Source organism: Mya arenaria, chromosome 4, assembly GCF_026914265.1.
Source record: "Mya arenaria isolate MELC-2E11 chromosome 4, ASM2691426v1".
Lineage (NCBI taxonomy): Eukaryota > Metazoa > Mollusca > Bivalvia > Myida > Myidae > Mya > Mya arenaria.
Window position 1 is genome coordinate 17,243,124 of NC_069125.1, and position 72,089 is coordinate 17,315,212.

The 72,089-nt window shown below is 35.2% G+C and overlaps 1 protein-coding gene across 3 annotated transcripts; it reads right to left on the reverse strand.

Annotated features, from left to right (window-relative positions):
* Positions 1 to 2,800: 2,800 nt before the first annotated feature.
* LOC128229979 (uncharacterized) lies at positions 2,801 to 38,395 on the reverse strand. Of its 3 annotated transcripts, none has more exons than XM_052941925.1 (12): positions 37,357 to 38,395; positions 14,849 to 15,056; positions 13,985 to 14,210; positions 12,919 to 13,064; positions 12,012 to 12,129; positions 11,462 to 11,625; positions 10,915 to 11,062; positions 10,192 to 10,333; positions 8,868 to 9,906; positions 8,029 to 8,180; positions 7,385 to 7,507; positions 2,801 to 5,751 (listed from the first exon to the last, which is right to left on the reverse strand). In XM_052941925.1, the coding sequence occupies exons 1-12, from the start codon at positions 37,593 to 37,595 to the stop codon at positions 4,863 to 4,865; spliced, it is 3,594 nt and encodes a 1,197-aa protein (XP_052797885.1). In that variant the 5' UTR covers positions 37,596 to 38,395; the 3' UTR covers positions 2,801 to 4,862. The 3 variants fall into 3 exon arrangements, with proteins under 3 accessions (XP_052797885.1, XP_052797886.1, XP_052797884.1); XM_052941926.1 differs by lacking the exon at positions 37,357 to 38,395 and adding an exon at positions 33,958 to 33,996; XM_052941924.1 differs by lacking the exon at positions 37,357 to 38,395 and adding an exon at positions 18,984 to 19,955.
* Between the last annotated feature and the right edge of the window lie 33,694 nt (positions 38,396 to 72,089).

Genomic DNA, 72,089 nt, shown 5'->3' on the forward strand with positions numbered 1-72,089 from the left:
GCCACCATTTCAAATGGCAACTATTCATAGTTTGTAATGCTTTGCTTGAGTAAGACTTGTTCAAAATCGATACAATTATATTCAAAGACGCATTATTTATTTCGCTGTAATTTCGCTTCATGAAACAATCATTTACGATTATTAACAATTTGGTTTAGTTTTTTCTCACACGTCAAAACAGTATGACCTTATCTTCTTTAAACTTCATTGATCTTGTATCATATGACTAAACTGATTATGCATGACATGTGATTTTGATTAACAGGAAGAGATATAACGAAACCTTGATATATTGGTACGAGATAAGGACATTTAAGTAAAGTTCGACAATCTTTATCCTCTTTATTCAGCAGTTATCTGCCTTTTAAGGATAATATATGGGTCGGCATTTTCATTACCAATGACCTACCAGATAGTATGTGTTTAATGTTCGCGGATGAAATTGCAAATTGCGCCAAAACAGCATTCAAAGTACAGCAGCAGCTGAATACAATAGGTTAATTTTGTTTTAATTCCAGTATGGATGTGAACCTTGTGAAAATAGAAGTTATTGTATATTTAGAAATGGCAGACCCTTCAGTAGTGTGTAGAAATTACGACAAGATCAGAAAACAATATTAGTTAATTAATACTCAGCTGGTAAAGATTTAAATGAATTTTAAAACCTTGAAATCAACCATTTATGAAACATCAAGTTGGTTGTCTCTCTGCATGCCACCTTCTTCTAGAAATTAACAATTAAATGAAAACAATCATGTTTATAATGTAAGTATATCTACTCGGATTCATTTTCTTGACACAACTCGTATATTATTTGTTTTATTTTGTGTGTCACGTATTTTGGGATGATGGCCATTATTTACTCAACAAATGTTTTGACTTGAATTTCTTGACTTGAAGTATGACTTGTCAAAATGCTCTGTAACTATGCAATGCAAGAGCAAACTAAACTGACACACGATATGCAGACTTGAGATATTGTTAACAAAGCACATGATACTTATTACTATAAACCTGATTATTTTCTTATCATTGATATCATAAACCTTTGTTAAAGCTATACTCTCATTTTTTTATACTTTTATGAATCATGTCCCCGATTTTGTTTATCATGCTCATAACTGGGAAGCCACTGTTTCCAACTCGATATTCCGTTGGTGTTTTCCCGTTACGAATTTACTTCCAGTTGAATTATGTCATCCTAAAACATATGGTTTATATAAGACAGTAGTGTCATGGTGAGGTTCAAAAACTTACAATACATTAGATCGTACAGTACTTCACACATACAATATGGACATTTCATTGGAAAACGAAAGAGCTTGCCGTGAACTTGGAAGACAACTACAATACATAGGCGACGGGATGTACAAACAAAGAGTGGCAGAACATCGCCGGAAGGAGCATCAGCGAAGGCAAATGGCTCAACAAATTGTTAGATCAGTGTTGCATTTGTTCTACAGTATCATTGGAAATACAGCAGGCTTCACATGAAGTCCGAAGAGGACATGATTTCCGCTTCCCTCTTTGGACAACAACATTCAAACAGGATAATACACAACCGATGCAGATCAACATTAAAGCATATACCGATACTTGTGTTGAGGAACTCAAGATCCTGCATCGACAGTAACTCGATAGTGCCTTTACATAATATACCAGGACTATTCATTATTGAGGTATTCAGCCGGAAGCAGCAGTGCAAAGGTCATTCTACGAGTGTTCATGGACTGCGCTAACATCATCGGTAGAATGTTCCAACGGTCTCAACTGCTCATCCGTCAGGGCAACCCAATTCTACCTCAACTATATGGACATTAAATACAATCTCTTTTCTAGTCTTTATGTCATATTTGACAACCGTCAAAATACTCTTAGACAGAAGGTATGAGTGTGATTCAAATTGACCACCAAGGAACTCGGGAAGAATGTCCACATTGGAGCGTTTCCAAAAGACATTGAAATGTGTATCCATTACGATAAAGTGGACATAGATGGTAAGACGGTGTAGTTGTTTTGTTGTGTGAAAAATATCGATCTATCCATCAAGGGAATGGTTACGAATGAAAAGGGATATCTTCAATTGATAAGAGGACTCCATCTAGCCTTCTTAATTCAACATTACTCTTATAATTGATTGACGCTGACGAAGAAATGTTCATTCAAAACAAACATTGATAACAAATATACAATAGAATACATGTATATATTTACGATTTTATGTGAACGATTGATTGCAAACAATTGAAATGATCTCACTATTTTATTTTATTTCTTTATATTTGTAGATGCCAAGCCAATTTTATTTATTTGTATTTGGTTTGATGTACATGTCTCATCTTTTAGAGATTATTTGAAAATAAAAGTATTGAATTATACATTTGTGCTGTGGTGATTTTACGCACTCCGTGTATTTCTCTCTTATATATGAAGCATCTTAGGGTTTAAGCAGAGTTATTCCCTACTTTTCCATAACTCTCTATTATATTAAACTGCCTTTGTCAACAATGATATACTTTTCTTGCTAGGTTCCATTATACAACGCACTGGTAAACAAATCGCATATGTAAAATGTACATTTATAGACAGATCTCTGAATACTGTATAAAACGTATATATCTTCCTCCACCCCACACGATGAACTGCTTTGTCAAACAATAGTATACTTATTGATCCAATATCCAACACACTGTAAAACAAATCGCATATGTAAGCCGTATATTTAGATACATCTCCGCATTCTAAATAAAAGGTGTATAGATATATATATTTCACAACCCCCACGATGAAAAAATAACCCTGATACTTTCAGATTTAATAATATCCATTAGCTTATACAAGCACCGTCATAATAATCCTGTAATAATAAACACATTCAATGAATGAACATACAAAACTTCCCCTTAAATATTATGAGTATACAGATGCAATCATGTTATCTGATACATGTGTAAACAAAGCGATAACACAATGTCATACAATATGATGCCTTTGAGATTAACAAACTAGACTGCGTCCTTGAATAATGGCTTATAAAAGAGAAAATGACATATATTCAACAGAAACAAACTAAAAAAAAGGAAAACACGAAAATGCGATGATATGAAATTTCAAATATTAGATAAATACTATCGTTGAGAGGTGTTAGTATTTTTACCCACAATCATTTGAAGGAAATGAACTCCTGCTGAGGTTGTATATGACCTGTAGAATATTTAGCGACATTTTTTTCTTATCAGAGTTATGTCCTACCAACGCTCTTGTCTGAAATAACTAAACTTAACTATAGTTTCAAATTGTAAAAATAACTCTAAATACGTAAATAGCCTAGGCTTAATGTCACTAAATGTTTTACAGGTCATATGACACCAAAGCAGGAGTTTATTCCCTTCAAATGACTATGTTTTCAATAGAACGGCATCTGTCTTATACAACTCAAAACAATGAATTTCTTAATAAAGTATATTAGTATATAAATTTGATGTTGACAATAAAAACATGTATTTATAATCGATAATTCACAATTGAAGTAATGTTTGAAAATAAAGATTCGAGCTTTCTTGTTTTCTACTTGTTTTAGAATTTAATAAGAAGTCGTTTTTTTACGTTGATTTGTAAAAAAAAGATACATAGCAGATGACTCAGGTAAAAACCAAAATACAAAACAATGATGACGCAATTGTTTCCTTGACCACGTCGCTTGGAATATTAAATCAGTTATAAAGAAATTTCCCCCAAAATTAAATGCACAATGTGCAATGACCTTGGAAAGTTTTGATTACACATCGTCATATGAATTTTAAAAATAAAATAAAATGCGTTCCCACAGAGTCGATAATGTTTCATCACGAGAGGTTTCTCTTTGAAAAATAAAAAAAATCTGACCTTGGACTACTTGATCACTTTATTATATGACAAACTAGTTGTTAGGTATACAAAGTAATCATCAAAGGAAGCCGAAAATGAGAACATGATTACGGGTTATTAAGTGAACAAGAATAAATGTATGTCTTATCTAATACTTCCGCTATTAAAATGAAATAAGATAAGTCCTCAATTAGGTAGGATTTTTTAAATGAAAATGTTAATATCAATTTCAGAAAAAACACAACAATAAATGTATTTCAACATCGGAGTCTGTGCAACTTCTGTTTCAAATGGTTAAAATCATGTATAATAAATCTATTTCTTACATACCTATTTAAAACATACCTATGCGACGCAAATGTATGAAGTATCACGATAAGTATATATAATAAAAAATGATAAGATCTAAATAATCTATTTTAAGATTGATTTAAAACAAGTCTAAAAATAGAATTGAGCATTCCGTTTGGAGTTTGGTGTTTCCTTTTGTCGCTTTATTTTGCAAATTTATTTCAACCTTAAATCTGATGATGTATCAAATTATGATTATTACGTAAATAAGTCCCAAATGCATATGTATTAATCTCTAATAACTGCGTATTAAGTCCCTTTCAAATGCATATGTATTAACCTCAAATAACTGCGTATTAAGTCCCTTTGAAATGCATATGTATTAACCTCTAATAACTGCGTATTAAGTCCCTTTCAAATGCATATGTGGTCTTGCAGTAATGCTTACTTAACAAATGTGAGTTAGTTTCTCAAAGTTAAGTTCCCAGTTCCTGCAACTACCCCTTACAAATGCAGCCCCTAGTAAATGCGTAATTAAGTCAATTTTAAATGCATGTTTGGGTCTCTAATAAATGTTTACTTTATACCTTATAAATATGAATTAGTTCCTACTATCTAAGTTCCAAATCAATGCAACATTCCCTTACAAAAGCAATCCCTAATAAATACGTAATCATGTCTCTAATAAATGCGTATTTATATCTCTAATAAATGCGTAGAAGACCTTCAACCGAAACCGGCTTTAATTTCGTTTTGGTTTTCGAAATCACACGCCGTCCTTCGGTCGTCAGTTTGGCGTTGTTAAATACCAGTCTCTGTATGGTCCTGTTTTGACGAATGGCGGTGACAAGTTGGGTACACATCTCAGTGTTTAATTCACAGTCACTAAGATCTAGACTTTCTAGAGAATGCGTCAACTTTATGTACTCTGCAAGGGCGATAATGCATGGCCTGTCTAATCGAGCTCCCCGGACGCGCACGTGCCGTATGCTTTCGCACATTTGCATTCCTTGAAAAATCGCCACGAATTCACTACTGTTCAGTTTGGTGTGACTCAAATCAAGAGCGAGAATGGCTGTATTCCCATGTAGATTATTCGCAACCTGCCCCGCACACATGACATTGAAGGCACATCCCGTGAAGTTGATTTGCTCGATTGACGTTGGAATGTGCTGAAGCACGTGATTCACAACAGCTGTCACGTGACAATTTACGAACGCCAACTGTTGTAGTGACGTCATGTTGCTGCACGCGGACTGCAAGGCGGCCCAAGTCGCAGCGGACACCGGATGGTTAAATTTCACTTTCGGATCCTCAGTAATATACAAGGTTTCAATATGGTCGCAGCTTCCCATGACGCCTGCGAGATACTTCGCCATAAGATCCAATGACGACCACGTAATTTTGATTGACCGGATGTTGCGGCATTCTCCGGTGGAGGCGGCGAGCTGCAGGAAAACCGGAAGTTGGAAGTGGTGGTACTGATGTAACTCAAGTTCAAGTTCCTGAATGGTGCATTCAGGGTGGTCCATACAGAGACAAAGCCCTTGCAGCGTCTTCAGGGCGATCATGCCTTCCGGTCTGATAATGAGCCTGAAATACCATTTTACCGAGATTTATACAAATAGTGGGGAAGTTTAAGTGTTATCACTCCACTGATCATGAGTTTACCCAAATTAGCCCAAATTCACTATCGTCTTCAGTCTGAATTTAAGAGTACTAGTAAGAAAAAGTTTGAAACTCAGAATCAGGACAGATAATTTTCAAATGTCTCAACAAGTTGATATAATTAATTATTCATTGTTTTTTACACAAAATATCAATGGACAAAAGATCAATGTGTTTTATACCAGGTGCTTGTTTTAAAGAATATTTACAACTCATTCAAGATGAAAAAAGGTTTCAGTTCTTAATTCAACGCGTAAGCGGTTATGGGGCCATATTCCAAATTCATAGTCAACGCGGAAGCGAATATGGGGCCATATTCCAAATTCAGAGTCAACGCGGAAGCGAATATGGGGCCATATTCCAAATTCAGAGTCAACGCGGAAGCGAATATGGGGCCATATTCAAATTCAGAGTCAAAGCGTAAGCGAATATGGGGCCATATTCCAAATTCAGAGTCAACGCGGAAGCGAATATGGGGCCATATTCCAAATTCGGAGTCAACACTTAAGCGGTTATGGGGCCATATTCCAAATTCAGAGTCAACGCGGAAGCGAATATGGGGCCATATTCCAAATTCAGAGTCAAAGCGTAAGTGAATATGGGGCCATATTCCAAATTCAGAGACAAGAGGTTAATGAATATGAGGACGGAGTCTAAGCTCAGTCTCAAAAGGCTACTGTTTGTCCAGGACGTCGATGTCAAAGCAACTTATGATTTGTTTCTCATAAAGGCGTATATAAAGGAAACAAAAGATCAACGCATTCTTTTGCAAAATACACAATAAGTTTCCATAAATGTGTGTGTGTTAATAGGTGCACCATTATAAAATGTTTCGTTCTTCACATGCTGCATTATTACAATGTATATCGTAATCATCTATGCGGAAGATATAATTGGTATTTAATGCAGTCAAGGCCACGCTTCTATGACTCGTCTTGGGTCATTAGGTTCCCATCGATACAATGTAGTAAAATGATACACTTTGAAACTCAGCACATTCGAGGCCCAAATCGGGCCTCACTGGTAATTTTCATATATCGCTATTTATTCACCAAACTGAACATTAACGGAAAGATATCTAATCTAATGTGTAATCTAGATATGAAGTGCAAATAACGTAAATGCAAATTAAACACCTTTTTCATGAGAGAGTTTCAACACACTGCAACTCAAAATGGCAGCCATTTATATTGTTTCATATGTAGGTATTTAGGGCAAATGACGTCATTACTATAAATTGTGACCAATCAGAATATGAAAAGCTATAATAGCCATGATTATCACGAGATGAACCGGGGCCGCCTCTTCAGTACAATATTAATCGTCAGTAATGAAAACCATTTGTCCATTGAGGCTACTGACACTTTAAAGTTTAAAAACAAATAAAAATTAATTGTAACATGCATTTGATTGAAAGAAGGGTTGTCTCTCCTGCCTCATGCATACTCATTAAAACGAGAATTTGTCAGTCAATTATTCCACGGTATGTATGAATGTAATGGAAGACAGTACCGTTGTTGCCCACGATGAACACTCACTAACTACGCCAAAGACATACCTCTGCGGAAGTGATTGTGCGATAGTCTGAACGGCGTCTTCGCGGGCTGGACACTCGGACAAACACTGCAGGCTCGTAACAAAGTCCTCCAGCACGCCACGGGGAACCTTCGGTCGCTGATCACTGGAATACGGAAAACTAGGGATAATATAGAACTGCTGTCTTTTTATGTGTGATTACGTTTGCAGTTATATTCAGAGATAATTAAGGGGTGTGAGGCAAGATCCAACATCAAGAATTATTCTAATAGTAACTAATTGAAGTTTCAATCTCCATAGACTGTAAGAAAATGTGACGCCATAAGAACGGTTCACCAGTGGATTTTTTGACACTCCATTTTGGACACGAGAAAATAGATTCCTAGGATTAATTAACCATTAAGAAAAATCAACTAGTATAAATACTAAAATTACTCTTAAATGTTATGAGATATGTTGGATTACGAATATGGACGGCCGATGAACTAGCAGGAAATGATGCCATACTATGGTATATCACGTTATGACGTCAAACTGAAATTGGCCAATGACTCCAGTGTCAGAGGTTACTAGGTTTTAGCCCCGGATATCATTTTTGTTACAAGCGGTCAATAATTCAGAAGATGACGTCAAACCAGCCAAAATTAAAGGGGACGTCATACAAACCTCGTCATGGAGGCCGGTGACTCCAACGTTGGGGTAGGAAGATAGAAGCCTCGAATGCAGTATTCGTTGCGAGCTGCCAGTTGGTCACAGAGGGACTGGAGGACTTGAGTGTCTGTGTCGTCACGGTATTGGCCGCACAGGAAAGACATCAACTGGAAGATGAAAATGTGGGTGATAAAACATATATACAGTCACACCCCATTGGCTCGAACTCTCAGGGACCGGCTTAAATACCTCGAACCTCTGAAAATTCGAGCCAAGCGGGAATGCTTACATTCAGTATAAATATATCACTCCTTTACATCAAATTCGAGCCAACGAGGAGTTCGAGCCAAGCGAGTTCGAGCTAACGGGGTTCGACTTTATATTTTTGATATTTAATCTCGTAACAGTGAATTATTGGAATCTAGAAAAAAATCGTTAAATCTAGAATGCTAAGTCCAAGTTGAGATTTAGATCCGGGGTTGTCACGCAGTGCATCGACTCTATACACTGTATGGCAATGCACGATAATTATACCGTGACAGTACATATACTGGTGTTATATTCTATACCAATATTTACTGTGCATTATATTCTATTTATTCTCAGAGGTGTTGAAGCAGTGCTCCTCTGAGAATGAATAGAATATAGTGCACAGTATTGGATTATAAATAATAAGCAAGCAAAACCACCGGTACTTTAACTTAGCGTTTCTGTTATCTAAACATATACCAATATCGAAATACTCATGTAAAAAGTGTTGTTTTTTGGTTTTGAAGTTTATAAGCATGATTAACAGAATAGTAAATTATCATGTTAGCTGCAGACCCTTTTAATAAACGAAAAATTACACAAACCTGCGAATATTTTGCAAACTTGAACATCTTATTCTTCATAACGACAGTCTCAATATCTTCATATGGCATGTCGGCAATATGGCGGGCCGCGAGGAAATCCATGGAAATACCACAAGCGAACCGCAATGTTGTTCCCGGCTGAAACCTGCTAAAAGCCCCAAACTGAAGAACTATTGGTTCCCCAGTCGATTGAACGACCTCTTCTTCTTTAAAACTTTGCCGCCCCGACATCAGACAATTGAACGCAAACTGATCCACCAAGTCTATTGCACTTAGAACTTCGTCCGGAAATTCAAACCCGACTATGTCGATTTTCTGTTTCCGGCAGTATTGCGTTGCCATGGCAACTCCGTATTTCTCCAGAAGATCACAGGTCGTTTTCATATCTCGTAGCATAGTGCCTTTCTTCAAGATGCTAAACACAGCAAAAGCCATCACTGCTAGCATCGGGTTTGATAAATGCGATCGCAGCAGCCATGACTCGCGGGATGCAAGATGGTACAACTTCTCAAATTGGTCGTGCTCGAGTTGGGACAGAGATACACAGTTCCTAAAGCACCTTTTGATATTGCTTTCGCTAAATCCTAAGTTGAACCACTTCCGGTCTGGAACAAAACCTATGGGCATTTTCGTATTGGGCCTCGCAGTCAATATCACAGTACTCTTTTTCAAACGTGTTCCACTGAGGATAGCACTAATATCTATTTCACATTCCCGATCATAATCGTCAATGACTAGTAACACATTCTGGGCGTTCCTTTCCAACATGTTCCAAAATTCGTTAACGCTAATCTTAAAATTGTCCGGAAATAGACTCCTGTACACAGCGGTTTCAAAATTGCCTTCCAGTTCCGCCATATTGAGCAATAGCACGTGCTGGTAGGTATTCCGGAAGTAGGTGGGCGTTGTCGCCCACATGTAGGCCAGCCAGGAGCACAACAGGGACTTTCCACTTCCGCTTTCGCCCTCCAGTACAATCCTGTTGCCCTTACCGTCTTTCCATGGCGGCGGTAGAAACTCGGTTGAAGATATCTTATGCCTGTAGACAAAGGGAGACAATTAAATGAAAGAACTGTATTTAGGCTTACATGAGTACATATATCCTTCTCTTCATATCCCGTCTTTTCTGCCAAAAGGCACAAATAGGGTATAAACTTACAAGGGGTGTATGAATTATACACTCCCTCCACGTGATCGCTCTAGACCAATCGGATAGCGTCTTTTATGTAGGAGGTGAGATATATACAAATATATAGCAACATGAACTATACGAATACATAGTATTTTTAAAGAGCATAGGTAATAATTATATTTTTGAATTTACCCCTCACTATCCACAATATCAAGCGGTGTATAGACGTCTCTTGCGGTACCGTACACCCCGTCAGTCCAGGGGAAGGGGTAGACACGCCCCAGCCGGACTTTGTACTGGTTCACCAAGGCAGTTTCGGTGATTCCCTCAACGTCTGTGAGTGACAGGGAGATAATAAGTTTTAGAGATTTCAGTTTTAATCTATATGGATAATAAATACACCTATCTTTTATAATATAATGTAAAATAATACTATGATTTACTTGATTCACCGCCAGTGAAAGAATAACTTCGACATAGTATGGTATTTAATATCAAAACGAAAATACACATTTTGACATAGCAAACAATGTGAGTTTTTTTTCTACAAAACAACAACAACGCGTACTGTTTAACAAACACTCCATACATTGCTTTGGAACAATGGTGCAGTTGAATCAGTTATGAGCCTAGCGTATACATTAAAGTCAGGGTGCGTATTTTATGCTTCTTAAGACGTTATGAAATGAAAAAATTGTAATTATAATATTTCTTGATTTTTTTTAAATGGTGTTTTTATTTTTCAAAACGTGTCCATATTTTTACTGCATAGTATACACTAAACATAACACTTTTCCCCAGTAAAATAAAACATTTAAGGATATATATGGTTTAATTTAAGTTAAAGGTACTCTTTTTACTTAAGATGCTTCTGAAATATGGCCTCACGACTAATTTGCATGTCCTAGGACCTACCTATAGTCGTGACCACGCCCTCCTTGTACGTCTGTTTTCTGACGGCGATACAATGGTCATGCAGCTTCTTGTATTTAAACTTCATGGCGTCAAACAGCGCCTTCAACGAGTACGGGAGCTTGGATTCCGATATCTTGTCCAACAGCAACTGTAAAAAAGCTTTTATTTTTAAAATCATGTAAATTTTAGAACTGTTCGGAAACGTTTTAGATATGAGCAGGTGCGTTCGTTGAGGATGTCAGTGACGTCATAATTAATTAACCAATAACGCCATTCTTCTGCAAGAATCTTCCGCCAGTTTGATAATTTGTGGACCAGCTACTTTCAAAGACGACCAATGGCGTCATAATTTGATACGTAATAATAACTAATTCTGTCTTTAAGCATTTTTTTGCGCACCAATCCATTTCAAGTGTTACCTTAGTACAGAGTCACCAGGTATCAAAATAATACACATTTGTGTATCAGATATCTTAATGAGTTAACTTGCAAATGTTAAAATCAGCGAATGACGTCATCATAAAATATACGATGGCATCATAAGTACCTGCATTCTCTCCTGTCTCTTGGCATGGGTCAGAATCTCCTGTCGGTCTGAGAACTTGAGCACCTGTGACTGCTGAAGCCTGTCAATGACGTCCTCAGCCTGAACGTTATCCACCAACACTTTGTGGGTCTTCTTGAGCACGACATGGTCCTCCGCTGACAGACCTGAGCATGTGCAATAAGAATGTATCAGTATGTGTCCAAACGTGTATGACCACGGTTGTACATTGACAATTAAAGAATAGCCCAAACCACTTTGTTCAATCATTTTTGAACATGTGCAATAAGAATGCATCAGTATGTGTCCAAACTTGCATGACCACAGGTGTACATTGACAGTTGAAAATTAGCCCAAATATTTTTGTTCAATTATTCTTGATTTGTCATCATTGATTAAAATCATTAAAGAAAATAATTTTAGAATAAACTGCTAATATAAAACGCTAATACAAAACGCTTATAAATATTAGACTCCGAGTAGATCGTGATCCAAATTAAGCAAATATTAAAACTAACAATGAATGGCATAATTATATATTAATAGTTCATACCTTCCTCTGTTCCCTTGGTGCTGGCGTACGTCCGACGTGCCTTGGACGTCTTGCTACGTAGTGCATGTACTTTCTCTAATCTCTGTATAGAGTCAGGCTGCCACGTCTCCCGTAACGTCTGGTGGCAATAACAATAATACTCGTTACAGTTTATTATAGTTTCATTGATATAGTTGGCGCTTAATTGTGATTGAACTCAATTATGTTAAGACAAATTGCAAATTCCATGGATGTTTAAGAACAAGAAAACAGTTGGCTAGTCGAGTATAGGTAACTCGTCCTGTTATTTTAAGTTTATTTAGACTAGCACTCGGGCAAGGCCCATTCGTCGAGTGCTCCGATAAGATAGATTTTCATATTAGATTTTTGGTGCAAAATGCACACACGGATGTCACCCTGGTTAGAGCTACCCTGGTTCTTAAACTTGCACCAGTGTATAGCACTGCCACACGGGACCCCCGATAAGCGTCCCTCCCGGATGATGATTAGTTTTAAGTGATGCCGCGGGGAATCGAACTTGCGACCCCTTGATTGACATTCAAATGTGTTACCACCAGACCACGGATCCGCCACTAAAAATGTGTCAAGTTGTGTGTAAGCTTATTAATACTAGCACTCGGGCCTTGCCCATTCGGCGAGTGCTCCGTTAAGAGTGTAAGTCATTTTAGGTTGTTGGAGCATAGTGCACAGACATAATGCAACCCTGGTTAGAGCTACCCTGATTCTTTAAAGTGCACCACGGTGTATAGCTCTGTCGCACGGGACCCATATTTAGCGTCCCTCCCGGAAGATGACTAGTATTTTATGGTGCGGCGGGGAATCGATCTTGCGACCCCTGGATTGACACTAAGTGTGTTAACACTAGACCACGGATCCGCCACAAACGTGTGTCAAATAGAAGACATACCTTTATATAGTGTTGCTGCATTTCGAGATTAATAAGTTCAGACTCGATCCTGGCAACCTTTAATCTGATTGGAGGACCGCCTAGTCGCACGATGACGTCACGGATCTGGATGAACCAAGGAACGTAGGACTCTCCAGGAATGCCCTCTGAAATTAGTACACATGATCCATGTTATTGAACCCAAAGCCCAGACAAGTAGGCAAAGAGAATAATCTTGTACAGCAAATCGGAACATTATTAGTGTTCATAATTTTACGAACTTCTCCTACTACTGTACCGGAATACCGGAATATCCAAATGATTGTTGGCCGGTTTTCGTTGATATCGTTGATTTTCAGCTTATTTCAAATGAGGAAATGTTCATACTGGTCTATAAAGGAGTTTTATTTCTACAATAATTAAAAGCACACGGTTGCATAATCCAATGTATTACTGCTATCGTCTCCGACAAGAAACCTCCGACAAATTGACCAGGCGGAGCAAGGCTCTCATTCATGTCAAGTTAATGGGCAAATCGAATACACCTATGCAAGGTTATTGATGATAGCTGAAGGAGACTTTACCTAATAAGACGACTCGTAAGAACTTTGCGGGGTGGAACTCATTTTAGGTGTATTCAAATGATGGCGTATGTGTCTCTAATCGCCGACATAAAGAAGAGTAATCTTACATCAGTGCTATAACAAAAACCCTGATTTGTAGAGGTCATATGACCCACTTGGATCATAAAATGCTTTGTTACATAGAACAAATCGGCACATCAGGATATTAACCGTCGCCGTGGCACATACCGTGTAGTTACGTTGAAATTATTACAGTGGAAACTCGCTATGTCGAACTCTGTTATCTCGATGGTCTCAGGTTATGTCTAATTATATTCGAATGATTTTGGTTGGTTTAGTTATACACTGTTTGTAATTCGGTTTTATCGAACATTCGTTATCTCGAATTAATTCTCGAGGTCCCAACAACTTCGAAATATCGAGTTTTGACTGCAGTTTTATATTACGTTATACAAAGGGACTAAACCTTCATGTACATGTAATACACAATCACATCAACTCACCAAGCCTCGCGATGTCCATGAAGAGCAGCTGCAGGCGGACTATGTCGGCGCTGAGGGAGCCGTCCTTGGGGAGGGGGTCCCGGGCCCAGCCATGGGGGTAGGGCGGGCACAGGTGACAGATGGTTTCCAGAAGAACCACGAGTATCCGGCTGTCGTACATTCTTGAAGTCGTGTGCTTCTTCTTCATGGGGTAGAGCAGCTTCCATTGGCGGTCCGTAAACACAGCCTAGGTAAAGAAAACAATGCAAGTTGTCGGTGACTTCCTTGTTCATTTAATTGATAAGCTTTATTTGATGATTAATATCTTGATTCCCTAATCAAGTAAATGCATTAATAATTGATTTACAGATTGATTAATTGATTCTATTGACTCATTGGGTGGATTTTGGATAATTCGCTGACTCACTAATTACACTTCATACGATTGCAACAAAGATTACTGTTCGCTTCATGTACATTTAATCAAAGCGCTTAAAGCATTGAAAGGCTGTCGGCCTGCTACGTTTTGTGAGTATAGTCATGTTATTGTAAACCAAACCGGCATAAACATCTTAAAATAGTTGTTTCCTGCTCATGAATTCATTCACAAATTCTTTAAGATCTTTATGCTGATACTCAATAAAATAAAACCGTAGCTATAAGAACAGATTGGTAATGCAAATTAGGTTAATGACCAACGCAGTTCTAACAGCAGTGGGGTTGATACGCCCGTGCACGCATTAATTTGTCAAATGATAAAAATGTTTTGTCTATCTGGCGATGGTAGATTTCGATTGACGGTTATAAAAGTGGGCAGGGCTTGCGGTCTACAACCTAAAAATGGTTAAACTATCACCGAAAGTGATTAACACCCCCGAACGTTACCTGTTCTAGAAGCTTCTGGAGCACGGTTTTCACGTGAGTCTGTTTGAGATGCTCCCTAAGGGAAACGGGCGGATGGATGGAGTCAAAGGTGTTGCGGAGGGCGGAGGTTCCGGCATCTAGGAGCAGCCATGAGAGGCGGGCCAGCATCTCCTTCTCCTTGTCATGGCCAACTATTCGGACCTGGCCGGACTGTTGGTTCATCTCGGCGCTGAAGGAAGAAAGAAGGTAAGCGTTTGACAAGATGGAGGGGATGTCTGATGTATAGGTCTCGAACCAAAGAGAAAATCGAACCAAGATAGTTCGAGCGGAAGGGGTTCAAATTCGCGCGGAACGGGGTTCGACCGAATATTATGAAGACTGCATGTATACCTTTAACGATAGCTCTTGAACTTTTGCTAATATGTTAAAGAGCATCATGAGCGTATTCACGTGCTATCTCATAAAAACAGGCAAATAAATCACGGAAATTTGCCTTGTAAATGGACTTTGTTCAAAAACAATGTTTTCTGTACAAATGTTATAAGATGTCAATTTAAAAAAAACCTGCAAAATCTGTATCTCTTAGTTTGTGGTTTAAAGGACCGCGTTTGAGTACCATAGGGCCAGGCACCGAATAGTTATTTCGAGTGAAGTGTGATCAAAATGCTTGTAATGATTAAAACATTCAAAAATTTCTCTATTATTAATACGTATATAAAAATGCTCTAATTTGCCGAAAGCGTTAGCAAAAATATTGAAATCTGAATGACTTAAGGCCTTGATTGACAAAATTCTGTTCAGACATGTTTTTGCCATTGTCAGTTGCTGTTTGATCTTTGTAATAAATCAAGTAATATACGAAGGGTGCCTCAGAAGTTCGTAGACTTTTCTCATAATGTTTTTAAACGGTAGTTTAACTATCGCAATTGTATTTAAATTTGTTTACATTTTTCATGAAGTTTTTAATGTAACTAAATGCTAAAAACGTTAAAAAACTGCAAAAACATCTGTGATCGAGTCCCTCAAACGGCTATAAAATAACTTTCATGACTACTGCAAGGCCCACATTTAGAAGTGTTTTTTTTTGCTCAATAAGTACGACGTTTCAAAAATGGTTAGGCCATAGTCATTATAAAGATGACCTTGTAAATGACGGGCATCAGTTGTCCTGTGTTGGTATTCAATATACAACTTCAGTTAATCTTATGGTCATACAATATTGACTTTATTAACTCTATTAATTAGTCAGTTATTAATAGCAAGTTATCCGATAAGCTACATCGTTCTTAGATCCAAATAGGACCAATATTGATTAGAAGACCTGTTCATATTAAATCATCGACTTATAAAGGCAAAAAATGAGAATTATAAAAATATATCTCTCAGTCTGTCCGTCTGTTTGTTCGACCCTCTGTCTGTCTGTGGAATCTATATCTTATTTCTTTCTATTAATATTGTGCCTTTAAATATTTACAATCACAATTTGTTGTCTGTACGATCAAATTTGCGTACATTTTGCATGAATCGGTCGACCCATCGTGACCTCTGTAGGCGGAGTTTTGCAAGAAAGACCTGTGTCATGCATAATATGTAAACACGATTTCATTTTTTTTCGATAAACGCGAAAATTATTACATCTGAAAATGTTATTACCACAAACATTAAACTACTGAAAATTGGAAAATGTACGTTTAAGGATTATTTTTTTTATTTTTCGTGCGAAAGTAAAATTCAATCCTAAAGTATTAAAACAGAATTAAGGAAATAAAACATCCCAATTTATGTACTCTAATAAATAAAACAAAATCTTTCGAACAATGATTTTAAATTCTTATCGATAAAGAAGTATATCTGTTGTCGACAAAATAAAAAGATAGGTCAATTTAGACATTATTTTATAATATACCCATACACTCGTGTTAAATTTCAACTTTTAAGAATAATCAGGTTTAAACATTTCAATTGCTCTAAATAGATATATCTCTGACATTCAAGCAAATAAACGGTGTTATACAATATGGCATCGCAAAATGGCAGTAAATTCAGAACAATTGAATAATTATAGAAAAAAATCCAATCGTATTGAAATTTTATCTTGTAATCGCTCTTTTTATGAAAACACGGACAATAGAAATCCGACGCAGTAAAGAACAGCAATTTCAAACATATCAGATTAAATATTCAATAAAAGATCAATATGCAATTAATTCATTGCCTTATTCAAGGGGCATTATACCCTGATAGCATTCCAAAGGCACCGGGACTTTGGCGGCAGGGACGGCGGCCGCCACCCCATTATTTCGGCATGCCCCCGAAAAATCGGCCAATATTTTTTTTTCAAATAATATTTTTTATATCCTATTGCTTTTCAATATTCTTCATCGATTTTACCTCTAATCGATAGTAGGCCGTGTTGCTATGGTGATGAATATCCTATCGGGTTTTTTATTTCCCGATGGAGCATTAAGGTAGGTATCAAACTAAACATTAATTGATGGCCATTTACTGGCAAAATGTACATTATTTATATTCTTAGTAGACATAATTAAATAAATGGCAGCCTTTGTTTTTTAATATATTTATATTCATAAGATGAGCCAGAAAGCTCTTTTTTGCATAGGAAACCCCAAATTATCCTTAATCTAGGGGGGGGCGAGACCCCCTCCAAAACCCAACCCTTCGCCGCCCCAATGTCAATTGCTTTACAGCCTAGGTATTTTTACTAGAAATGTTTTAAAAAATAACCAGATAGCTCATTTTTGTTTTGGCAACCCCCAATTTGCCTTAATTTAGGAAGGGGGAGACCCCCCCCTCCACTCCAAAATCCCACCCTCTACCACCCCAATGTCAATCCGCTTACGGCACCCCTGCATTGACAATAAACCCCAACATTGGCCTCGCGTTGCCAAAGTGTTTTCAATCTATCAAAACAATTACAAAAAATATACATAAATATGTTAAGTCCCATTATAAACAAACGAAACATATTGTCTGCACATTGTACTTTAGCACAACAAAGAGATAACGTCAAACAATCATGGCACATTTTAACTTAAAATGCTTTATACAAATAGGAGATTTGTCTCCTTGTTTAACAATATTTTTCTACTTGTTTCATAAACGTGTTTAAGTCTTTAAGATACAATCTGTCATGACGCAAAGCTCTATACCAAGTTCATTTCATTCTTATGCGTATTAGGAAATATGTTGAAATGTCAGATAAAATCATATGAACATTCTATATTAGACATCAAAATTAACTTAATATCATGATTGCTAAACATTTTGTTAAAACCCTACACTGCTAATCAATTTGTATTAAATCGTAAATATGAATGGTCGTACATTCAATTACAGTCACGATCAACAATGATTTCACACGGATAAGAATGCATATCATTCCCGCAAAACTAGGCCCGATTGAGATACGACTGCACTAAGATTGAAAACAATCGTCGAAAAATCGTTGCAGCAACACGACAGATTTGAACAGGTAAAATTGTCGTAGCTCTTCCCGACTCTATACTACTACCCAAGACCCCTTCAGATTCACGCCGATGCCGTCACCATTATATTCAAATGTATTAAGGTGGGTTTTTTAATTGTGAACATTTATGGTGGAATTCGTTACAAAGAAGCTCTTAAGATGTATACTGAACATCATTTACAGGCAAACAGAATAATTATATAAAATGTAAAAAATCAATCAATCAATCAATCAATCAATCAATCAATCAATCAATCAATCAATCAATCAATCAATCAATCAATCAATCAATCAATCAACCAACCAATCGATCGATCGATCAATCAATCGATCGATTGAATGATCGATTGAACGATCAAACACTCAATCCATCAATCTATCGGTTAATCAATCAATCAATCAATCAATCAATCAATCAATCAATCAATCAATTAATCGCGTTGTTACGCGAATTAAGCCATTTAAGCCGATTCGTTTTGGGCATTTATGTTATTGGCCTGGACCACTGGCGATTATATGATTTAAATAGAACATATAGCATCATTAAACGTCGGTTCTTAACTGTAGGCTAAAAATGTCGAAATAAATACTCCTATATCTTTTGCACAAAACACTATTTCCCCAACATTTACACATGTATCACGCATGAAAATGACATTTATCACTTACTACATCATCTGCCCAGTGCGTTGTCCAGGAAACCTGACATATACCTGCTGCACTTTTCCACCACCCCCTTGTCCGAAACTCGGGGGTCCGAGAACCCCTACCCCTTGTCCGAAACTCGGAGGTCCGACACCCCCGCCCCCTCCAGTCGCCGGAGTGTTCCGCGGCGCCTTATTTCCGCTCTTTGCTCCAACACTGAGCGCCATACTCATCTCCGGAATTACTCTTGATTTCACGTTGTCTGTTGTTTGTGCCTTTTGATTTTGAGCAATATCGGGAAGCACCTGGTATTTTGACAACTCGTTGGCATTTCGCTTCTTTGCGCCCTCAGTCTGTGTGTTTTCGTCTGCTTTGAACGGCGACTGCCGGCTCTCCTTGTCGTTTTCCTCCGAATCCTTTAACGTAAACGTGTCGGTAGCAGTGTCGTCGGGAATAGTATACGACTGATCTTCGTTATGGTCGTCCATCTGCGCCCGCGCATTTTTTTCCTTTGAAGCGATAGTCCTTATAATATTTCCATCTTGTCCCTTCCCGCCACGTGATCCCTTTTGAGTAACTTCCGTTTCCTTTCCTCGCCCGTCCGGTGCTTTCACCGCGCTCCCATTAGCCGTTTTACTCTCCGAAACGCCGTCAGAAGTAGAGAGGGTTACGTCCTTACCATGAATGTTGTAAGAATTTTTCTCAGCGTATTCCGTAAAGGTTAGACTCCAATTATGCATAAGATTTTCATCATCTTTACTCGTGTCTGTCCCAGTCTTTTCTGAACTCGCTTGTGCACTTTCTCTCCTAGGGCGATTGTTTGACATATTTAGTGATCCGGTAATCCCCCGTCTTAACTACTTCACCCACTTCTGAATTATCAACATTTCCTTTGAATTCCTGCCTAGTCTTCACATCTCTTCAGACTTCACACTTTGACTTGCCAACCATTATAGACCGTAAGTTGCCACAATACCGCGTTCTTTTGCAACTTGATAGTTATCGGCGGTCTTCATGGTATACAGTCTTCAGTTTAAATCTTAAGGCTCAATATACAAACGTGGAAGGACCAAATACTTCAGTGGAGGTATCACCGTGGGCTTTAATTATTTTACATATGCAGCGATACATTTAATACAATGGTAACTCCGAGCTTTTTTCTCTACGTGGGGTAATCATAGTACAAGACAAATTTAGGCTGGTAGCCTAACAGATAATAACCTAATCGATGACAATCCATTGATGTATGTTTGATTAATAATAAATTCAAATAAAAACAGGGATCAAGCTTAAAACTTCACTGACCAAGTGTTTGTTTTATAACGTTTGTCAGTTGTACCTTTTCACAAAAATACTTGGAGTCAATCATTCATTAAATAGTTTTCAGATCATACCAAAAAATACGGAAAGAAAAAAAACCCGTAACATAACAAGTCGTCATTACAAAATGTTCGATCCGCATATTTAAAACGTTTATCTTTAAGTGCCCAATAAGTTCTGCATTAAAACTATATGTAAATTAATGAAAATACTTCGCCCATATTTATCGCAAACTTTGTTCGGTTGAATAATCATATTTAAGAGAACATAATTCTACGATAAGATTGAACGTGTTAAGTGCCTCAGTTATCAAAATCTTCGCGGGGGTATTTTCAGTAACATCAGATTTTTCTTTTCAATCTTTACCCATATGACGATTTAATAAAGTGTTCAAATATCATCCAGTTATGTATACCATCTGATTAAGTTTGTTTTTCTGTTTCATTCATACATTTTAGTGTTGCTTGATAATAAAGCATCTTGAAAAACTACGGAACTTTCCGAAAGCTGACGACTTTTGCCGAAACTCTGATAGCGTAATGCAGATGATTTTACTGATCATTTCGAATGAGCTTTCGATAGGTATATAAGGCCTTAAAAAAATATGTCTGTTTCGGGTAACCCGATCCTACCTATAAAAATGCGCCGACCCTAACTATTTTTTTCCGTGTCTGAGCAAAAACAATATTCGTTAGCAAATAGAGAGTTACGAAGGGCGGATAAATGCATATTTTAATCAGAATTATTGTTTATATGATAAAACATAGTCAGGCAATGGCAGTAATGTAGGAAGACTGCCATGTGCAAGAAAACACTCTGAACTTACGACAGATTTCGAAAAAAATCAATTAAAAAAAAAATCTCTACCTACCCTACCTAGAAATTTTGGGAAGGTTACCCTAAACAAACATTTTTTTTTGCCTAATCATGCTGATTGGAACATTGAATGTCTTGACATAGAAACTAAGTAGTTTGTGAAAGGACATTTTTAAAAACATTATCTACAGACGATTTTGCTAATGTAATCGCTATCAAGTTATCTCGTAAGTACCAAAACTTAATCCTAAAATGAGTATTATTAGTATTAGGTCCGACAATTCAAATGCTAAATTTAAATGTTGTTGAAGAGTTGCAGATCTTTGTTTGCTCAAATATTTTCACATATTCCTATACAGAATAGTGTTTATTTTGAATGTTCTATAGTAATTTGCTGTGTCCAAAGTAAGGATGTTTTCTTTTTCTGAAGGACGCTTAAAGTGTATACTATTATGTTAAATGAATGTAATTGATTTTTGACCAACGAGAATTCATTCAAATATCTGTATCACAGCACGCTTCCAGGGGAATCAAGTGAAAAGAAACTGAATATTTTTCAAGTATCATCAAAAGCTCACCCGGAGCGCTCCAGACGACAAATTACATTATATATTTCGTCGTAGGTTTGAACCTCAAAACGACGTACTTTTATAATTTACATTTTCTTAAGAAATCACAAGTTTTAGAAAACAATAACTCAGCGACTCAGCGTTATATGGCATATCTACAGGCGAATATTTGAATACCGCTCAATTTTCATTGGTCCTAAAATACTTGCACACACTAAACACTATTAAAATTAATCTCCGGCTCTTTAACAAACACTGTTCATATATACAGAAGTATAACAAGGGTGCATTAAAAATCGAGTTCAAAGGTAGGAGAGAACACTTTCAACTTTCTCAAATAATGTTTTAATATAATAGAGAACACATAAAATATCATCAAAAAACCAAATGAAAAAAACGAAAAAGCGGCCAAAATCGGTCTGGCTTTACGTAAAATTATGATTGAAATATGTGTTTTCGATTTCTAGTTATTTGGCACATTTTAAGCGCAATGCATTACGTGAAATTCACGAGCTGTCGGCAGTTGCACAATTTTTCTTTAATTTCACCGTAAAATAGTATTTTACTTTACAAATGGGCATTGTTTAAGCTACATGTTATTAACTCTAAGCATTATTTCACTTTGCTTTCTTTAAAACATAATCAATAATGCCATTTTAGCTTCTTCTAATATAAATATTATATGTCACCTGTACTTCAAATTGCACTTCTGATCAAGTACACGAAATTGTTTTGTATAAACGAAATAGCGTTTTTATGTACTTTAGTTAAATGTGTTAATTAAAAGGATAAATATTTCGATAGAGTTGAACAAAATATTTGGTTATTGGTCTAACTTATCGAACAAAAATATACTCCAGCAAATAAACGACTAAACAATTGTTGAAATAGTTATGTCAAAATGTACTTTTCTCCATTTATTTGAATTCATATACGATTCATTCTGAAGTAATTCCAATTAACGTTAATCGACCTGTCAATAAGATATACAGCGCCAATTATTTGAAGTTTTAGATATCGTATAACTACCAATTTAATCTAAAAGTTAACCAAACTGCGTTGTAGCTAAATGTACGGAGGAATAGGGCTCCAAAGTTAACACTCAATGGCTGATTGATACTTTAGAATCAATATTTATACACCGGATTGAAGTTGCCGGCAATAGTCTTTTATAGCTGTCTTTTGAAGGGAGGCAAATCTTACAAACTAAATCTAGGCATTGCTTACTAAGTTGTTCCCCATAATAACACTACAAAAAGAGACAATTCTTCCACGTCGCATACTAATGCTCAAATTTCAACACAATTGACACTTATCAGAAGTAATAATTAAGCAAGAAGCAATTTCCACTGTTGAAAGAAAAAATACAATGGAATTAGTCTTAATTCTGAACTAGGACTTGAATCATTGTATACCCATGAGCCCTGGTTTCTACTTGAATGCGCTGAGGATTGTTTTTAAAATCCTTTGAAATCTTCATGGAACATAGTAGCGTAACTATTCTCATTTTAATAACCGTTATTTGTTTCAACTGCGATTGAACAGATATTTAGAAAGTCATACGTTAAATTGAGAATGTCATACGTTATATTGTGAATGTCATACGTTATATTGAGAATGTCGTGCGTTATATTGAGAATGTCATACGTTATATTTAGAATGTCATGCGTTATATTAAGAATATCATACGTTATATTTAGAATGTCAAACGTCAAATGTCGTACGTTATATTGAGAATGTCATACGTTATATTTAGAATGTCATGCGTTATATTAAGAATGTCATACGTTATATTTTGAATGTCGAACGTTATATTAAGAATGTCACACGTTATATTTAGAATGTCATACGTTATCTTTAGAATGTCATACGTTATCTTTAGAATGTTATACGTTATATTAAGATTGCATATGTTACAGTTAGAATGTCATACGTTATATTTAGAATGTCATGCGTTATATAGGGAATGTCATACGTTATATGTAGAATGTCATACGTTATATTTAGAATGTCATAGGTTATATTGAGAATGCCATGCGTTATATAGAAAATGTCACGCGTAACATACAAAATAGGATACGTTATATTTAGAATGGCATGCGTTACATTGAGAATGCCATACGATATATTGAGCATGTTATACCAAATGTGGACGGTTATTCTTCAATAATAATTCTTTCAATTGTCACAGTTTCTTATTATTTCGGATACTTTGGACTTCTTTCTTACAGGTTGTCGTCTGTCAACAAAGCTATCAACAAAACACTAAACTAGGCAATACAAATATTTGAACGATATTTAAAAAGACGGAATTGCGAATCCTAAACAAAGTTGTAAAGTTTTTTTTCACAAGTGCTTTCAATAAATATAAAAAGAAAATATCAGCCGATCATACGAAATGACTTTCAATAACATTTTAAAACAGCAGACGATCATTCCAAATGATCTCATGTATTTTATAACCTTAATTCAGACACACTGTTGACACTTGAAGTACATATCACTATAGGAATTTGGGCACATAAATGTTTGCTCGCTTGTGAAGCTCATTTGTCATAAACAAGCGCCATGGTTTAAATAGATCAATATTTGGTTCAATAAACTCTAAGGATGATTACCGTACGATGTATTGAAGGAATGATTGAAATACTTCTCAAGGCTTATAAGGGCAAACACGATCCAACTCTTGACCGTGGGTTTTTGTCGTACAATTAATGTGTTTTTATCTTGTAAAGTAATTCTCATAAGCTTCCTTATCTCAGAGTTCAACCTTATGGGTCGGTGGTTGTTTATTGATAAAAGGAGAAATGCAGTTAGCTTGTACTAATTTATATAAACAGCTATCGGCTGTTTTGAATGATTCTCGAGGCCTTTTCCTCGGTATAAACGAGTTAACTGGTTTCATGTTTAGGGTCCATGAGAAACGTACAGTCCGAATTTTAATGGATTAATATGTCCATTGTCTTATTGAGCCTCGCCCTTTCTAAAATCTTCGCCCTTTCTAAAATCTTCGCACTTCCTAAAATCATCGTCCGTTCTAAAATCTTCAGCCTTTCCAAATTCGTTGCCCTCTATTTTCTTAGCACTTTCTAAAATCACTATTTCCAAATCTTCAACCTTTTTAAAATCCTTATCCTTTCTAAAATATTGGCCCTTTCGAAAATCTTCACCCTTTCTAAAAAATAATTGCCCTATCTAAAATATTCGCCCTTTCTAAAATCTTCGTCCTTTCTAAAATCTTCGCCCTTTCTAAATTATTCGTCCTTTCTAAAATCTTCACCCTTTCTTAAATCTTCGCCCTTTCTAAATTCTTCACCCTTTCTAAAATGTTCACCCTCTCTAAAATCTTCGCCCTTTCTAAAATCTTCACCCTTTCTAAAATCTTCGCCCTTTCGCCCTTACTAAAAAAATTCACCCTTTCTAAAATCTTCGTCCTTTCTAAAATCTTCACCCTTTCTAAAATCTTCGCCCTTTCGCCCTTACTAAAAAAATTCACCCTTTCTAAAATCTTCGCCCTTTCTAAAATCTTCGTCCTTTCTAAAATCTTCGTCCTTTCTAAAATCTTCGCCCTTTCTTAAATCTTCGCCATTTCTAAATTCTTCACCCTTTCTAAAATGTTCACCCTCTCTTAAATCTTCGCCCTTTCTAAAATCTTCACTCTTTCTAAAATCTTAGCCCTTTCGCCCTTACTAAAAATATTCATCCTTTCTAAAATCTTCACCCTTTCTATAATCTTCACCCTTTCTAAACTTAAACCTTCACCCTTTCTAAAATCTTCACCCTTTCTAAACTTAAATCTTCACCCTTTCTAAAATCTTAGCCCTTTCGCCCTTACTAAAAATCTTCACCCTTTCTAAAATCTTCACCCTTTCTATAATCTTCACCCTTTCTAAAATATTTACTCTTTAGAGTCAAACGAACTATTTTACTAAAGTTTTTAGATATATCAATAAATGTGTCCATTTCCTTAAAATCTTTGCACTTTCTAAAATGTGTTTACCTATTGTATTAGACAGAATAGTGTTATGCATCTCCTACCATTGAGGAATTAATTTGTACATTGCCTTAAATCTTCGCTCTTTCTAGCATGTGTCCCCCTTCTACACGTCATAATTCAATTAATCTGTTCATTTTCTTTCATTCTGCACCTTTCTTAAATATTGGCCTCTTTCTATTTGACAGAATCATCTTACTCAATTCCTTTCATTAATCAATTAATTTGTAGCCTAATAAAATGATTTATTAACAATATCAGCGGAAATTATTTCCTTTTTAATTCGATATCATTGAAATAATTTCTAAATGGTTTGATTACAACCTGTTGACGAGATCGGTTTCGTCAATAAAATTTCTATTTAGGGAACAAATATGGAATAAAAACGAGCATTACCTTACAGAGATAATAAAAAACACTATGGAATTCACGCAGTTTAACCATATGATGTCTTATCTGCATTTACAACCCATATTTGCAATTTTACTGTGTTTGCCGCGCTTGTAATGGTACAATGTTTACATACGACACAGTCGCATAACTATATATCTTTTATTATTTTTTATTTAAGTAAATTATAACAAGCTTTAAGTGTTTAGTGGTTTATACTTTATTGTGTTTACAACCAACTATCAGAGCTAGCCACTGTTTATATTTACCGTTTCACCTTATTAAAATCAATAACTGTTGAATGCTGATTAACTGAGATAAATGCATTGGAACACGTAAGAAATATGAATACTGCTTTCTCAATGGACAAAGTATAATGTTGACCACTAACCAATACTGTGTGTACCATTTAATACTATTGTAACATTTAAACTAGCTTAAGGTTTCTGGTCCACAAGTCCATAAATAAGCCAGTCATTAAATGTTTATGCCTGGTGACCCCATATAATGTTGGTATTATTGAAAAGGGTATTGCTTACAGATTACTGTTATGCTAAATGAATCACGCAAAATACATTTTATTACATGTCAATACTTTTAAAACGACAAATAAACTCGTAAAACAATTGTCTTGTGGATTCTACTCGCCGGTTACACACGACTGGTCTTCAGCGGGCCTTATACAAAATATTTTCATAAAGATCGCGTAACTTCATGTTGAACATCATACTGTTTAAAGGCCCACTGTCTCTAACATATGTAAAGAATGAACATTATTATGAAAGGTGTAATATTTAGAAACAGTGAAATGGTGAAATTATAGCTAAAACCTTTTTTCATCTTTGTATCGTACAACATCATACCATAGGTGATAATATCCGTCAGAGATGCTGCAATTATATTCAAAAACTTTTTCCACAATCTCTGACTGATACTACCTCCTATGCACCGCACATGTCATCACTTTAAATCATTTGTTTGCCAAACAAGTTTAAGCAAAAACCGCTTTGAAATACAACCCATGACTAGCTAATTCTATGTTGGATGAAGTACACTTGTAGGGTTTTCGAAACCAGATAAACTTTGTGGACAAACCTTTTATTGCAAATTTATTGAAAACAAATTTATAACAGATACCATATAATTAAATGGACCGAACGATGATAAACATACACTTACCTGTTATTATAATCCATTTTTTCCTACTTAAAAGTACTTTATGTGAATGATATTTATTGTACGCTATCAGAGACATTGGCTAAAGTAATCGATGATGGAACAGTCGGATTTCGCACATTCAAATAAACACATTTGAAATGTTCGTGATACTTTCATGATTGGTGTGTGAATTCCTGACTTTTAAAAGTCACTGTATCCCATGCATAGATACAAGAAGTATGTATACAAAGCAATGAATACATCTTTGGTTTTGACACTAAACTTATGGAAGCGTATACCGTGTATACAGTAAATGCAGTCATCTCGGATTTCACACAAAAAAAACACATTTGAAATGTTCGTGATACTTTCATGATTGGTGTGTAAATTCCTGACTTTTACTAGTCACTGTATCCCATACAAGAAGCATTTACACAAAGCAATGAATTCATCTTTGGTTTTGACGCTTAACTTATGGAAGCGTATATCGTATATACTGTAAATGCAATGAGGTGGTGTTGTCGGCTTATTTTATGTCGACTTGATGATTTATAGCACCACATGTGGTCAAACTTATGTCAACTTTTGAATGAACTGAATATGTTTATGTAAATTTTGTCGACAAATCAGAGCAACCGTGTTATGCCGACATCCAAAAAATGAAGTTGTCATACCATGTAAGACTTCTTTCGTCGACAAAAATGGAAGCATTGACATGTGTTTAGCAACAGGCTGTGTTTTAACTTGTAACGTCGACAAAAAAAAGTCGACATATCATCCGTATAAACGATATACGCTTCCATATTCCTCTACATTGACACTAAACCACAATCATAGTATATGTTTGTACTTACTTAGCTCTCTGTTAAACCATCAAACTTTTACACGTTTCTCTATATCTATAACAGATATTTCCCCTGGTCATATACAAGTGATATTGTCTTCTTGAAATATCTCAATGAACTGTAGCACTGCACTCATTTAATTTTCTTCATTTTATAGCGCGCGCATCGAAAATCACAGATCATGAACTCGTTCGAAGTATCTTATAGATTGAAAAAAATAAACTTATAACATGATGTGTTAATATCCCATGGATTATACAGAGCTCTCTGATTGTTTTTGTCGATGGCAACACCAAACATCCACCCATACATTGGTACGCTAAGTTAACTCCAGCGCTTAAAGCGTGCCGTGACGCCCAGGAACCCTTTGATCAAAGTTATTCAATTAAGACATTCATGAAAGCGCACATTCATGACACTTTCATACGAAGCCATTTATTTTAACCTTGATTGAAATGAGGTCTACCATACGAGTTCATTTGCACTATTTATTTCAGATTTAATACAGACCAAATATGATACTCCCAAATTGAGTATATCAATGCTTTCATAAAAAGTATTAATGGGACTAGCTCATGGTTTGTAATATGCACTCTTTTTACGAAATAAAGTGTAGAATAGCATTTAGAGTGTTAATGTTTATATAAAATTATATTTGAAATGTGTTTTACAATATGAGTTATATATTTAACTGCTCTAACAAGGATCTCGAAAGATTGTTCAAGCATCTTTGCTACAGTTAAGCGTAACAATTTGCAAATCGTGTAATAGACTTTTGAACTATCACGCTTTTAAATACCTTATATGCAGATCAATCGCTACATAGTTGAAATATGTTTAAAAAAATGCACTTCATCTTCTTTCGCCGTTTTAACTTAATCAAGATTAAATACTCTTTACATGGTTGTCAAAACGTTATGACCCATGGTTCAAGCATGTGTGAAGCATTCAATATAATGTTTTCATTAATGAATAAATTTTAAATGGTTTTCTAAATAGTAGGCTCTAGTGTTCTCATCGATCGATTCAATATCAAAATCGTCTCAAAAGAATCCCTATAGACCTCTTAAAGTTACCCGCTCATGGTTTGTAAAATGCACCTTTTGTTTACGAAATAAAGTATGGCAAATCATAAGGAGTGTTAATGTTTTTACTAAAAGCTGGAACCCTTCAGCAAATGTTGATTTTTGCTCAAATATCGTCTTTGAAGACCACAATTTTCATTAGCGTTTATAACGCGATTGAAAATTAATTACGGCTGTGGTGTTGGTTGATTGACATTATAACGTGATGTTATCAATGTATCCTTAACCGGTCAACATATCGTCCCATTTTGTTAAAGTCCCGGTGGCCGTGCGGACTAGTCGAATGTTTTCTATTGTTTTTACTTAGCTTAACCGGCGTGGGTTTGAGCTCCGCTAAAACCAAAATACTTTTTATGCTATAATTGTATTATTTTTTTCTGCAATTTCGATATCATACAGTAAAAGAAAAGATAAAATAAATGTTTTCAGATGCTTTACGGTTAAAACTAAGTTTTAGTCCTAAAACATGAGCGAGTCACTTTAACACGTATATAAATCTCTAAAATAAATTAATTCCAAACATATTCAAAAGAGGCTAAAAATATTTATTGAACATCCGTACGGGATGGGATTACGAATCGTAGATCGATTAAGAGTAATTACTTTCGCAAAAAAATGGCAACAAATTAAAAACCATTTGATTAAAGATCGAATATATTTGAATAAATTATTTTTAAATAACTTCATTGATTTAACAGACGCTATGTTGCAGAAATTCCATAGGCCTCTTCAAATATTTTAAACATTACGACAAATAATTGGTTAGAATGATAATCATATTTTTACTCACAGTAATAGTTCCTTATATCACTAAAAAATCAATCATACGTTGTTGCCATGCGGAATTTCGTTCGTAAACTGTTTTGATTAAAGCTGCGTGTTTAATTAAATGTTACAATGACCAACATGTTCACACAGTGAAATCCTATGTACATATTAACTTATTAAAGTGTTTCCCTGTTGTACCACAGACCTGCTTTGATTACTTAACCATTAATATAAACAGAATCGCTTACTTCGAGTCGTTTGTAAGCCAAAAGTAATACAAAGCAAACTTGTGCTAAAAACTTCAAATTCATAAATCACACAAACTGAAAGTACAATAAGTTTAAAGGTAAAAGCAAGCCAAATTATAATTTTTTTTTATAAAATAGTATGGAAGTGTATATCGTATACACTGGTGACGTGATAATGCAGAATGAAATCGTATATCGTTTATACTGATGATGTGATCATGGTGAATGGAAACGTATATCGTATACACTGATGACGTGATAATGCAGAATGGAATCGTATATCGTATATACTGTTGGTGTGATCATGGTGTATGGAAGCGTATATCGTATATACTGTTGATGTTATCATGGTGTATGGAAGCGTATATTGTATATACTGATGATGTGATCATGGTGTATGGAAGCGTGAATCGTTTATACTGTTGATGTGATCATGGTGTATAGAAGCGTATACCGTTTATACTGACGATGTGATCATGGTGTATGGAAGCATATATCGTTTATACTGACGATGTGACCATGGTGTATGAAAGCGTATATCGTTTATACTGATGATGTGATCATGGTGTATGGAAGCGTATATAGTTTATATTATTGATGTGATCATGGTGTACGGAAGCGTATATCCTATATACTGATGATACGATAATGCAGAATGGAAGCGTATATTGTATATACTGATGATGTGATCATGGTGTATGGAAGCGTATATCGTTTATACTGACGATGTGACCATGGTGTATGAAAGCGTATATCGTTTATACTGATGATGTGATCATGGTGTATGGAAGCGTATATCGTTTATATTGTTGATGTGATCATGGTGTACGGAAGCGTATATCCTATATACTGATGATACGATAATGCAGAATGGAAGCGTATATCGTATATACTGATGATGAGATCATGTAGTACGGAAGCGTATATCGTATATACTGATGATGAGACCATGTTATATGGAAGCGTATAAAGTGTATGCTGATGATGAGATCATGTAGTACGGAAGCGTATATCGTATATACTGATGATGAGATCATGTAATATGGAAGCGTATATCGTATATACTGGTGATGAACATGTAGTATGGAAGCGTATATCGTATATACTGATGATAAGATCATGTAGTATGGAAGCGTATATCGTATATACTGACTGTGAAATCATGTTTGATGGAATCGTTTATCGTATATACTGATGGTGAGATCACGTAGTATGGAAGCGTATATCGTATATACTGATGATGAGATCATGTAATATGGAAGCGTATATCGTATATACTGATGATAAGATCATGTAGCATAGAAGCGTATATCGTATATACTGACTGTGAACTCATGTTTGATGGAATCGTTTATCGTATATACTGATGATGAGATCATGTAGTACGGAAGCGTATATCGTATATGCTGATGATGAGATCATGTAATATGAAAGCGTATATCGTATATACTGGTGATGAACATGTAGTATGGAAGCGTATATCGTATATACTAATAATGAGATCATGTAGTTTGGGAGCGTATATCGTATATACTAATAATGATATCATGTAGCATGGAAGTGTGTATCGTATATACTGATTTGGAAATCATGTTGGATGGAATCGTTTATCGTATATACTGATTGTGTGATCATGTGGCACTGAAGCGTATATCGTATATGCTGATGATGAGATCATGTAATATGGAAGCGTTTATCGTCAATATTGATTATTATACCATGTAGTATGGAAGCGTATATCGTATATACTGATGTTGAAATCATTTAGGATGGAAGCATATATCGTTTATACTGATGATGAGATCATTTAGTTTGGAAGTAATATATAAATGATTAAGAAGGGCTCATTGGATACCCTCAAATCGCCCATTTTTAATCATAAGGACAATACTTCTATGTCATCTAATTATTACTGACACACTATGCGCTTCCATAGTATCACAAACCTGCTCTGACTACTTAAATTTTAACATAAACAGAATCGCTTACTTCGCGTCGCTCGTAAGCCAAAAGTAATACATAACAAACTTGTGTTAAAACCTTTAAATTTATAAAATACACAAACCGAAAAAATAATGGTATGAGCAAAACATACAAACTATAAAAGAGTATGGTAGCGTATATGGTATTTGCTAATGATGTAATTATGTAGTCTTGTTGATTTGTATTATGGCAAGTTATCATACGAAACAATGCCAACGAACTATTGGATATTGTGCCACATGTTTTGTTGAAAAACATACTAGTTCAACACGTTATGTTGACTTCAAAATGATAACGCCGATATATAATATTTCAAGTTATTCCTTTAAGGATAACTTTCGTTATTGGTATATTTGTAATGCATTTAATTAATGGTGCTCTATAAACATATGGCGAGCAATTGCATGACGTAACTTATTATACTGATCTGATTGGCCGCAGTGCGCGCCCTCTACAAGCACATGGTTATACAGGCCTCTTTGCTCCGACCATCGTATGAGAAAGGTCAGCCTTTTGCAGCTCTATTATTTTTGGCTTACTTTTCCCACCCTCCCAAAACCCCAAACTTCGTCTATATACAGGCATATATACTTAATGAATGATACTGGTTTCGATGCATGTGTTCTGCTTGCTTCCTATATATATTTTTAGTAAATCCGGAGATTGACTCGAGGTTACGATCCAATCGTTCTGCACATCTCGCTAACCATTAGGCTTTCTACCTCACGGCGAAGTCCAGCTGATGATTTCAATACTAGATGTGCTGCAAACCTATTTTGTTTATTTGTTTTTTAACCATTTCATTATTTCGATGTTGATTTGTGTTGTGTTTTTTTTTCACTGGTAAGGCCCTGACGATTAAATAGCAATCATACCTAGCAGCTAAGTATTCAGAGGGAGTAGTATACCGCTTTCTCAGCATATTCGTTGCTCGGCGATTGGCAACTCTCAAATTACATTTAATGGACAATTTGTGGTATTTATATAGATTGGTCGGATCTGATGATAGATATACCATGACAGAACCGTTGATATTTTACCGACATTTCGTCCGAGCCTTGCCCATTATTTCCCAAACATAAGATAAAGACAATGAAAATGAAATAAATATTGAAAAGGCTATGCTTTTCTTGAATGTAATGAAGGGTAATAGAATATCCACTACAGGCCCCCCCTTGTTGCTGCTCTGCTTCTGATCTTAAGTATACCAATAAGTGTGTATCATTTCGATAAAAAGCCACTATATCCACAAGTTGACATACATTTGCCTAATTGTCGCTCTATAATCCGTCAAGTCGACATACAAGTCGACAAGCCTACATGATCACATCAACAGTATATAATATGATATACGCTTCCATAACAAACGTCTTACATTAGAAATCCCTTTTTCGTTTAAGTCAATGTTTGAATAACTTTAATTAAATGCTTCGTTTGCTGATTTTTAATCCTGAAACAGAATTCGAAATCTTGAACAGTAGGAGTGCAAACAAAATAAAACAAATTTTACAGGCATATTTTTATTTCATTATTTTTTGTCAGGATTAAGGAGTTTATGTAAGCAATACACCACAATATCGTGGGTGTCTGAATGTCTTTCTCTGTCTGCTTTATCAGTCCATCTGCCTGCAGCTGCCTGTGCTCAAGAATAGCAGACCCAACGGTCTTAAAGATGCACTCTTACTCCCAAATAAGCAGTACCACAGTTAATTCAGTTGTTTTAAATAACCGAAAACGATGAATAAATTTCGAAAACAATGGAAACTATGAAGGTAACCGTGTTTAATTAGAAAGAAAGGTGCAGAAATCACGGTATTCCTACCTTATGAGGCGATAGTTGATCACTGTCATTATTTTAAGGCCTGATTTAATATTTTTTTTATTTTATGAGAACACATTTTACAACGACAATATCAATACAAATTTCAACACATATTTATACTGACATAATAGCATGCAAAGGGATTGGGCCACGAGATATGCCAACATCATGTTACGGCCCTCACCCGAATCGTCAAATTCTATACCAAGCAAAGTTGTTTTATAGTCAAAAAACAACAACAATAAGAGTAATATCGAATGTATATTGCATTGTTTAAGTTGAAAAAACAAACATGATACAGTTGAAGTTGTAGAGAAAGACGTGTGAGAGGAAGAGAGATCGAGAGAGCTCACCAGTCATTTAATATTTGTGCATTTTTAGTTGTAAATGTTTTTTTAGTAAGTAGTTAAATGTTTATCACTCAGAATTTATGTTCGTTACACATGAGCATGCATTGATTTGAAATACAAGTATCACTTAAAAACGTGCACGTTTTACTCAATTTCTCGTATCCTATTCGTATAACTGATCCCTAATAATCATATAACATATTGAGACTGCAGGTTTTTTTTAATTCATGACCTTTTGATAGTCAGTTCATATTTACATATTAATTTATTCTACATGATTGCTATAAATGGAATAGTTATTTGCATTTACTCATTTAATAAGGCAGAAAAACAGACAACTTTATTATGTGGGAAGGGTTACATATTTTCTTTCTAGGAAAACACATTAATTTTATTATGAGTTATCTAAGAACGTTATTGTTAGCATTGGCGAATGGCGTTAAAGTAATCATCAGTATAAAACTTTAAAGGTTTTTAAACTTCATAATAAAACACAAACTAAAAAACCCACGTACTATAAATACGGTACGGGCGACGCCTATTTTGCAGGCACTGTCGGGTAACCCGAACCATAAGTGTTTTTGTTAGGCCTAAGGTCATGAAATTTAAGTTTGAGCTAATACAATCACACCCTGAGCTGATAAAAAGTCAATTCGTAAGAGATAAAATTGATTTACTGTCGAAATTTGATACCCCTCTTGTTCTTAATGCGTTTGGATATTAATCCGTGTTTGACCCAAGATTTATACCTTTGCAAGTATTCGATGCAAGTCTGCAATTCCAGAAACTATGACCGTGCATTGATGACTTATCAAAGTCATGCATCAATATTTTACGATTGTTTCATTAAAGAACGTTGTTTAATCATTGTAAGTCTTAGACATTTATCAACAAATATTTACATTCTCCAAGTCCATTGTGTAGATAAAACTTGATGTTCATATTGAATAACACGCAAAGAGATGTGACGTCATTGGGCCGATTGTTCAGAACTTTGTTAAAAGAAAACAATATTGTTAACGCCATTGTTGTTAACTTTTAAATCGTTTCTGGAGTTTATTGGATAGAGTTGTGATCTGCTGTTTTACAAACAAGATTTGAGACAAATGTTGCAGCTGTACTTGTTGATATTTAAATATGTGAAAACTTCATTAAAAATTGAATGTTTAAAATTTAACAACTATGTCGTAAATCACGTTGTTAACTTTAACAAAGTTCTGAACAATCGGCCTATTGTTAACTTCAATAGTGCACTTCGATTGGATAAGCACGACGTCATTTAACCAATGATGTACGAAGTAACAAAATTCAGCAATTCTTTTATACAAACGTATGCTGTCGGTTATACTTCTTTGAGAAGAAATACTTAAATGCAGAAGATACTGCTCACTTTTAATCGCAATGAATATATTTTTTGTAAATGTATATATGTACTGATCGCATTTTTTCTTGCGTTTCTGATGTATGAACGCAGTAGGGCAAGCGAGCAAATGACCAAGAAGCGCTAGTGCGCTTCATGGAATTTGTTCGCGTGCCGTACTGCGTTCATAAACGCAAGAAACATGCCATTAACACTTAAAAAACATAAATTATTGCTATTTTATGTCACATACATGTTTTTATGTCGTTAAGAAATGTTTCCTATTTCAGCTATTCCTGGTTTAAGTATAAAGTCATATATTTGGTATAAACAGCCAAGAAGGAATGTTAACATTACCCTGAAATAATAAGCTAAGTCTAATTCATGTGCTACAATTATAGGATTGTAATAATAGCAACTACGCCCTTATAGAATCTAAAATCATTACAGGACAATAACGACGGTGAATCACAGCGCGCACTCTTAGTAATAAATACTTTTATGTGTAAAGATAACACGTAATTATTGTAGCGAAGAAACAGGAATATCTGTAGCCGTGACTCAGGAATGCAAGAAATCAAAACTAAAAGAAGCTTTATTGCCTTTCCTAGACAATTGTGTTCTTGTCTTATCTATTATTTACAGACCAGAGTTACAGAAGATAGCCTTATACAATTTGTATGATCGGAAGCTTTGAGGTAATAGTTACTGAAGCAATCGTCCGAGTTATTACAATTATACACACACACGAAACGCGAGTTGTATAATTTCAATCACGAGGGCTCAGGGGGCAATAACTTTTTTGTACCATATTGTCAATGGAAACATTCAATAAATACCGTGCGTGTAAATGCATATCGTTGAAATTTATCCGTAACCTATACTTATAGCACGATGAGAGCTCTGCCTATAACGCTCTGGTATGGACGTGAGCCTATAAACGAAAACGAGGGAAACCACTATCATATGGGATACATATGCGATTTTGATTGTAAGCTTAAAGGTACTCGCTCAAGTTTTTTGGACCGCAAAAAAGGTTTTCATGGTAATGCATCTGCAAAGACTTAATTTAGCATTAATTTACTCTGTGATATCGATTTATTATGGTTTTCGTGGGTGCGAACCCACCCCAGTCAAGTCAAGAACAAATAGGAAACTGACGCCTTCACCAATAAGGCCACCAAACGTTTACAAAAGTGAAAGATATTTAGATCGTTTTAACAATACATTGATCACATCACGTGCTAATGTCAATAAACACATCACGCTAAGGAAAACTGTGGTCTTCGAAGACGATATTTGAGCAAATATCAACATCTGCTGAAGGGCTCCGGTCTACGGTATCTTAGATTTAACTCCTAATGATTTGCCTCAATTTTATATCGTCATAAAAAGTGCCTTTTACAAAAACATGAGCGAGTCCCTTTAAGTCGAGCTTATGTTAGTAGCGTTTGTCATTGGGAATCAGTACACCGACTTTAATATCACCACACAAAGGCAGTAGCAACCCTCCTTCATTATTTTTCAACGTTTTAAACTCAACACAATCCACGCATTTATATTTCTCAGCGGACATATCAACACAAACAATTAAACATTGATAACTACATTTCTATGACAGAAACTTGCAACTATAGTGCCAGATGCGGTTCGATTTCTTTCATATAAAAAATAGAAACAAAATGTTACCTTTCATCAACCTCTTGATTTCCGTCACTGGTTTGACTTTCTTCCGTGTTTTCCGCAACTGACGTCCCATCATCAACTTGAGACGTCGTCTCCGCTGTGACGTCACCGGCTGACGTCGCCGATTTTGTGCGTTCCGTTTTGACGTCAAAAGACTGTACCGTTTCACTCGCATCTGACATTTCTATCGTTATGTCCATTTTCGTTGCTGGTGAAGAATTTAAAGATACCTTTCCCTCCATAGTTTTCGTTTTTATCCAAATTGAATGCTCATTTCAATTTAAGACGTAATCATTTTCGCGAGCAATTTGAACAGCGTAATTACCTTTTTATGTTTACTTTTCAAAGAAGTATCTGTTATGAATTGAAATCATAAAAGAAGCTTAAATACACGGCTTTAAAAGACCGCCAGTCAGCTACATAGGTAAATTAACCTTTATTCAGCTGAAATCGTTTAAACTCGAACAATATTCAATTCAAACGAATAATGAACAGTAAGTCCTTCTATTCCTCTCACAAAATCGCTTATACTGAAAGTATCTAAATTGAGCAAAAAATGCATACTTCCATTATGTCGCTCTGTAATTTGTTATAATTGTGTTCCATTCAAAACCGGTCCTTTCTTTACGATCGTTTTGCTTTTGCCTAAGTAACTTCGATGAACGTTTGAAGTTTAGAGTTTGGTATACATACACACAATACACAATAATCTTCACATCAATTTATTCCCAAAGTCACCAATCTCATTCCACTGTACCTAAGAGATTCTTAAATTACTTTGAATATATTAATTTTTCCAAATTCATTAATTAAACGCCGTACCCTTTGAGATTATAAAAGTCAAAGTTAAGCGTATAATGCGTGTATTGTTGGCCTAAGTCAACGCCCTGAAATCGACAAAATCTTAAGACTTCTGTCCAAATAAATCATCTAGTTCAAATACACCGCGTTTCTTATCTGAAGAGTAGTACTTTTGTTTATAGGGACTTTAAAATTTATAGCAAAACACTTTTTAACCCTATTTTTTCATTTCAAGAATTTCGTACTCTTTAGCTGGTCATAATTTCAATAAGTTTATTATATCTACCTACTTGTGTTAGCTTAAATGATCCTCAAAATATGGCACTTGAAGAATTACCATTGAAATCTAATTTATGATAATTGTAGTCTGATGAATCAATTCATGATTTTGAGTAGTTCAATAAATAATGTCAAAATGACGTATTGCCTAATAATTATCATGTATCGTTCAAATATAAAAAGGGCGTATTTTTTTCAAAACAGCATTTTTAATTTTCAAAATACCAAAGTGACAAAGAATATCGAAAGAAATTCAAATATTGGGAAAGAACACAATATTGTTCCCTGTTAATAATAAACTAAAAGCCCCATTAGATGCAGTCATGATGGTATCAAATATCCACTTTATCTGAACAAATTTGAAAGACATATCAACACACCAACCCATCCAATCTGACACATCTATATAAATGGTAATTTCTATTTCAGACTAGCGGAACCTTAAGACACTTTTTCCATGAACTATGAATGAACTATGAATAAGTATATAGTACAGTTCTCACTCATTATTTGCCAATACAATCCATTTAAATGAATATCAATCAAAGTCCATGTAAACAACATACTTGTCAGCCCATTTATGACCATTTGGACATGTCATTGATAGTGTTATACATCACACTTGAAAAAAGTGGGCCTATTGGCACCTCGGTCAATAAGTTTAAAAGCACAAGCCATATGGTACAACATGGGTATTTATGTATATCATTTAGTTAAAGATATTGTGATAAATATAACTCATAACAGTATCGATACATCGTAGTCTACCCCCGATACTCTACTGAGCGCTATGCTTCGTTTTGTTCCGTGGGCGATTTGGCGAGGAAAATTTCGTAATCATGAAAAAAATAAGGCAGTTTCATGGGACCCGCAAGGAACCATTGCGGAAATAAAACCCTGACATATGCACTGACACTCATACTAATACTTCCCCGTAGAAAAAGAATTCTGACCAAAGCTAGAATTCAGCTCAGTCCGCCTTATAGCTAAAAAAGCCATATTGACCACTCGCCACGCCATATCGTTGGAAGAGAGTTGTCTCCCCTGCCTCATGCATATTGATATCACGACATTTTGTCAGTCATTTCTTCCACGATTTGTATGAAGTGTACGGAAATAAAGAATCGTGGTTGCCGACGACGGTACCAATAAGGACAGTTTGCTTTTGCTGATAATTATATTGAATAAAAGACCCTCGTCACAATACAGCGATATCTTCTCATGATAAACCATCACGAGACTCGCAGAGTTTCAGAACGAGGCTCTACGAGGAAAATCGGTCAGTTTAAGCTGTCATCGCCGGTGCGTTATATGCAACGATATACATATTGCTAAATAGTATTAATAAAAATTTCAACATGGACCGTGATGAAAATTACGAGCACAAGTCACTGCAACCTGACCTTTTCTATTATAAATACTTTCATTCCGTTCAAAATGTATCTTTGCTTTAAATACAACATCCGTTTTTATTTCAAATGTGAAAAAAGAGAATGGAAATGATTTCAAAGTTTGGAAAAAACAGTTCAGGACTTCAGGTTATATATATATATATATATATATATATATATATATATATATATATATATATATATATATATATATATATATGATTGTTAAAACTCGCCAGTTTTTTATTAACTTGGGACATATCTGAGTTATTTATTAAGTTAAATACTTAAAATTAAGAAAGTTTTACCCCACCCACAATGCAAATGAAGGATTAAGAATCACTAATCATGAATGAACACAGAAATGCTGCGCAATAAATACATCAGTTTTTAATGCGTTATCTTATTGTTTTATTTTGTATTGCTAAAGTATTAAATCATTTCCTTTTCTTTCCAGTTTGTCATTGAGATAAGGACAAAATATAAAGAAGCAAAGGGCAGATGGTATGACAAGGGAAACCAAAAGAGAGGCATGCACTTTTTTTCAATTACTAAGTTAAGTGATGAAAACCAAAAGCTTAAAAACTTATGGTGCTCATTGGACCATTAGATTTGTGAGAAATATCAATGTTGTTTAAACCTTTTTTATGGTGAAAAGCACCTGTTTGAATTTACACCATGACGTTGTCCTCTTCTTTGGTTTTAACAAACAAGAAAAAGCATGAATTTATTGAGTAAAATTTGGTAAAAAAAACACGTTTTCGGAAAACTACACGATGTTCTTCATGTTGTGTCATAGCTCTTAGCTTATTCCACTTTAAAGGGGAAGTGCCAGTGTTTGATCAAAGGCTATGTAAACAATATACCTGAAAAACACTTTGCGAACATTAATATCAAACATGCCATCTTGATGGTCATCAATCATATTTAAAACAAAAACCGGCCTCCTACATGAAATACGAGTGTTATATGACATGGGGCAATTCACCATCGAGTATAATCTTTTATACCTTAAGTATCATCTCGTAAAATAAGTTGTGTATATTAATTTGAGATAAGGCCGCATAACAACCACTTTACGCTCTTGCCAAATCCTCAAATTCTGAAACAAATGTCGCCATTTTGACGTCGATTGTTAATCTGAAAACTTTATCAAACGTCTTGAATTATATTAAAAGAAGTTAAATTCAAATGTATCTAAAGTATCGAATGCGGGCCTCATTGAATCCCTGTTCATTTTGTCTACTGTTTTCCATTTCGCCAAAGACAAAAAAGACTCCAATGATAAAAATAGATATAATTCAATAGATCTTTAAAAACACACATTTTTAACAATTTCAAGAAATTATTTCACTCAAACATTGTGTTGGGAGTAAAGGGTATAATTTACGTTTGTTGATATTGAACATATGTAATAAGCTTATATCTATATAGCAACAAATGTCTCCTCACTGGGATAATATTACATTATAGTTTGAATTATATAATAATAATAGTGTTAGTTATTGTAAGAAATTTGTCTATGAAATTGTATTTGACCACTGATCTATGAAGTGTCATGATATGTGTATATATGCATAATTCTTGTATACTAATGGACCTATGGCCTTTATGCATTTGAAATAAAACTATGAAAAACTATTATTGAGAAGGAATAAGAAGTGGGTGGTATAACAATTGGGTAGAAACAATGGGGAGAAGATGCGATATGATGAGAAGTGAATTGGAATAAGGTAGGTTAAGGATATTTGATGGAACTTAGAAAACATGAAAAATGGGAATGCGAACAATAAAGAAAGATATGTGATAATATAGGAAGAAGAGATAAAACATCAGGAGGATAAAATTGGATGGGTAGAGAAAAAAATAACGAAAGTGAAGATTGAAGGAGATTGAATGAGGGCAAAGGCATAGTTGATATGAGATTCGTAATAAATGGAATGAGATGGGTTGTGAGTTGGGATTATGAAGATGGGATCGGATGGAAATGAAGCCTTACTTATATCAAATTTACGAATTAGGTCCAAGCTGCACACGCACAGATAAAACATTTTTACAACTTTTTTTATTTTTGTTCATGAAAGAGCAACGTTTTGTGTAAATATCTGCAAACCAATCATATAAGATAGCTGACAGATTGTAGATTATCATAGTTCCTTTCGAAAAGTAATGTTTTATGGCTAAAACCGTTACTAACGGTTTGAGAAAAATGCATCAATTTTTTAACTTAAATATAAATATCTGAGATCTTATTTTTTGTCAGCAGTCTTATATAACTGGTGTCCATAGATTTTCGCAACTATTGGCTTGTTCCAAGACAAAAAATAAAAATAAAAATGTCAAACTTAAAATCTGTGAGAGTGCAGCTTTAAGTCTTATGTATCACAGTTATTATCGCATATTTCTGTAAAAATGGACAAAAGGAAAACATATGATTTTAAAATGTATAATGTTAGTTTTTTTAACTGATGGTAAAATGAGTTTGCTAATGATTTCTCGATATCTCTGCAACTTGCGTTTACAAATATTTTGATATCTCGTTCTTCTTTTGTTACTTCTTACTTCCTTGATAAACCTGATCAGAACAATCCATTTAACCGGATACATCTATATAAATGGTAAACAGCGACAATTAGCGGAATCGTATAATAACACCTTTTCCATTGAATATGAAGGAATTAAAATCATATTTCTTTTTCCACTTAAAGAAAGAGTGCCATAGGGTTATCATAGCTCATATAAACAACATACTTGTAAACCGATTTATGCGAATTTGAGCATCGCACTGATAGTGTAATACATCTTAATATATGAAAAAGTTGGTCTATTGTCAGGTATGGCGTACACCAGTGTACTTAAAATCCAGTTTTCAAAGAGGTATGCTTCCCAGATCATCAAGGTCGTCATATAATACTACGTTTAAAGTATGGGTTCAGTGAAAATTAAGCGGTTGACACTTTGCAGTTTGTTTTTGGAGAAGAAGGCACAGATCAACATTTCGCACGGAAATGAAAAATAAACCATGATAATCACGCAATGTTGTGTAATAACACTTTGACCTTTCCGCTTCAAGGAGGAAGTGCCAGTGATTCATCAAAGTCTATGTAAACACTGTACCTACAAAACACTTTTGCGATCATGAATATTAAGCATGTCATCGATACAGTCGTCAATCATATCTACAAAAAGTTGGCCTCTTACTACGAGTAGGAGTGTTTTATGACATGGGGCCAAGGCAACATGGAGTATGATCTTCTCTTCCTGAAGTAAAACCACGTAACAGTAATCCTGTATAAGATGTGTGTTATGAACATCCAGATAAGGAAGTTCAACAAACATTTGTCGCTATTGTAAAAACTGTAAATCCCCGAACAAGAGACGCCTTTTTGACGTCGGTTGTTTAAATCTAAAAAACTTTCCTAACCGCAGTAAACAATTAAAGTTCTATTCAAAAGTTGCTAAGGTATCAAATCTGGGCATCATAGTATCCCTGTTTATGATATCTCGTCTAATGTTTCCCACTTCGCCAAAAACAAAAAGGACTCAACCAAAATAATCTTAAATAATTCAATAGATCTATATAACCCATATTTTGAAAATTCTAAAGAAATAATTCCACACAAAGATTTGGATTTGGAGAAGAGGATATTTATTTTGATAGGATGTTATGTGGAAACTTTAACAATTTTGTATACACATGACAAAGAACATCGGATAGGGTGGGTATTGAATTAAAATACGGATTTTTAAGGTTATTTGTTGAGAATAATGGGTGGAAAAGTTGGACTAACGCGGGACTATGAACAATGACGATGGATATGTGATTATATGAGATGTAGAGAGGGAACATGGGGACGAGACGATAAAATATGATGAGTAGAGGAAAGGAAATACGAAAGTGAAGATGGAGTGAGAGTTGAATGGGGCAAATTCAAACTGATATCGGAATTGTAATAGGTGGAACAAAAAAGACAAAGAGGGGGTGAGATGTGTTTTTGATTTGTATAATGAAGATGGGAATGGATAGGAATGAAAAAAATGCTTCTGTCAATTTGTAATTTAGACTGAAGTTTGAACGTCAAGTGTCGTAGTTAACCTCACAGATTTCTGTTAAAACGGATGAAAAAACATACAATTTTAGCATTGATAGTGTTAGACCATTAACTGTTGAAAATATTGTTTTGCTAAAGATTCCATCACAGCTGTGCAGCTGGTGATGACAAATAATTTCGTATGAATACAATTTCACGGTCTACATTTGTAACGTTTTACTTCCTTGATAAACCTGAGCAGACCAACCCATATAACCTGATCTATATCAATGGTAAAAAGCGATCTTTAGCGGAACCATTTAATAACACATTTTCCATTAAATATGAAAGAATGAAACCATAATTCTCATGCAATATTTGCAATAAATTAGTTATCTTTTTCCACTTAAAGAAAGAAAGCCCTAGGGTTATCAAAGCTCATATAGTCAACATACTTGTTAACCGATTTATGCGCATTTGGGCATCGCTCTGATAGTGTAATACATCTTATTTGAAAACGTGGGTCCTATTTTCAGGTATGTCGTACACCAGTGTACTTAAAATCCAGTTTTCAAAGAGGTATGCTTTCCAGATTTGCGATGTATAATAACACAGAAGCACGCACTGTACTTTAGTCCAATATAGTCCTTAGGTTTTTGCTATAGAAAGGATGCAGTTTGAACAATTTCATTGGCAGATCATCAAGGTCGTCATATTATACTACGCTTAAAAAGGGGTTTCAGTTAAGATAAAACGGTTGACACTTTGAAGTTTGTTAAGTTGTGGTTTAAATGATAGAAAAAAATCTATTTTTTTGAGAATAAGGCTCAGATCAACATTTCTCACGGATATGAACAATAAACCATGATTATCACGCAATGTTGTGTAATAACACTTTGACCTTTCCGCTTCAAGGAGGAAGTGCCAGTGATTCATCAGTCTATGTCAACAATATACCTATAAAACAGTATGCGATCATGAATATTAAGCATGTCATCGATACAGTCGTCAATCATATCTCCAAAAGGTGGACCTCTTTCTACGAGTAGGAGTGTTTTATGACATTGGGCCAAGGCAACAGGGAGTGTGATGTTCTTTTCCTTCAGTAAAATCTCGTAACAGTAGTCCTGTATAAGATGTTTGTTACGAACATCCAGATAAGAAAGTTCAACAAACATTTGTCGCTATTGTAAAAACCATAAATCCCCGAAAAAGTGTCGCCTTTTTACGTCGGTTGTTTGATTCTAAAAACTGTCTTAACCTTCATTACACTTGTCACAGTAAACAATGAACGTTCTATTCAAAGGTAGCTTAGGTATCGAATCTGGGAATCACAGTATCCCTGTTTTATCTGGTCTGCTGTTTCCCATTTCGCCAAAACAAAAACAAACAAAAACAAAAAGGACTCAAATGAAATAATTCAATAGATCTATACAAACCCCTATTTTTTGAAAATTCTAAAGAGATCATTCCACACAAAGATTACGTTCAGAGTAGAGGATATTTATTATAATTGGATAAGGTGTGGAAAGTATAATAATTGGGTAGACAAATGACAAAGAACAAATTATTGAATTAAGATACGGATTTTTAAGGTTATTTGTTGAGAATAATGGGTGGAAAAGTTGGAGTAACGCGGGACTATGAACAATGAAGATCGATATGTGATTATATGAGAAGTAGAGAGGGAACATGAGGACGAGACGATAAAAAAGGATGGGTAGGGGAAAGGAATTGCGGAAGTGAAGATGGAGTGAGAATCGAATGGCCAATTGTAATAGGTGGAACAAATAAGACAAAGAGGGGATGAGATGGGTTGTTGATTTGGATAATGCAGATGGGATGGGAGAGGAATGAAAAAAATACTTCTGCCAATTTGTAATTTAGACTGAAGTTTGAACATGTGTCGTAGTTAACCTCACAGAGTTCTGTTAAAACGGATGAAAAAACCCATATATTTTTAACAATGATATGTTTAGACGTTTAACTGTTGATAATATTGTTTTGCTAAAGATTCCATCATAGCTTTGCATCTGGTGATGAAAAATAACTTCGTATAAATACTATTTTACGGTCTACGTTTGTAACTTTTTACTTCCTTCTTAAACCTGATCAGACCAACCCATAAACCCTGATACATCTATATAAATGGTAAACAGCGATAATTAGCGGAACGGTTTAATAACACCTTTTCATTGAATATGAAGGAATTAAAATCATATTTCTCATGCAATATTTGCAATTAATTAGTTATCTTTCTTCCACTTAAACCCTAGGATATCAAAGCTCACATGAACAACATACTTGTAAACCAATTAATGCGCATTTGGACATCGCAATGATAGTGCTATACATCGTTTTAATAAAAGCCGGGCTAGTTTCAGGTATGTTGTGCAAAAGTGTACTTGAAATCATTTTTTTTTCAAAAAGATATGCTACACAGATACTGCGGTGTACGATAACACAGGAGCACGCAATGTATTATCCAATACAGTTCTTAAGTTTTTACTCAAGAAAGTACACTGGTCATTTTGAACCACTTAGTTGGCAGACCAACAAGGTCGTAGAGTTATATTTCTCTAAACGTATGGGGTTCAGTAAAGATTAAGCGGTTGACACTTTGCAGTGTTTTTATTGTTTTATTTGAACGCTAGAACTTATTTTTTGTTTTATTTACTTAAGATGGCTCGGATGAACATTTCACACAGATATGAAAAATAAAAAAACATGATTGTCACGTAATGTTGTGTATCCACACTTAGACCCTTCCACTTCAAGGGTGATGTGGAAGTGTTCTATCAAAGGCTATGTAGACTCTATATCTATAAATATTGTTTTGCGAACATTAATATTAAACATTTCATCTATACAGTCATCAATCATATTTAAATAGTGGGCCTCTTACTTGAAGTACGTGTGTTTTATGGCATGGGGCGATGCAACTTCGAGTATAATCCTATCAATCTTAAAGTGACACTCTTATTCAGAACCAATTCACACACATGCATAACAAGCATCAATTTTGAACCTTAAACTACTTACTAATTAATGCATTTATGGAAAATGTTAATTACTGGTAACAAGATTGAAACCGTGTATTTAGTAGCAGAAAACGCAAATATATTAAATGATTAGTGAATGCTAAAACATTTACTCTGGTCTACTTTAGTCTCATAGTGCAGAAATTCCGAGTTTCTTTCAAATTAAACTCGAAATAATTCATAAGAACCATTGTTTTTGACATCTATTCATCCTTTTTTTAGAATATCAAAACAATATTATTAATTGTGGTAAATTTTATTTGGGAGTAATAAGGCATCTTTAAGTACGACATCGTACACAAATTTATGTATATAACATTCGTTTTAAACATTCAGATAAGGCATTTAAACAACCATTTTACGCTCTTCTTAAATCTTTAATTTCTAAAACAAATGCCTACATTTTGACATCGGGTTTAGTTTGCATACGTTAGTAAGCTTCTTAACAGTGGGCACGCTAAAGAATTAAAGTTACATTCAACAGAAGCTAGGCCTGCTTTTCTCCGTTTACACCAAAAAGAATAAGACATCAATGAAATCAATGATCTGGCGGTCGTTCCTTGTGGCAGTTTATTAGCTGTCCAGATATGGACAAATAACTTAAAATACGGCATTCTAGAAAAAAATGCCCTTATTTCAATTCAAACATGTGTTGTTATTATTTACATACATAGTGAAACCAGGTTGTACATTACTCCGGAAACAATAGAACATAAATGAAATAATTATATAGATCTATACAAACAATTTTCATGACATCATTCCTGGCAAAGATTAGATAGGACATATAAATTTATGAGGAAGAACATTGGAAATCATGAGAAGTGAATTGGAACAAGGTAGGTTTTTGATATAGGATGATACTTATGGATTGAAAAAGATGAAGGTATATAGGAACATGAACAATGAAGACGGGTATATGCATATAGGGGAAGTAGAGAGGTCGATACGATAAAGACAATGCGATCAAATAGAATGGATAGATGGCATGGATAGCGAAAGTTAAGATGGGGCGATATTTGAATGGGACAAGCACACCTATAGAGGATTTGCTATAGATCGAACGACTCATACAACGAATTGATGGGTTGCATTGTAGATTTGGATGATGAAGATTGGATGAGATGGGCTGTGGATTAGGATAATGTAGGTGGGATGAAATGGGTAGTGGATTGGGATAATAAAGATGGGATGAGATGGGTAACGGATTGGGATAATGAAGATGGGATGAAATGGGTTGTGGATTGGGATCATGTAGATGGGACGAGATGGGTTGTGGATTGGGATAACGAAGATGAGATGAGCTCGGTAGTGAATTGGATTAATAAAGATGGGATTGGGTTGATGTAGATGGGATGAAATGGGCTGTGAATGTGGTTAATGAAGATGGGATGAAATTGGCGGTGGATTGGGATAATGTAGATGGGATGAAATGGGCTGTGAATTGGGATAATGAAAATGGAATGAAATTGGCTGTGGATTGGGATAATGTAGATGGGTTGAGAATGGTAGTAGATAAGGATTATGCAGATGGGATGAGATGAGTTGTAGATTGGGATAAAGAAGAGTGGATGAGATAGGTTGTGGATTGGAATTATGCTTATGGGTTGAGATGGGTAGTGGATTTGGATTATGAAGATGGGATGAAATGGGAAGGGATTGGGACAATGAAGATGGGATGAAATGGGAAGTGGATTTAGATAATGATGATGGAGTTTAAAGTGTAGTGGATTTGGATAATGAAGATGGGATGAAATGGGTAGTGAATTGGGATAATGAATATGAGATGAAATGGGTAGTGGATTTGGATAATGAAGATAAGATGAAATGGGTAGGGGATTGGGATAATGAAAATGGGATGAAAGGGTAGTGGATATGAATAATGATGATGGGATATAAAGGGCAGTTGATTTGGATAATGAAGGCGGGATGAAATGGGTACTGGATTGGGATAATGAAGATGGGATGAAATGGGTTGTGGAATTGAATAATGAAGACGGGATCAAATAAGAAGTGGATTGGGATAATGGAGATGGGATCAAATGGGAAGTGGATTGAGATAATGAAGATGGGATGAATTGGGAAGTGGATTGGGATAATGAAGATGGGATGAAATGGGTAGTGGATTGGGATAATAAAGATGGGATGAGATGGGAAGTGAATTGGAATAATGATAATGGGATGAGATGGGTTGTGAATTAGGATAATGAAGATGGGGCAGGATGGGTAGCGTATTGGGATACTGAAGGTGATATAAGATGTGTTGTGGATTGAGATAATGCATATGGGATGAAATGGGTTGCAGATTGGGATAATGAAGGTGGGTTAAGATAGGTTTTGGATTGGGATAGTGAAGATGGAATGAGATGGGTAGCGGATTGGGATACTGAAGGTGGGATAAGATGGATTGTGGATTGGGATAGTGAAGATGAGATAAAATAGGTAGCGGATTGGGATACTGAAGGTGGGATAAGATGGGTTGTGGATTTGGATAATGAAGATGGCATTAGATGGTAAGCGGATTGAGATACTGAAGATGAGATGAAAAGGATTGTGGATTGGGATAATGAAGATGTGATGAAATGGGATGTTGATTGAGATAAAGAAGATGAGATGAGATCAGTTATGGATTGGGATAAGGAATTTGGGATTATATGGATAGCAGATTGGGATACTGAAGATGAGGTGAAATGGGTAGTGGATTGAGATACTAAAGATGGGATAAGATGGGTTGTGTATTGGGATACTGAAGAGGGGATACGATTGGTTTTATATTGGCTACCGAAGATGGGATGAGACGGTTTGTGGATTTGAATAATGAAGATGGGTTGAGACGGGTCAGGGATTGGGATAATGTAGATGGGATGAGATTGGTATGGGATTAAGATAATGAAGATGGGACGAAATGGGTTGTTTATTTGAATAATGAAGATGGGTTGAGAATCGTTGTGGATTGGGATAATAAGGATGGGATGATATGGGTTGTGCATTAAATAATTAAGATGGGATGAAATGAGTTGTGGATTGGGATACTGAAGATGGGATGAAATGAGCAGTGAATTGGGATAGGTAGATGGGATCAAATGGGTAGTGGATTTGGATAATGAAGATTAGACGAGATGGATTGTGGATTGGGATAATAAAGATCTGATGAAATGGGTTGTAGATTGGGATAATGAAGATGGGATGAAATTGGCTGTGGATTGGGATAATGTAGATGGGTTAAGATGGGTAGTGGATTAGGATAATGCAGATGGGATGAGATGAGTTGTGGATTGGGATAACGAAGATGGCATTAGATGGTAAGCGGATTGAAGATGGGCTGTGGATTGGGATAATGAAGATGGGATGAAATGGGTAGAGGATTGGGAGAACGGAGATGGGATGAGATGGGATGAAATGGATAGGGATAATTAAAAGTGGATAAGCTAGGTTGTGAATTGGAATATGAAGGTATGATGAGATTGGTAGTGGATTGGGATAATGAAAGTGGGATGAGATGGGTTGTGGATTAGGATAACTCAGATGGGATGAGATTGGTAGTGGATTAGGATTATTTAGATAGGATGAGATGGGTTGTGGATTAGGAGTATTCAGATTGGATGGGATGGGTAGTGGATAAGGATAATGCAAATGGGATGAAATGGGAATGAAAAAATACTTTTGCCAATTCGTAATTGCGACTTAAGTTTGAAAAAGGTAAGGCAAATAATTCTTACATTGATAGTGCTAGAACTTCAACTGATGGTAAAAAACGGCTTATAATTTCTCCATAGCTCTGCAACTGGCGATGACAAACAATTTTGTATGTTTTTTTTTTTTCTTATTCAACTTTAGTAACCTGATAAACCTGTTCACACCAATTACATATTAACCTAATGAAGGAATCATACCATAGTTCTCACACAATATTTGCAATTGATCAGTTGGCTTCTTCCACTAAAAGAAGAAAGCCCTATAAAAGGTCATGATGAGCATTAGGACATTGAATTGATAGTGTAATACATCTTATTTAAAAAACGTGGGTCCATATTTATGAATGTCGTACTACAGTCCACTTGATATCAGTTCTTCTATCAAAAGTTGTTCTACATATTTTGCAATGTAAAATAAACATAACAATATTTAAGCACTAAGGTTAAATCCAATATTGTCATTTGGTCATTGCTGAAGAAAATAATTATACGAATTCATCCTGAACCATTCAATTAGAAGATCAAAAGACGTCGAATTATACCACCCTTAAAACTCAGGGGTTTCAGTTAAGATTGAGTGGTTGACACTTTGCAGTGTTTTCTTTCGTTTCACCGATAGACAAATCGGAAATAATTATATTTAATGAAGATGGTTTGAAAACACATTGCACCACGATATAAAGAAATATATTTTCAGGCAATGTTGTGTAGTATTACTTGGACTATTCCGCTCTAAGGAGGAAGGTCCAGTGTTTAATGTATGGTCTTGTTAAATACTTTACGAGCATGAATATTAAACATGTCATATACTGATGCCGAAATATGACCCGAGTATAAGGTCGTGACGTTTGCCAAGCAATGTCAAGTTTCTGATGATAATTAAACAAAGTGAAACATTATACCTGCACATGTCCTTACGAATACAAACTTGTACAAATGGTCGTTCCCAACCAACAATTAGTAAGCCGCATAATGCATTAAAATTCGTGCTCCCGAAATATGACTAGGAAATAGGGCTTAATGTTTGGCAAGATATGCAATGTTTCTGATGAAAATTCAAAATAATAGAACAACGTTCTACATGTATGTGTCATTATGAATACAAAAGTGTACAAATGGTCTTTTCCCAACGAACTATTGATTCGCCCCATTTTGCATTGAAACTCATGCATGCAGCAATATGACCAGGAAATAGGCCCGTAGCGTTTGGCAAACTGTGCCATGTTTCTTATGACATTTGAAAACTATTACACAGTCTACATTTTTTTTAATCTAAATGTATACATCCACATCCTTAAAGCTGCACTCTCACAGATATACCATTTTAACAACTTTTTTATTCTTGGAAAGTGCAAATTTTTGAGTGAATATCTGCAAACCAATGATATAAGATTGCTGACAAAAATTCAGATCGCAGATTTTCATATTTCCGTTCGTATGTTTTATTGCTTAAACCGTTATTTATTTAACGCTTTATAAAATGCATAAAACTTAAATTTTTTAACTTAAATATAAAAATCCGTGATATATTTTTTGTCAGCCGTCTTATATAACTGGTTTCCATGGATTTTCGCAAAAACTGGCTCGTTCCAATACAAAAAATTAAAAAAAAGTTGTCAAAACGTTCAAACTGTGAGAGTGCAGCTTTAAGAATACAAAATTGTACAAATTATCGTTCCAAACTTACTGTTCGCGTTCACCGCATTTTGCAATGAAATTCGTGCATGACGCTATTTAACAAGATAGAGGGCCATTACGTCTGGCAAATATGTCATCTTTCTGATGACAATTAAAACAAGTAACAACATTGTACATGTATAAATCCTTATGAATTGATAATTGGACTAATTGTAGTTTCCAACAAACTATTGGTTCGCACCATTTTGCATTAACATACGTACATGCTTCAATTTGACCAGGGTCGTATTCAATAAGCATCTAAGTAATAACTTTCAACTTAGTGAAATATTGCCTTTTTTCTAATTTGAATTCCAAGTAAACGAACAATGTTTGGACACCAAAAATATGAAAATAAACAAGAAAATGGTCTAAACAATGTATGCATATGAACAAATCTGATGAAAAATAGTGGGTATTTAAAAAAACTGATGTCAAAAATTATGAAATTCTCACTAAGTTGAAAATATCCACTAAGATGCTTATTGAATACGGCCCCAGGTTAAAGGGTTTTATTAACGTTCTGCCAAAAGCCATTTTTCTCAGATGACAATTGAAACAAAGTATACCATTCTACAAGTATACATCATTATGAATACAAAATGTACAAGTAATCGTTCCCAACAAACTATCTATTTGCCGATTTTTCAATTGAATTCCGTGAAAGCCGAAATATGGCCAGGAAATAAGAACATTGACATTTGGAAAGAAAGTGCCATGTTTTGTTATAACAGTTACAGTTGAACACCGCTATTCCGAACACCGTTTATCCGAAATTATCGCTATTTCGTATTTATTTTTCGGTCCCGATTTTACCCCTTCTTTGTTTAACTATTTTTTTGGTCTTTAATCCGAAATCGCTATTCCGAAATAATCGCTATTCCGAAGTAATAATTACGGTCCCGATTTGGTATTTCACACCCAGTTATCAATTCTTAATTCGAACCTGATCGTTTCATAGTGTTTCACACCTTACTGCAAATGCACTCGGGTATCGGCTTGAGGTGACAATGGACAATTAGCGCTTATAAAAGAATGACATTAAGCACGCGTTTGTTACAAACAATAAATCAACAAATATTTTTATATACGAAATATAACCCAAACTGAGTATCGTATTGGTAACATTTAACCGACATTGCAATTTTTACGACTTAGTATTTCACGTCATCTATAATTCACGAACGCTGTCATTTGCGGAAAAGTGTTAATCCGAAACACCGCTATTCCGAAGTAATTTGTTGGGTCCCTACAACTTCGGATTTACGGTGTTCAACTGGTACAGTAATAAAAAGGTACATCATTCTAGAGAGTATAACATTGTATAATTTGTTGTTACGTACGAAGTATTGGTTCGCGTTTTTTTTTGCATTAATGTTCGAGCATTCCGCTTTATGACCACAACATGGGGCCGTATCGTTTTGGAAAAAGTGCCATGTTATGATGACACTTTAAAAATGATACAACATTCTACATTTATACTTCCTTTTGAATACAAACTTGTACAACTTACCGTTCCCAACGAACCATTGGTAGGCCGCATATTGCTTTGAATTTCATGCATGACGCATCATGACCAGGAAAAAGGGTCGTAACGTTTGACAAATAGTGTCTCTAATAGTGTTTCTGATTACAACTTAAAAAGTAAAACATTATTATACATGTATACATTTTATTGATACAACAATGTACACATTATTGCATCCAACGAACTTTTGGTTGGCTGCATTTTGCATTGAAATTCGTGTATGCCGCGATATAACCAGCAAATAGAGACGTAACGTTTGGCAGAAGGTGTAATGTTTGTGAGGAATACTTATGCGAAAAACTACAGAAACAAACTCAGTAGCCAAAATTTTAAACATAAACCCCGTTTAATGGCAAAGAGTAAACGCCAAAGACATAGAACACAAAAACATAAACATTACAAACAAGAAACATGGAACAACAACACAAAACTCCACAAAAAACACAGTGCATATATACTATATAGAACACTAGGTATGTTTATCAAGGATTGTTAGGTACCGCATTGGAACGGTCAGTAAAATATAATTTAACTGAAAAATAAAAAAAAATAAGATTCATTACTCTACTTAATAATATAAATCCTAACAAAAGCAAAATTTTAAAAATGTCGATCGTAGCAAATTATTGGTTCGCCGCTATTTGCTTTTAATTTCGTGTATACCGCAATATGACCAGTAAATAGGGACGAAACGTTTGGCGGATCGTGCCATGTTTCCGACGCCATTCAAAAAAGGGACAATATTCTACTTGTAAACATCCCTTAGATTATAACATTAGACACATATTTGTTACCAACGAAATATTGGCTCGCCGCATCTTGCATTGTAATTCGTACATGCCGCAATATGGCCAAGACATAGAGCAAAAACGTTTAGCGAAAATTCCATATTTCTGATGGCAATTAAATATGGTACAGTATTCTACTTGTATTCATCCTCAAAAGCTTATTATAACATTAATTGTACAAATTATCGTTTCCAACGAACTATTTGTTCGCCTCATTTGCATTGGAGTTCATGCATGCAGCAATTTGACAAGGAAATAGGGCTGTGACGTTTGGAAAGAAAGTGACATAACTCTGATGACAAGTTTAAAATAGGTCCCACATTCAACATTATATATTTCCTTATAAATACAAAACTGTACAAATTATCGTTCCCAACAAATAATTTATGCACGCCTCAATACAATCAGGAAATTGGACCGTGACGTATGGTAATATGTGCCGTGTTTCTGATGACAATTAAATAAATAGTACATCACTCTTCACGACAATTGTATTAATTCTAATGAAAACAAAATTATGCCAATTATCGTTCCCAACGCGCAAGTGGTTCGCCGCATATTGCACTAAATTCGTGCATGCCGTAATATTACCAGGACACAGGACTGTAACGTTTAGCAAAAAGTGCAATGCTTCTGATGACAATTAAAAAAAGGTAAAACATTATACATAGGGAGTATAAGGTCATTATTCATATTTAGAAAAGTGGCCTTTTACTAGAAATATGTATGTTTAATGACAGGGCCAAGACAATATCGAGTATAATACTCTCTACTTCAAGTAAAATCACGTAAAAGTATTCACGTATACGTTACCTGTTAAGAACAGATATATACGACAGTAAAACAACCATTTAGTCCTTAATTTCTTAAAGGATAGCAGCTATTTTGAAATCGGTTGTTAATATTGCAACATTATATCAATGTTTATTACACTGTGCATACAAATGGTATATTAAAAATGGCTAGGATATCGAGTCCGGTCCTCATAATGTTGCCCACTATCTCTTCTTTGATATGAGATACAACTGTTTTGAAAGTTTTATATTTCGGAACTTCACAAACCCACCTTTGTAATAAGGCGAATCCTTAAAGAAAATAAAAACGCTCGCGAAACAGTAGCTGTACTCTGATCTGAGTTTATTACCTGAATTAAGAAATAAGTGCTAAAATATGATCCCTATCTAACGGCAATGTATCCTGCAGCGCCGTACAAATTACTCAGTGATCATTTTATGTCAGCAAACTTACTATTTGTCTCCCTTTCATTAACTTTCCCCAATTCATTGTATATCATTCTCATTCGTAATTTGATACTGATAAATTTAACGTGTACGCATAGCATCATCGCTCTGGTGTACGAGATAGATATACATTATGCACACTAATATAATGTGTCAACATGAGTCACCTTCCTATGAAGTTTATACATACAAGTTGAAATTTACCAAAGCATTTTCAAATGCTAGATACAGTTTCCCCAATAAAGCGATCATAAAGTATGTTAATGCGAACACTTTCCTTGGTATCAATTTTAATAATGGCCATCGCTTTGGTGTCGCTCAGAAATTTCAAAACCGTCGAACCCCGTTGGCTCGAATACGCTTGTCTCGCATTTCTCGATAACTCGAACTAGGTGTAAAGGACCGATTTCTTTTTCTCTTAATTAAAGCATTCCCGCTTGGCTTGAATTTTCGAGGTTTACGTACCTGGTCTCAGTGAATAAACATACTACAGAAGAGCTTTAATTTTACGGAATGATATAGTAAAATGATTTAGTTAAAAGTACTACAATAACCTGAATAGTTTTGACTCAACACACCAACGTTTTGTGGCATTTTGATATTTGCTTTTAATTGGGAAGTATTCTTAATTTACTTTTTTTTCATATTGTTTTTTAAAAATCAAGAAACCAGAATAATCTCTGCTCATTGGAATATATGGAATGTGCCGGCCTAAAAACCATTTGATGTAATTGAAAGATTGTTCCGCTTGTGTGCAAACAGAATTAAAACTGGGATAAAATAATAAAAAAAGCAATTGCTGTCCGATACGCAAATACGAGAAATAGATCATTTTACGTTCGATTTAAGCGGAAATAAAAAGCAAATCTAGAAATAACAATAACATTATATATATATAGCGCTTTCGAGCATTTATTTTGAATACAAGTTATCAGCATGCAATACACTTTTATATGACTCCAGAATTTCAACGGGTCAACGGTCACCAATTTGATATAATGGAGCTAGCAAAATATAAGCTTAATTGCGGGTCGGATTTCTTACCACACACAAACACGTAGCGTACTACATGTTTTACCTAGGCAGAAAAGTGTACCCTAAAACTACTCCGTACACTTTCCATTTCCAATTATACGTATTATTGATGGAGAGGCTTATGATTAACATAAATGGAATAAGAGAAGAGTCTTTTGCCTAACTTAGATGACCGAATCTTGAACCCAGAGGACACAGCTTCCGTGAACTTGCGGAAAGAACAAATGCAAACATGTCTGGTTTCCGATGATAAGACCAACCAGCCAATGTAAATATATCTTCGGCTGCTCAAACTAATGAACATGTCATGCAGATAGATGATTTATAGCCAACAAACATAACTCGTTTATGCGTGTGTGGTAGTTTGGGGCATAATCTCACAATCACTAATTTAAGATTAATGTTGAGATTTATTATTTATAGCCGACTGACCACGTTATTTGGAAAATAGTGCTCACAGCGATGGAATCGTATTTTAAAAGCTCGAAGTTTATTACATACAAATTCCATTGCATGTTTTTGATTATAACGTTTGTGTTACCAGAAAAGGCGACAATAAGTTTTTCTGTTGGCAACGACTGCGGCATCGGCATCAGCATCAGCAAACCCTCGTGCAGCCAATAACTAGTCTAAGAATATTTGTAATCCTATCATGATCAAACATGTTGACACGTCCCGGTCAAGCTCCATCGCCACATAAAACGCCCCAATAACTCCATGTAACTTTTACTATAGTGGATGATGGGAGTACACTTTGTATACAATAACTTAACTATTTGATCTAATCATGATGAGATTTTGTAACAGTGTTTGTCGGCTTACTCACTCTGCCACAATCGTTAGTCCAATCGTCATTGTAATTCAAGAGAAATCTCCATTTTGCATAAGAGAATATGGGTTATCTCATTTGTTAATACTATCTTATGTTATTTCTTACTGTTCATGATGAAACTTGGTGCCAGTCTCTAGAGACATAAGTTCTCGGCTTGCGCGGTAAATCGCCTCAGTGACACAACTTTCATGGCTTAACGGACACCCAACAAGCTAACAAACAAGCTAACAAAACAACAAAAAAAGATAGCAAATTCTTCTACTGGACTTCTCCCGTTTAATATGTTTCATGATGCTGCCTCAAGAGGAACAACCAAGCTTCCCCACGTTTAGTTGTTCTTAGCTCATAAGACTCCAGTTCAGTCTAATACTGATGCTCGCTGAAACTCATCTTATTCGAATTCTAGCCTCCCTGGTAATACCACTATACATCGCTAATATTATGATCAAACGCTACTTGAAGACGTTGACATTGTTTCCTGTAATCGGTCAGAATATTTATGCGAAAAGCTACAGAAACAAGCTCAGTAGCAAAAGGTTTAAACATAAACCCGGTTTAATGGCACTGGGTAAACGCCAAAGACATAGAACATAAAATCACAAACAAGAAACATGGAAGAACAGCACAAAACTCAGCACAGTGCATACATACTATATATAAAAAAACTAGGTGTGTTTATCAATAATTGTTAGGTACCGCCTTGGAACGCTTGATACTAGGTTAGTGGCGTGGATGGAAGTTTAAACTTTTTTCATCCACGGCACTAACATAGTATTGATTAAAACACGATAACTTACCTTAAAATTGTCAAGTAACTTGTTTTAAAAAGGGGGACAACTAGTTTCCCCTGTTGTCATCGGCACCTTAGGTACCTATGTTTAAATGCACCTATAAATAGTTCCTAAAACTATTCAATTTTATTCAATACGTTTATAGTCAAAGTTATTCAAATTAAATATGTCATTATCACTTCAAAACCTTTATACCTTTTAGAATTGCATAAAAGTCATCAAGTATTATCTGATCATGTAACAAGTATTGCGCAAGTCACAGACTACACAGGTCATGTTTCAAGATCAGAGTTTACAAACAATCGCCACACGTTCATGTTGATATTAAATAATAATGTGTTGGATGTTCATATCTGCACCGGCAAAGATAGAGTTCATTTCTGTTGTGAGTGAGATTTTATCTTTCACAACAGAAATGGAATTAACTATCGTTAGCTATTGTTCAGCTTTAGCAAGTGTGGTTACTTTCTGGACGAGTGATTGTTGAGGTAGGTAGTTTGCCGGCTATAATATTGATAAGATTCTGAAGCATCATTTGTGCTTTGTCTCTGACAAATTCAGAATAAACAAGAAGTCCGTGTTCGCGGTCACTTCACCAACTGCCTGTCATTTAACATTACGTGATCAACTGTCCTGATAGATTAAATTTGACAGGGCACCTTGTTATTGGACCGATTCGTTTGCAAGTGACAGGATAAGTTCCTTTAAACAAATACAAATATCTTTTGTCAACCTTATTGTTTTTTGCATTACCACAACGCCTTAACTTTACCTCTGATATTTAAAGTTATTGATAACAATAAGCTTATAAAGATCCTGCTGATAAAACAGATTCTACGAGTTCCTTCGAATGATGTGACATTTAAAAACCGGCGTGCGACCTATTCTTACATTTACGTAATGAGCATATGCTAATGGGGGTCCATAAGTTACTTATATTTTAAGTAGGAATTAGATGTACTAACTTAAGCTTGAGTAATTATCAACTTACAGCTCATTATAAACATGACCTATTATATACATCCGCTAGTCGTGTCCTATTTTAGCACGTAGGGCTTTCATGTAGCGATTTATGTAATTTTCTATGTTTGAATGCAATGAATTAGTAGAAAATTGATTTCCCTTTGTATCGATGAATATCTCCGTCAGGTGTCGCAAGTTAAATAGGTGCACGAGGTTTTCGTGCAAATCTCAGTTAAGGCTCATTCAGATTTGGGCAGCCGATGAACACGAACGTAAATATTTCGTCTGCTTACTTTAACAATGACCGAGGAACATCCACGTGGCGGTACAGAAATAGAGAATCAATTACAGCAGGTTTTGATTGAACTGCGACACCAGAGAAAGGAAGTTTCAGCTTTACGAGAGGAAGTTCAGGGAAACAATTACAGTGTAAATTCCGAGGAGAAAAAGTTAAAAATTGCTAAAGACTTAGTTTGGAAATTTCATGGAAATAGTGTTCAATTTGACTTCAACGCGGAGTTGGAAGATATCACTAAACAAGCCAGCTGGGCTTTGGAGCACAGTAAAGTTGATTACTGTATGGAACTGTTGAAAAACGTAACAGAGAGACTCCGTAAGCGTAACAAGCTCATACGGATAGCGGACTCGTCTCCAGGTGGTTGGGAGACGGTTAGACTGTACGAAGCTAACCCGATAGCGAGCGACAGCGACGATGAGGCAAAAATCTACAAAACAGAAAACCGGGCTCTCAAGCACAATCGTACTGCGACGAAGTGTAAACCTGCATCTGAAACCGTTAGTCGTGCCAGTGACGCTAATATTGTGTCTCCATTTCCGGTTTCTAACAAACCAATGCTGCAGCAGCCATTTCCTGCCAAATCCTTTCGAGGTTACCATTGAGGTCCAGTCATTCCGTTCTTCGGAGCAAGTCCCATTAACAGAGGGTCGTGCTTCGCCTGTGGAGACTTCCGTCATTTCCGGAGAGAATGCCCCCATGTCATTAAGTCCGAAAATGGAGACCAGTCTATTGCAAAGAAATGATTTGGATATGCAAGATGAGTATAATTTTGAGTATGAACGTTTCACTCACGATTTTTATGAATATGAACAGGGCCAAAATAATATTCTTGCTAAAGGTAGACTTAAACAAAATTTACAATTTTGGAAAGATATCCATGCTAGCAGTTTTATAATGGATTTGATAGAGTTTGGTTACAAAATCCCAATTTTCAGTATGCCTCCAAAATGTTTTGTTAAAAATAATAAGTCTGCATTGCAGGAATCTGAATTTGTATCTGGAGCAATTCAAGATTTGTTAGATACAGCTCCTCTTGTTGTGAACCCACTGACAGTTTCTATACAAAGTTCTGGGAAGAAAAGATTGATTCTTGATCTCAGGGTTGTAAATAAGCACTTATGAAAACAGACCGTTAAATATGACGACATTAAAGTTCCACACGCTTTTTTACAAAAAGGGTATTTCATGATAAAATTTGATCTAACCAGTGCTTATCATTTTGTTGAAATTTTCTTGCCACATACGGAGTTCTTAGGATTTGCATGGCAACATGAAAGAGGTTCTGTAGCGTACTATACATATTTAGTATTGCCTTTTGGACTTTCTTCAGCTTGTTATGTTTTCACTAAATTAACCAGACCGCTTATTTCAAAATGGAGAGCTGAGGGAAAGTTAGTATCTATGTTTTTTGATGATGGTTTTGGATGCAGTGATTCGTACGAGGGTACTTTACAAATCGGGTTTGAATTGAAATAGGATTTGCTGGCCTCTGGGTTTATTCCTAATGCAGAAAAGTCTGTTTGGCTCCCGGTTCAAAGTTTAATATATTTAGGGACATTGCTTAATTCTAAAGAAGGCAATATCTTTACACCTGAGTGTAGATTGATGAAGGTCAAAAATACTATAATCGATGTTTTGACAGCGCTTAAAGTACGTAGACGTGTAGGCGTGAGAAAACTAGCCAGCTTAGTAGGTCAGATAATTTCAATGTCGATTGTTATTGGTCATGTGACTCAGATTATGACACGGTGTTTGAGTATTGACACAGTACAGGCAAAAGGTTGGGATTTGTATATTAATTTGTCTGATGAAAGTGTATGTCAAATTAAATTTTGGCAGAAAAACTTGGACTGTATTAATTGCAGAGATATTTACGAATCGCACAAATGCTCTAAAGTAATATATTCTGATGCAAGCTGTACTGGTTATGCTGGTTATGTTGTAACTGCAGAAAACGAGGTTTCCCATTGAATGTGGCGTGAAGAGGAGTCTGTGCAGTCTTCTACATGGCGTGAACTTACTGCAGTTTATCCGGTTCTTCAATCATTGGCGCATTTGCTAGCAAATCAGCGTGTTATGTGGTTTACGGACAACCAAGGTGTTGCGTCCATTGTCTGTAAAGGCTCTATGGAATCAGACATTCAGTCTGTAGCAATACAGATTTATAGATTTTGTATGATTAAATCTATTACTCTAGATATTGAATGGATCCCTCGGTATAAAAATGAAAAAGCTGATTATTTGTCAAAAATTGTAGGTTGCGATGATTGGGGAATATCATTTGCACTTTTTCAGAGTCTTCAAAATAAATTCGGCCTTTTTGAAGTCGACTGGTTTGCTTCTGAGCACAATGCCAAAGTTATAAAGTTTTATTCACGTTTTTGGAATCCTTCATCGTACGGTATTGATGCTTTTATGACATGTTGGGGTGCACATTTTGGATTATTTGTGCCACCAATATCAATAATCCACAGAGTTTTGAGAAAAATGTCAGTTGATAAGGCAAGGGGTGTTTTGGTCGTACCTTTATGGACTTCGGCGCCTTTTTTGCCACTACTGTGTCCGCATGGACAAGTTATTCCTTCAGTTGTTGATTGGTTTGATTTGCCCATCGATAAAGAGCATTAAACTAGCTGTAAAAATGGCAAAGGCATATTTGGAAACGAGAAGCTGAAATTTAGAATGTAAGCGTTACATGTCAATTTTACATAAGTTGATTTTGTCGGTGAAATAGCCAAAGATGCAGTATTGCTAGTCGCACTGGTATCAGGCGGCTGATTGACGGCGGTATCGCCTGTCAAGTGATTTTGTGTAAATATCAAAAACATGTTTTGTAAAAGTGTTACATTTCAGTGAATATATGTATAATTTATGTTTTCTTTATACATGTCTTTATGCAGTGTCACAGAGATGAGATAGAAAAGCTTCCGGAAGTTCTGGCGGGCAAGATGGACCTACTCCCGGACATTCTATTGAAGTCACGTGCACCTGGTACTAGTCGGAAGTACGAATATGGGTTCAATCGCTGGAGAAAGTGGGCGTTGGGAAATGGTTTGGGGAGTGGTGATATTTTGCCGGCCAATAATTTTCCGGTTGCGCTTTACTTGATATCTTTAATTCAAAGTGCAAATACTGCAAGTTCAGTTATTAGTGCTTATTATTCTATAAAATGGTTTCATGATATATACGGTGTTCGTTCACCAACCAGTTCTCCTCTAGTTATCAATATCCTGGAAGCTGCAAAAAGAATACTAGCTAAACAAACAGTTAAAAAAGAGCCTATGGCTGTTGATATTCTTTCAGATATGTATGACAGATTGTTCAAATATGAAAACATAAAAAATCAACGTATAATATGCGCCTCTCTTTTAGGGTATTCAGGTTTTATGCGTAGTGCTGATATGTTGAATATCGTTGTTTCAGATTGCGTTTTGTATCCATCTTATTTGGCACTTTTTATTGTATAGTAAAACAGATAAATATAGAGACGGGTCTTGGATATTGATAGCGAGAACTGGTACAAAACTATGTCCTGTGGTAAATCATAAAAAAATACATTACTTGGACACATTGGTTGTAACTGATATCTCAAACTCTCAGTGAAAACGGCAACCAATATTTTGTAGGTAAAAGGTTTTTACTTTTGTAAAACCTCTCATTGCTCAATTAAATATAATTGATTGAAAATGTTGTTAACGTTGAAGCTTCTGGTTATTCATTTCGATCTTTTTTTTCTAAGATACTTTTTGTTTTGCATTTCTAAACATTTTTACCACGAAAAACAGAAATTAGTATTATAACACTCATTTTGAATGATTAGTTTTATGTATCATACATATCAAAGATGTTTCCAAAAAATATAAAATAGGATTTTATAAAAGTACCCAAAAATCTTTAAATAATGCCAATGGGAATCATAGTTTTGCTTCCGTAGCAAGAACACATGACGTCATAATTGTTTGCTAACGTCATGTTTACTTATATTTACTATAATTACAATTTGTACTTGTCGCGGCTAATTTGTTTATATTGTCATATGCTTTAAGATTGCCGGATCAAACTTTTCAACTATTCTGATTTTATTACAATTTGGTTTTCTCCTTTTTCGTCACAGGCTGTTTGTACTCAAATAAACCAATACCTCATATTAATGATGTCAACATGTATGAACAGTTGCTGTTTTTCAAGTAAATATTTTGGCGGTTCCTTTGTTTTGTTTTTTGAATGTCAACGCAAAATAAATAACGCCGCTCTAACCGTCCACACTGTTATCAAACACTAGCATATTTTCCTAAACTCCGTTCGCGTTTGCCTCCCTTTAGGATTTTAAAAATAAATAAGTACAAGCAGATCAATAAAATTTAATTCATTTAGTCAAGACATTATTTTGCAGTCTCCAAAATTTATTTTAAGGCGAAAACTTATTTCACGTGCAAACGTTCTACGGGCCGCAAAATAATAAACGAAAATCGGCCCGGGCCGCAAAACTGATAATCGCTGAGTCATGCAAATAATCGCGAAATCCCTGTACAAATGTGTTACTATATATAGTAACATATGTATTAATAAATAAATATTGACTGCATTGAGGGTGACAGTGCAAATTATCAATCTGAAGTTAACTTTCATCACGTTAGAATTACGCTCTTACGTGAAGAATATGAATAAAATAAACCACACAAACACGTAAAGTTTATTATCTTAAACGTTTCGGCGTAACGCCTTCATCATTAGATATATACAAATAATATAAACAGGAAGTTACGTCAACGTCATATACCTGCCGCACGTCGTTTGGCGGCAAAATAAGTGACGTTGCTAAATATATAGAAATTCTATATATGATAAAGAAACATACAAATAAGCAAAATATTATATGGATCATTATGTGATACAATAGCCTATTAGAAATCGTGTAGTAAAAATCGTAATAATAGGCAAACATAATAAATTATGACAACCATGTAGTTTTGTTAAATATCAAATAAAAGTGTATTTTTAGACCGTTGGAAAACATCGTTCAAAATGGATCCAGAATGTTTCCTTACATAGGCGGTCTGGATTATTATGAACAACATCTATGGGTAGAAAAGAAAAACGTGATGAAAGTAAACTTCAGATTGACAGAGGCGGCAGTGCGGCGGAGGGTGATAGTGCGCGGCGCTAGTAAAAATATTGCCCTTGCGATCTTGCTATAGGTTCTATAGAAGTGAGATAGAATTAATTATAATATTAACAATTCCTCAAAGAAATAGGGATTGTCTTTGAACGAACAACTATTCAAGTCATCACCGACCATTGACAGGCCTTTAATAAGCTTTCGTTTCTTTTTCTATATTTCTTACAGCTATGTGAATTGTTAATAACAGCGACGTGAAACCATTCTATTCTTGTCCGATTGTATAATATGAGATATGTAATTAACCATTATCATATGTCTATGAAAATAGCGTAGCTTGAAAAGAGATTTACTTTCTAAAGGTGATCAATTGCCAAACTTGGCAACCGAGTGTGAAATCACCCCTTCACATTTGGTGGCAGTCATATGATATATAACACTTGATTTACTATATAAAGGCGAATATTCGCACTCTCTATGAACGAAAAAGGAAATTAATTATACATATTACACGTATGTTTTATTTCTAGGAGACCGATCGCTTCTCTCAATTTTACAATGGTGTAAACCTGTCTGCAAAATAACTATTCACCTATTTCACCACTTTTAGCCAGAATAATTATAAAGGGGTCATAACTTGCATTACATGCACGATAATGATCTTACTCGATTTATCAAGTAAGTTGAGGGGTTGAAATGCAATTTCAATCAAGTAATTGCTGATATATTAATCCATGAGTGCTTACATGCAAAACCTTAACCAGAATACTAGATGGAATAATCAGGTGCCATAATTTACATTAGATGCAAGATTGTCATCTGAATTGATTAGGACGATGTATGGTTGGAAGCCCTTGTATATGTATAAAGTTTCAATGCAAATAGATAGCGTAGATGCTGAAATTTTGACTTTTTTTGTTTCATGCAAAACTTTGAACAGATTTTTAGTCCAAATATTAAAGCATTGTATAAAGCCATATAAGAAATTTCGAAGATATTGCGTTCATCGGAATATGTTAACATTAGCTTAGTCCTTTGTAAAGATAAACTTAAACGTTCATATTGTATAACACACAAGGAGGTATGACGTCATTGTTTATTTCAAATTGCCCTCCAATTGGATAAACGCGAGGCTACATATCCAATGATATACTACGTTACAAAATCAGCTATTCTTTTATACAAACGTATGCTGTCGGTTACACTTCTTTAAGAACAAATACTCAAACCAGAAGATACTGCTAATGTTTAATTGCAATGAATATTTTTGTTAAACCCAAATATAAGTATTGATCTTTTTTTCTTGCGTTTATGGTGTATGAACGCAGTAGAGCAAGCGAGCAAATGTCCAAGAAACTCTAGCGCGCTTCATGAAATTCGCTTGCTTCCCCGACTACGTTCATACAGCATAAACGCAAGAAAAAACCCCGTTTAATTCTGAAACGAATGCGATTGAGGGGATATGCGTGTGTATAAGGATATTCTAAAATAACTGCATCTTAAGTTTACTTTCTGAAACTTAATAGCTTTGATTTTATTGGCTTTTATAGCGAACGTGCATATTGCTGCACTTTATTTATTCTCATAACAGCTGTGTGCAGGTTTAATGCATCTTAAACCAGAGTAGAAACAGATGTCGTCCAATTGTTTTCCGACTTACAATCATTTTGATTTTTATGTCTTGTGCTGCACAATATGTTCACGTTTGTTCTTCTGTAGATACGCGTGATAAAATGTAAGCTGTGAATTAAGATGTAATCAAACTTTTCTGTCGGCATGTTTTATGACCCCTCCCCCAATTTATTATATATTATTTTAAGGTGTAACATACGTATATTTTTACCGTTTTTCTATAACGACCCATTTTTAAATGACCCTGTGCTAGTCAAAGCTAAAAGTTCAGCATGAACGCACCGATGACGTTTATTTGACATTCACGAAATAAAATCAAATAGTTTATACTTTACAGTGGTTGATAGAGATATTTCAGTGAAATATGATTAAATGTTCACTGTTTCAAATAGTGAAAATATGACTTCTTTATGTTTTACTGTTTTGATATTTTAGTCGCTCTCAGTTTCAAGTCAAAAGTCAGCGAACACAGGGCTGGGACCCAATTTCAACGTCTTCATTTCCGATATTACGTTACGTTTGCATGAAATATGGCGCGCAATGTTTTTACATTGTGAAACCTTGCTATTAGAATGTCATAAGTCGTTGTCCGGGCGGGTGGGAGGTATGCCACGGTATACTTTTAGTTAAGGTTGGTCCATCTTAATCAAGCCTGGTATATAGGAAAAGCTTACAGAGACGTCTAATGGAACTGCGTTTAGGGTCCTTAGGATCACGGTCAATGTCAATATTACTTAAAATTAAAAATTAAACGGTTGAAACGGACTAAGGTTGACATAAATTGACCAAACCTAATATGTAGGAAGAGTGTATGGAAATCTTACATTGTATTGCATGCGGGTTTATGTCACTGTTACTGAAAAAGAAAAAGGGCTTATATTGAATAACTTTAGTTAGGGTTGACATATGTTGACCAAACTTGGTATATAAGAAGAATTGATGAAAACCTTTCATGGGATTGCGTTTGGGGTCCATAGGTCAAGGTCACTGTTAGTGAAATAGAAAATCATTTTAAACTAAAAACCTTTAGTTACAGTTCATTTTTAAAAATTGAACTTTGTATGTAACGTTTTTTTAAAGAGAAACATGTTTTCTACTAAGTCAGATTTTAGGAAAAAATATTCAAACCAGTCTAGGGCTATATGATTGTTATATTGACCTAAAGGTGGGTTGATGTGGCTCATAAGAAAAACTTTTATTTTATTCGTACCATTGCGTATATCTATGCACTTCATTGACTGCCATAACAGCTGTCTGCAAGTCTTAAGCATCTTATTCTTAAGGATAAACAAATGTTGTCCCATTGTTATCCAAAATGCAAGTAATTTGATTTTTATGCCTTGTGCTGCACAATGTGTGCACGTTTGTCATGCACTTTAAGACAATATATGTGAAATCAAAGAAGCAAGCTGTGGATTAAGATGTGATCAAAGATTTTTTGTCTGCACGTTTTATGTAAATGTATAATATTATATTATGTACTTATATTTATGGTGTAGCATATGTATATTTATTTCATTGTTCATTAAGACCTCTTTCTAAATTACCATGTGCTAATCAAAGCAAACAGTTCAGCATGAACGTACCTATTGAGTTTATGTGACTTTCATGCAAAGAAATCAAATAGTATATGTTTTCCAGTGGTAAATTTATTAGTGGCATTTGATTGATATTTCACTATTTCATATATTCAAAATATAAATTCGTTATTTTCACAGTTTTCACACATTTTATCCAGCTCTCATTTTCAAATTGTAAGATCGCAATTTATTTTACCCAGTGAACATCTAAAGTCCATTGTTTTACACCACTCCTGAATTATATCTCATAGTACTCACTGGGTGATCATGATTAAACTTTTAAGATGATTGAAGCGGGCACCTGCCGCGATTGAATTGTTGCATGCTTAAAATCCTGTTATTTCAAATATTTATCTGTATGTTCTTCTGTTTTATTAGCGGATCAACAACATTAAAAACTCACAATTTATTATATTATAGTTTCTTACAAATTGCATATCCTGGTTAGCGAATGAAATCCCTATATCGCGTTGAAATTTTGAAGATTGTTTCTAATAAAATGACCACATTGAGTAAGTGACAATGTAGGTCAAACTGTATTTGTTTGTATTTTATGGAACATATCATGGTGATCGCAATTCTAGTTTGTGATATATTCCATAAATTTCAAAATACAAACTATATTTTAATATTTTTTTCAAAAAAATAAACCATTATAAATTTGAATATTCAGCTAGTGATCGTATTCCTATGGTATGGTAATTTTTATCTCTATATTTAGTTTATATACCCACAGATCAATGTCCATTTAGAACACATAAATTACAATTGATGATAAAATACTTATAAGTTTTCGATTATTGAAAAAATGAAACTGTTGAGACGACGTATTTATGTGTTAGTCTTAATAAACGGCTGTTCTGTTCCGTTCTGTGGCTTTCCAGTGATCAAGCAAAAGAAAGGGTCGATGAACTGACGGACGAAGCGCAAGCCCATTTTAATTAATTAAGACTTATTGAAGATCTTAGTTTTCTCTTCACGTAAAGCAATCTCCCCTAAGAGTACTGGCAAACGGTGGGGTGCCTTGTTAACTAAAGGGAAAACGTGTTGTTTGGATCATCGTCTAGTATATTTATCCAGTGATATTAATACTAATACCTTTACTAACGCTGCATTGTTTATTTCATGACTAACTGGGGTAGCATCAATATGATATAATATTGTCGTAACGTTAGCACAATAAAATGTAAAAAAAAACTACAACTGTACGCGAACGAGGCGACACATGTGTTTTTATATCGTTTAAACAAATGATGGTTTGTCCTTAAACATTGGCCAGCCAGAATCTCGTTATAACACGTTTATCATCTCTTTGACACGGTAGATATGCGACGAATGTTTGCCAAACTTCTAGCGGGGTACTCCAACGTCCATATGCGTATACCCAGATCCGTCATGTTTTATCGAAGACAAAGAGCAAAACTTCATTCAGTGGCATAAGTATATATGGTAGAGTCGTTTTTGGTGTTTTGCACAAGATGGAGAAGAACTCAGCGAGGCGACAGGCTGAAAGGAGCGGTGTACTAATGTTACTTTGATATTCAGAAGAAACCTGAGCAACTCATGTACCGCGTACTTAACAAGAAAGTTACGTAAATAACACGATCAATCTCACTAAATTAAGAGTAATTCAAGCAAAGAGAATATTGAATAAGCAGGATCTTTGTCCACAAATAGGTGCGAACGCCAAATAAGATAAAAGTAATTCCGAACAAACTTTGGTGAAAATAAATAATTAAATACATATGTAGGTTATAGCGATTTCACGTTCATTTTACTTTTATGTTTGTGCTTCCATGCAATCCCTCTGATAAGGTTCAAGTACAAGTTGATATTTGATGAGAGTATCCAGGAGCTTGTATCAATAATTGACGTTATAATATGCCTTTCCTAGAATTAATGTGATATAATTATCTTTAATGTTCTACCTGTGGCGTTGGTTTACTGGGAAGATATCAATTTTTCATAATGAACAAAAACTTTTTTATCTGCATTAAATATTTCTGAAAACATTGTGTTTAGTGCATATGGTTCACTCCGGATATAACACATTATTGACGTGCCTTATATGATTTATACGCTATATAATGTTTTGATATGAACAGTGGTGTGTGCCCATGTGCTAGGAGTCCAAAAGTAATATTCATTGATGCCAAAAAACTACAAATTACATACAAATTACATACTGCGAGCGATGCATGGGGCGTTGGTCGTACAGTTACCGATCCAAAAAGGAATATACAATAAATATTACAGGGACATGCCCATTAGCATAAACTTAACAATGACCATATTTAAAAGTACAATGGTCAATGTTTTACATGTGTGCAAAGACATTATCGTTTAAAATGATGCTTGGTTAACTACCTAAAACTGGTTAATGTTGTACCTCCTCATTTAATTGGTCAATTTTATTTTTACCGCCTTCAAACGAGCAATGTTGTGTTCACCGCCTTAAATCGGTCAATGTTGTGCTTACCGCCTTCAAACGGTCAATGGTGTGCTTACCGCCTTCAAACGGTCAACGTTGTGTTTACCGCCTTCAAACGGTCAATGTTGTGCTTACCGCCTTCAAACGGTCAATGTTGTGCTTACCGCCTTCAAACGGTCAACGTTGTGTTTACCGCCTTCAAACGGTCAATGTTGTGATTACCGCCTTAAATCGGTCAATGTTGTGATTACCGCCTTAAATCGGTCAACGTTGTGATTACCGCCTTAAATCGGTCAATGTTGTGATTACCGCCTTAAATCGGTCAATGTTGTGATTACCGCCTTAAATCGGTCAATGTTGTGATTACCGCCTTAAATCGGTCAATGTTGTGATTACCGCCTTAAAACGGTCAATGTTGTGTTTACCGCCTTAAATCAGTCAATGTTGTGATTACCGCCTTAAATCATCCAACGTTGTGATTACCGCATTAAATCGGTCAACGTTGTGATTACCGCCTTAAATCGGTCAATGTTGTGCTTACCGCCTTAAATCGGTCAATGTTGTGTTTACCGCCTTAAATCGGTCAATGTTGTGATTACCGCCTTAAATCGGTCAATGTTGTGTTTACCGCCTTAAAACGGTCAATGTTGTGAATACCACCTTAAATCGGCCAATGTTGTGAGCACCGCCTTAAATCGGTCAATGTTGTGTTTACCGCCTTAAATCTGTCAACGTTGTGATTACCGCCTTAAATCGGTCAATGTTGTGATGACTGCCTTTTAACGGTCAATGCTGTGATTACCGCCTTTATATGTTTACTGTTGTACTTACCGCCTTTACACGGTCAATGTTGTGATGACCGCCTTATAACGGTCAATGTTGTGATGACCGCCTTATAACGGTCAATGTTGTGATGACCGCCTTATAGCGGTCAATGTTGTGATGACGGTCTTAAAACGGTCAATGCTGTGATTACCGCCTTTATATATTCAGTGTTGTGCCTACCGCCTTAACACGGTCAATGTTGTGATGACCGCTTTATAAAGGTCAATGTTTTGCTTACAGCCTTTAAACGGTCAATGTTGTGAGTACCGCCTACAAAAATCTACCTTAAAAGTGCTAATATTATTTGTATTGGTAGACATGATGCTAAATACGTTCATTGCTGGTCGTAAAGCAAAAGGAACTTGTGTTGATGCACAGTGTTCTATTGATATTCAATGCTGGTCCATGGTCATTAAACTTGCAATTATGCAATTGTCACCATCTCCCTTGTTTACTATTCACTTTTAAGAGTTCCAGGAGGCCTGAAATATTGCCATGGCTGGAAGTCTGTTATTGGGTTCTCTCTGGTTATTAAAGGCATTACGGTAATTCACACTGTCTGCTTTTATTTCAGCAGCTCTAAGCCGTCTAACTTAGTATGAATCGGGTGTAATAAATGACAGGACTAGTGAAACATGTCTCCGGTTACTAAAGTACATAAATTAAACGAGATAGGAACAAACAACAGTTTCATAACAGGAAATGTACGTAAAACATATTAAGCATTTCTTTTTATAAATTATATGTTAGATTAGGAA

Coding starts and splice junctions, on each gene's coding strand:
- LOC128229979 (XM_052941924.1), bottom strand. CDS start 19,786: ATGTCAAACAATCGCCCTAGGAGAGAAAGTGCACAAGCGAGTTCAGAA. Junction 10,334..10,914: donor GGGCGTGGTCACGACTATAG/GTAGGTCCTAGG, acceptor TGTCACTCACAG/ACGTTGAGGGAATCACCGAA. Junction 8,181..8,867: donor AGTTTGCAAAATATTCGCAG/GTTTGTGTAATT, acceptor TTCATCTTCCAG/TTGATGTCTTTCCTGTGCGG.